Source organism: Ixodes scapularis, unplaced genomic scaffold, assembly GCF_016920785.2.
Source record: "Ixodes scapularis isolate PalLabHiFi unplaced genomic scaffold, ASM1692078v2 PGA_scaffold0__279_contigs__length_252992795, whole genome shotgun sequence".
Lineage (NCBI taxonomy): Eukaryota > Metazoa > Arthropoda > Arachnida > Ixodida > Ixodidae > Ixodes > Ixodes scapularis.
In genome coordinates, this window is record NW_024609835.1 from 203,322,607 (window position 1) to 203,394,695 (window position 72,089).

At 45.1% G+C, this 72,089-nt stretch overlaps 2 protein-coding genes across 2 annotated transcripts; one reads left to right on the plus strand and one right to left on the minus strand.

The window, feature by feature from the left end:
- The first annotated feature begins 12,859 nt into the window (after positions 1–12,859).
- LOC120843099 (zinc finger BED domain-containing protein 4-like) lies at positions 12,860–13,891 on the plus strand. The gene has a single exon (XM_040214329.1). It carries the CDS (start codon positions 12,860–12,862, stop codon positions 13,889–13,891), a length of 1,032 nt encoding a protein of 343 aa, XP_040070263.1.
- Positions 13,892–25,042: 11,151 nt separating this feature from the next.
- On the minus strand, positions 25,043–31,259 carry LOC115327143 (general transcription factor II-I repeat domain-containing protein 2). Its single transcript, XM_040214330.1, has 4 exons — positions 31,169–31,259; positions 29,526–31,060; positions 25,305–25,604; positions 25,043–25,096 (listed from the first exon to the last, which is right to left on the minus strand). The coding sequence occupies exons 1-4, from the start codon at positions 31,257–31,259 to the stop codon at positions 25,043–25,045; spliced, it is 1,980 nt and encodes a 659-aa protein (XP_040070264.1).
- Positions 31,260–72,089: the final 40,830 nt, after the last annotated feature.

The window sequence follows — 72,089 nt, forward strand, 5'->3', positions numbered from 1 at the left end:
CATCGTCAGACTTTTTACATCAATTATTAGATTTGGTTGGAGCTCTGATGGTAGAGAGAATTAGCTTGTTGTACGGTATTCGTTTTGTACGGCCAGCCCCTTAATGTTATGTTTTAAAGAATCTTATCAGTCTATGCACTTGCATAAGTCCTTACCTTGGAAAATTCATATAACGCGCGTGCATTGTAGAACTAAACGCGAATTTCATGAACATCTTATTTAGGAAAGCTATTTAAACGGACTATTTTCAAATATAGTATGAAAAGTTTTTTGCACATAACAACATTTTATGTGATTTCCGGTACACTCTCGCTGGGTACTATTACTTTTCTTTTATTACCCAAGTACACTGTTAATATTGATCGATTACATAATTATGATGCCTATATTAATAGAATATTTATAGTTCTATACGTGTCCTTGAACACGCTTCTTTCTTCTAAGCGTTTACAAAAGGTTAACATTATGCTCAACAATTCTTCCTGGTTGACTGAATATATAACATTCTTTCTCATCATGCACACCGGAGATATTTGGTGCTATTTATCCAACTCAGTTGCAGTTGTATTGTCAGCTGCCTCCCAAGGTGGAATTTTCGAGTCACTAATTGTTTAATATGGATACATTTTTGTTCAATGAATATCTCGACTAACATATGTCCTAAAACTTACAATTGCATGCTGTAATAAAATCAAACCTTTCTTAGCGCATCGTCCTTACAATTACTTTGCGAGCTCCCGGTGAAGGGCGTAATTAAGCCAGCTTGCGTGGCGCCGAAAACAAGGGCAACACATCAAATCTTTTTGTGACCTTTCTTAAGTTATGTGAAATTTTGTACGAGTCAGAATAGAACTAAAGTGTTGTTCTCGTGTTTTTTTTTTCTTTCGTACCCTAACATGTGTTCCTGATTTTTTTTAACCAGCTTCTCGGCAACCCCAAGCTAAATTTAAAGTTGAATAACCGGCAGCTCTATGTCGAATAACCTCAAGGCTGAAGCTGCCACCCATAATATGGTGGCATGACTTTTAAATTGCCGCCTGGAGAGAAGATACAATGCACTACAAACCAATACAATACACTACAAAAAACTTCATTTTTCCAGAAGTACTGGAGTGGTCCCCAGACAAAAAGCTGCTAAAAGCAGCTTGAGTGGGTCTGTGTTCCCCTTATACATGGCAGCAGCTCGGACAACAAACATATAAAACACTATCATGATGATAAGAAAAATAAAACAAGGTCACATTACACTGAATTAGCAAAAAAGCAAAACTAGTTATGGATAGTTAAAACGGTAGGTACGTAATTTTTTTTTGCCAATTCTGAAGATGTTTATGTTGTTCGTGAAACATTTATTTAACACGTACGGTACTTGGTAATGTAATGACTGGGGGTCGTAATTTGTGTGGCACCTACATGGCGTGTGTTTATATTACTTTCATGTTTCTCCAAATTCGGAAATAAAATGCAAAAAAACTATGAATGTTGGCGATGAGAAACAAAGGGTACAGAGTAAACGACAATTATATACGCGTTCTACTGGAAGTATTTGGTATCTAGTAAATAATGGTTCTGTATGGTCTGTATGTGAGACACCCGCGATATAACGTAAAGCTTTTGTTTGCAATAATAGTAGGCTTTGAAGGTTTGTCTTAGTTGTCGTAGCCCACACAAGATGACAGTAATTTAAAATCGACTCAAATAGTGCGTAGTAAAGTTTTAACTTTATACTGATTGGTAACAAAACACGACAGCGGGCAATTATGCCAACAACTCTTGAAAGTTTAGCTATTATACAGTTAACATGGCATTCCCACATCATATACTTGGAAAAAAGTACACCTATAATTTTATGTTGGCTAACTAACTCAATTTGAGAATCACCAAGTTTGGTTTCATTTTTAACCAGAACTGGTTTAATAATAGATCTCAATAAAATGGCTTTGGATTTTTGGTGTTCACTTTAAGGCCATTAACTTTGGACTAAATGTCAAATTTACTTAGGATATTGTTCGCTTTACATATTAGATCATCAGCATCAGTAGCTGGAATAAACAGGCTCGTATAATCAGCATAAAAGACAAAATGAACTTGGTGATCGATGTTAACGATATCATTTATGTATACATTAAATAGAAGAGCTTCAAGTATGCTGCCTTGTGGTACACCAGCAAAAATATTAGGAAAAGAAGAGTAATGACCGTCAATTACTACGCACTGTTTCCTGCATTGTAGATATGATGTAAGTAAAGCAAGGGGTACATCGCGTACACCATAATTGCCAAGTTTTGCAAGAAGGATGTGGTGATTGAGAACATCGAAGGCTTTACTGAAGTCTATGAAGACACCTAACGTAAGCAGCCTTTTTTAATATTTTGCAGTATAATTTCTTTTTGAAGTAATGAACCGGCTTAAGTGGATTTACCTTGTCGAAAACCAAATTAAGAGTCCCTTAGTATAAAATGTTTTGTGAAAAAGGAATTCAGACGTGTAAGTAATTTTTTCCAAGTGCCTTAGAGAAGATAGGTAATACTGGTATAGGCCTGGTAGTTAATCAGGACGTTCTTATCGCCACCTTTGTATACAGCAGACACTTTAGCCAACTTCATATTTGCTGGAAATTGGCCAGATGATAATGCCAAATTATATATGTGTGCTAAGCACGGGGGCGATTATATCTCTTGCATATGTAGCCAGCTTTATTTGTAAATGATCAGCGTCACTACGTTTGCTGTTTTTAGCTATAAGAATATATTACGTACCTCAATTTCGTCAGTTGGATTTAGAAAAAAATATGTCGTTATTATGCCTTACAAATGAAAGGGCACTAGGATCATAAGCATTGGGTTGTTCAACCGAAAAGTCAGTGTTAAAGCATTCCGCCAGACTTTCATTGGGACAAAACCTGACCGTCTATATTTAATTCACCGATAGAGGGGGACACCTTTGTACGGTTTATGACTTTATTAATTATTTTCAAAACCACATCGCGGCGCTCTCTAGTGACAGAATGGAACTTTTGCTTATAGTATGAAGATTTTGGTTTTCTGAGTTCAAAAGTTAGATTATTTCTAAATTTCTTAAAAGTTGAGAGTTTGTTTGGGTTCCTCGATTTTACGAAAGCTGTGTATAGGCGGTCTTTGTTATGCATCATTTTAATGTGTACGTGGGCACCCAGGGTTTCCTTATACTTTTATTTACGGTTACGGTTTTTAACAGAAAATGCAAATGATGAAGTTCTTTAAAAAAAAACACGAACGTAATATAAGAGACATCGATGTTTAAGCTAGAATAAACAGAGCTCCAGACACAGTTAAGAACTGCATTTCTAAATGCCAGGAGGTAGTCATGGGACATTTTGCGGAGGGTGGCGATAGTTTTTGTAACTGTTTTAGGTGTTTCATAATTTTGTATCGACAAGAAAATGGAAATGTGGTCATTGATACCACAGCTTATAATGCCAGACACCTTAACTTTGGTTGTACCGTTCCTAATGAAAAGATCGATTGCGTTTGACGCGGTTTGGGTGATTCTAGTAGCAGACGTAATTACATTTGCAAAGCCGCTAAAGTCGAGTGTACTAATAAGAAATTTTGAATAGAAGGAGTAATCTTATATGTTAACAATCGCCGCCTAGAACAAGGCGATTTTTATTTACCGAGACATACTCTAAGAAGCGCTCAAGAAAAGAAATGAAGCTGCCAAAACCTGCCGAAGGGGGGGGGGGGGGGGCGGTATAGAACAGTAAAAATAGTGTTACCACATTTTAGACTTAGTATCTCATAATCTCTTCATAACTGAAAAGACGCATGTAGCAACTCACATTTAGTAGAATAATTTACGTAAAATGAACATGTCAGCTTTATGCTGATACCAGGTTTCCGTAAACATTATTATGTCAAAAGAAACACCTCACTGATCTAAATGTGATAGGATACGGTCATGTTTATTTGTTACGGAACGGGCATTTAGGTGATAGATTAGAGCGTTATCTTTCGATGACAAGCAATGACCAAGGTCTACAGGCAAAACTAACTCCCTCTATTCCATTGCAAAATCAAAATAAAAAAATAGAAACACAAATAGACCGAGTAGATAGGCTTACAAATCTTCTCGATGTCAGCTTCATTTTTGATTGGAACGAGTGGGGAACCATCGGCTTAACGAGCAAATATTTTACATTGCTCACCGAGACATGTTTCCAGTTCGACTGCCGCTTCTCAGTAATCGCTTTGCCAAGAATACGTTTTAATGACGGGCAAAGATGCTCGTTCACAAATATCAGCATATTTGTGTCGAGGCCACATCTGAGTTTGTAAGGCGCAACTTTTGTTTGCTTTCTGAAGTATTGCGTCGCGCTTGCTGCGGTTTACAAGCTGTAATATTATCTTTGTTGTATCAGTGTCCCGCGTCGGTACACGATGACAGATGGCAATATCCGCTCGAGCAATTGGTTCGCCAAGTGATTCACCCAATTTTCGAACTACATCGGGAAGTACTTCGGCATCATCCTTGAGGACTCCTTTAAAAGGATACTACAACGAAATTTCGGCGCTCATTTTTTGGTCTATATGTGATCAAAGGAGCAGTATCACATCGAACATACCAATATCTTGTTAAAAAAAGTCTCGAAAAGGGATTTTAATACGTATTAAACGATTAGCAAGGAGCACCTGGTGAAGGTCGCTAACACCTCGCTTCTAATGACCGTCTAGGAACCTTGACAGCTAGTGACGGTGAGTGTCTCGGCCACGACGAAAGAAGGGGGGAAGGAGGAACTCCCCTCTTCCCGAGAATGCCTTTTGTGTGTCGCAGAATTCGCTATTGTCCCCTACAAGATTATAGAAGATTAACCCGTCACTCAAAATTCGTACAAAAGCAGCCGCTTCGGTGGCTGGAACGACTAGGCCATCTACTCGACGTCAGCCTCGCCGTAGCTTTGCTCATCCCGAGACGACGTATGTCACGATTGCGTTGGATGTCACGTGGTCTCCGCTGGGCCTTCTTTGAGCGCTTGCCAGAGTGGGCCGTTTATAACGAAAAATACAGCCACCAGGATCAAAATACAAACATGCGATTGTCATTTACGGATATTGTGGATCATAATCAACCTATTTTTGAACACGAGTGGAATATTTCAAATTTCGTTGAAGTATCCCTTTAATTTCCAGATTGGTGTTCCTCGAGTACCGCTCAGCGTCCCCAAGCCGATCCTGGCAGTTCCTCAAGCACGTTTCCAGTTTATCGCACTTTTGCGAGAGATTTCCATTCTGTTTCTTTAACTGAGCGTTTTCTTTAAGTGCCGTCTCAAACTTTTTCTTCATGCCCTCAAACTCGCGGTTCTTAAAATCCATAGTCTCATTTGCCTCTTTAACATCGTTCCGCAAGTCACGTATGTCACTTCTAATATCTCGTTCCAGTGTCTCCCTAAAAGTCTTCCATTCCTGGCGAAGTTCATCTTTCAGTTCATTCAGTATTTTGGAGATTTCCTTCGTCATAGGGGATCACTCAAAAACAATCAAACAAACAAAGCACACAGGCGTAATTTTCACAGCTGTGGCAGCAGCAACGGGGAAAACGCTTGACGTATTTAACGTAAGAAATAGGAACAAACCTGCGAAATGACGGGTTGTAAGCGTGCTACCTCCGTGCCGTTGCTGCTGCCAAGTGACAGGAAGAGGAGATGCGTGCATCTTTTGTAGCGAAGAGCGGCTGACGTCCTCTAGCTCTTGACCAATGGCAAGTTGGAACGTGTGAGATCAGCGCTGGGTAGATGGCAGCACAACAGATTTGCAGTCTGGCAGGCCGCGGGACAAAGGGATGATGATGCGTTCTTGGATGGGTTGAGAGCACGGTCTGCAAATGACGGGTTGTACGCGTGCTAGCTCCGTGCCGTTGCTGCTGCCAAGATCAAGTAATAACCCTTTTTACTACTATTAAATGGGCCGAGTCCTAGGGGAGGATTCCCTTTTCGGATCGTGTGTAGTAACTACATGTTTTCGCATGAACTGCCATCCCAAGTCTAAAACTTGAGGAAACTGGACATCTGGAAGTTCGTAAATGAACCTTAAGCCATTTGAGTTGTCATCAACCACTTTCAAATCACTCTCGACAACCTGGTGCGTCAAACGATTGTCAGAACGTTGCAATATCGTCAGATAGTACTCTTCACACCTGACAACCTCATATGCATGTTTTCCGTCAAAGCCATTTTCGTCGAACTTAGTTAAGAAAATGTCACAAAATACAGAGGGAAGCAAGAGCTGGTGCAAATACCTTTGATGTTTTGTACATAATACCCGCCCTCTTTTTTATCCTTGTCTATTGTGAGCTTTTTTTAACTTTATATGTCATAAACAAACTCGCCCGCTTTGCCACTATAGTTCTGTTAGTATCGTTTCATCTCGTATTTTTTATTTGTTTCGACATAAAACGCAGCTTAATGTCCCGTGAGCCTGCATGTTCTTTCCTAAAATTGTCAGCAAATCGTAGCATCAGTAAGAGCGTATTCAAATTAGAATAAATAAAATTATTCATTGTGTTCTCCAAAATATCAACTAATGGCGGTTAACTTTCCAACCGATGGTGATATAACTAAGATATCTTCTCCAGCTAGGCTTCTCCTATGAGGTGTGCGGAAATTAACAGCTAAAAAATAGAAAGTGTATAAATTTATATAAAAAAAAATAGTTTAATTTGCGAGATACCTTCAGTTTGCCATTTTCTTAATCTAGCATTTTCTTAGCAGACGCTTGTGCACTACGTGGTGATTTATTCCTGAGAGAATGTAGGAACGCAGTATCATAAGTTCAGCAAGCCCAATTGCTAAAAAAAACAACTCAATTTTACACTTTATTCACACACATAATAGGTCGCTGGAATTGAGGACGCGGTGTTTTCATATCGTGTTTTCCGGAAAGAACGCCTTAGAATACGCGTTTGCGACCCCAAAGAGTACTTCTCTCATTCATTCCTTTTCGATCTTATTTTATTTTCTAGAGCCTGAAATTAAAAACAAAAACGAAGAGCCCGTTCTACTTTCGTTTACTGAGAATAAAAATTAATAGCGTTTTTTTTCTTTGTTTCTTCGCAATATTGCTTAAATTGCACTGCAAACATTACAAGGATTGTGAAAATATGATTTCGAAATTCGTATTGGTTGCATATAAAAACTAGTAATTTTAGCGAATTCTAAATTAGCTCATTTTACTTTAGGCTCGATGGAAAATAAACTTTATCTAGCGTAAAACTGACAATAACCAATAACAAAAAATAATTACAATTCTTATCTTTGCAGGAATAGTTTTAACCTCAAAACACACTTTTTTGGCATTGCATGCAAGCCCAGCGTTAACAAAAGAAGCCACAAAAAAGCTAAACATAGAGAGAATGCAATATCGCAGTCATGTATCTTAGAGCATGAAAACCTAGGCATACAGTGAACACGTCTTCAAAATATTTGCTGAGACTTTTTTTTTTTGTTTTTACTTTTGCCAAAAATATGCTAACTGGCCGGTTGTGACTCCATGGGGACTTATACCATCCTCTTGAACCAAAATTAAAGAGTATTAAACGTTGTGAGATTGAGCAAGTGTAATTATGCTTAATTAATAATTAAAGAGAGAGATGGAGAACATATCCAATGTTTATAAATTAAAAGGGAGCCAGATGGAAAACAAACTTCCACCTTGTTTGATCCCAATTCCTATTTACATGTGTATGTACATACTGGCACTCTAAAAATGTTATTGTACGAAGTTAATGCAACATACTTGTTTTAGGCGCTTCTTTAGCGCCAGGAGTTTTCTGGTGCCTAAATAGCGCAACAAAAGCAATTGAGAGACGAACTTTGCAAGAAACTAAGACAGGGAAAGCTTTTGTGAAATCTTGCTAAGACATTCGTTTTTGTGAAATAAAGTTACTATTTGTTCACTATATCTTAAAAAAAGTAAAACTTAACCTTTTTTTTTTTATTGGAGATCAAGGTATGCATGAAGCCCTGCAAACGATTTCATCGGAGGAGACTGCGTCCATGCAACAAAAAATACACGTGTGATAAAATATATTGTTCTACAAAAACCTTTATTTCACAAAACAAAAAAGCAAGTTCTTCACACTCTTAGCATAGACGGGACAAGAAGACTGCGCATAGCAGCATTTCATGACTCTATTTCGAAAAATATAACTATGGTATGAATATAGGTAAACTAAATGTAATAAAAGCGAACCAAATTTTTAAACAAAATGTTTCTTTGAACGCTCTTTCTCTCCTCAAGCAGTAAAATTGATTGTTCTGCAAATAAAAATTGGGGGTCCCCCCCCCCCCCTCTTTCTCCCACGCACATCCCAAACAATACATTGGAGGCGCTAGAAGAGTTTCATAAATAAGCGAACTATAACTTTAAAATTGAAACAATTTTATAGTAGACTGCATTTGCTGTCGAATAATGGCGAAAAAATAGCGAATTATCGCAGAGGGTGTCGATTCCGGACATTAGTAACGATTTGTTTCAGGAACAAAAATAAATAATCCTGCGCTGCTACCAGCGGGCATACGGGAATCAAAATTAGATATTCGCAAATTCTCAATGAACCACTTTGTAACGTCTTGAGCTGCAGAGGACTTCATATCAACAATAGTAATATGAATTGTAATATCTGCAGAGCACCAATATATATATATATATATATATATATATATATATATATGTTAAACAAAATGTTTCTTTGAACGCTCTTTCTCTCCTCAAGCAGTAAAATTGATTGTTCTGCAAATAAAAATTGGGGGTTCCCCCCCCCTCTTTCCCCCACGCACATCCCAAACAATATACATATATATATATATATATATATATATATATATATATAATTTGGAAATCCGAAACTAAAATTATGGTGCTCCCTATTATGCCTCTACAAAACGATTAGAATGTATATATACATATATATATATATATAAATATATTTCGGAGGAGTGTCAAGGCAAGATTCATCACACCAAATAAGTTTAGTTAACCGAGGCTCAACGCAATTCCCGCTAATCAGTAGTGCTAAATTTACATTAAATGTACAGCGAGTGTCATATCTTTTGTATCGACACATTTCACTCTCAACACACAGCTTCTAGCGATGCAAATATGACAAAATTACTCATATTTCCAGTTTTGATAAACATAAGGAGACTTGCAAGCAAACCGAAAGCTGGAGAGTATACTTAAAATCATTAGCAAAGTCAGAGATCGATACATTTGGATCAACATAAATTACGTCTTTATTGTCTTTAACTCTGTGATGTTCCATTTGACTTTTTTTCGCTTTCGGTCTAGATTTGTTTGCTGTGATGCAAAGCGTATTAACGAGAAACTGGCTGAAACAATCGTTGCAAAATGGTGGCTTCGAGCAAAGGAAACGGTGGCCTCGATGAAGGCAATACTCGTGATCTTCCGTCTGGGAAGGCTGCTATTAGCACTGCTGCCTAATCAATATCGCGGGTGAACGGGGGCCGCCTTGGGACTTCTCTGAAGGCGGGATGCACCCGATTGGGACGGGAGCCAGGACGCAGATAAGTACAAAACAACATCGGGATCCTTGAAAAAAACAAAAGCGCACACGGGCACTGTGAGACGCCGGCACCACTTGCTTTTTCTCTGGTGATGCCGAGTGAAAAACATCGTTGTGCAGTCCGAAGACATACCATTCCGTACCCCTTCTCTCCCTTTTGCCGACGTCGTTTCAAGAGTAAGGTTCGTCCCCATCTGGCTGCAAATGGAACCGCGTAGACTCCCTGTCCGATGATGCAATCGATAACGTGCCTTCCGCCTGCGAGCGAACCGATGATCGATCGGAGAGTTGGTGCAGCCTCACTTTCTACACGACGCTGACAATGATCGGCGTGTTGCTGCTCCTGCCTTAACGGTGGGCCCGTATACCGTGTCCGGCGGGATGAAGTGGATCGGAAACCGATAGGTCGAGCGATTACGGCTTCGCTGACCGCTTCCTCGATGCTCACGCTTTCTGCCACCGGTTTTGTTATTACCCGGGGGTGCGATATTACTCGATTTGAAGCTCCGCAACAGGGATGCGCCCTGCTGTTATGTGCGAAGAATTTCGAGGACCCGAAAAACGGCATGTTCCTTCGATATATATACATATATATATGAGGGTGTCGAACCGGAACCGAACCGAAAACCGGAACCGAACCGCTATTTTTTCCGGAACTGAACCCGAACCCGAACCGTTATATTGTTATCGCGATGAACCCGAACCGGAACTGAACCGGAAAAAAAATAACGGTTACCGGCCTATGTCAAAACGGTTCGGCCACGCGCTGTTGACAATGAATGTGCTATCAATGCCATTTGTTTTTAAGCGCCGTCAACTGACACACACCTCGCTTACATATTTTTCTTCTCCACTCAGTCTTAGCAATATAAACGCTGCATCCATGAATCTTGACAAACGCTGCATCCATGAATCTTGAAATAGGAACCAGTATTGCGCTGGTCGCGGCTTGCACGGAAAAAAGAGAATTGTAAGGCTGTGCAAAAAAAAAAATCGCGTCACGGGATGTCATTTTCTTACAATCTCATAAATCCTAAATGCTGCTGTGTGCTCATTTCATTACACGTTTCTAGAACGCGCGAATTCTTGAAGCTTGCTTCCATCGGAATGAGAAAAGAAAAGGCTGTGGAGTTTGATAATGTTTGAGGGAGAGAAAGAAATTTTATTTACAGTTGAAATCAGCATTCATAAATTATATCTGCTCTTCGCTGCCCCAACCACCGGTCAGAGTATATCGAGCTATGAAGTGTCAAGAATTACATGCCGCATTTTTTCGTACCGGAAACTCGATAAATGCGGGGAAAAAAAAAAGAGGGATACAAACCCCAGTCGCTCGCGGAGAACCGAAGCTGCGCGCACTTTCGAATTCGACAAAGGATCTGCCGAGCTTCTGTTGCTTCCGTCGCCTGCCCAGCGTAGTCATGGGACACAAGCGGGCGCGTGCGCTCAAACCAGCGCTCAGCACACGCTGGAGTTAGCGCCCGTGACAGACAGCCCTGTAATGAGACAGTCGTTGTTTGCCGCTTGCATTGGCTACAGGCTTTTATAAACGTTATGCACTACTAGTTTCGACTACTTTTCATTTGTTTTCATCGGTGTCCGTATTATACATGAATAAACGCGCGAGAGCGAATCGAATTCTACGTACGTTTGCCGTAACCCGTACACTTTTGGGGTGTGCACCCTCCTCTTTTTTTTTTCTCTCACAAACACGCCGTTTGTCTGTACTTATTTCGCGCTGGCTTTCCGACTCCCTGCGCCCGACACCGCTCGTCCCCGGGAATACGGCGCCTTGCAGTCCCGCCGCACTGGAGCCGAGGCAGAGAGAGGGTTGCCTACGGGCAGAAGCACAGGCGCTTGTAGCGCTTTAGAGGCCAGCTTCCGTGCGCCCACTCCGGTAGAGCCAGGCTGACAACGAGTGTGCTGCCCCAACCCGAGGTAAGTCAAGGTGTTCCATTTTGGTTTCTTGAACGGCGTTTTCTTCTTGAACTCCACATTCACGCGTGCAAATGCTAAAATATGGTAGTTATTGCCTTTGTGAAATCGTTTAAAGTTATGTAACGGCTTTGTGATGCAGTCTAGAGAAAGGTGGCGAATTCAATTCCTTCGTTTTTTTAAGGATTCTGCGTTCATGTCCATTTATAGGGAAGATTCATTTCGATATTTGAAGGTATGTGGCCATTGAGAAAGCAGCGTATAGTGGATAAACACCATCATCCGAACGCAGGGGCTGCCAGCCCTGTTTCCTTGTCTATACATAATGGACCGCGATGTAAGTCCAAGTTGTTCAAGGGAACCGAAACTTCGATGAGCATTCGATGGCTTACAACAGCTACCAATGAACTACTAGCGATTCAAGAGGCACAAAGGTTTATCATGATAATTTGGCTTCAGAGTGGTTGCTGTCATGCAGAATAGGCAGTTTAATTTTCCTTAGTACTTCACGCCGTTGACAAGGGAAAAAGGATCGCCGCCGTTCACTACATTTCTCGTCCAGTGTAATTTTCGCTGATCTCAAAGAAAAATGTAAATTCTCCCGTGTTTACGTTTTGGGACCGATGGAAATTTGGGACGTTTTGGGACCGCGGCACAGCTCAATGAGGTCGGTTATTACCCCATGTAGGAGTTTATCCAGAATAGTTTTCGGAAAGCATTTGTAGCTATTGAGAGCCAGTACATGTTTCAAGTATAGAGCTTGCAAATAGGATCATAAATTTACCAGAATAATTTTCATATTACAGCACACAGCGGCATGGGCGAAAGAAGAAAAAACACAGCTAGGAAGTACTTCTCGTATGATGATGTAACCGAGATGTCAAAATGCGGTGTTGGAAGTTGTTCTGCGCAAATTAAGAGCAACCATGCAGCTAATCTCCAACGACACCTGCAGAGGTATCATTACGAGATCTACAGGAAGGTCTTTGCGGACTCCTCCATGGCCCCTACAGGTGCAGAAGCAAGCTCAGCAAAACGACCACGTTCATCTGGGCAACAGAAGCTCACTGCTATGCTACCAGCTGGCACGGCTGGAGTGTCGATAAGTGATCAAATAATTGTTAGCGCTTGTGTAGAGCTGTGCACTGTGAATGGCAGACCGTTTGCGCTGATGGAAGACTCCGGTTTCCGAAAAATTCTTTATCCTCTGCTCGATGGTCTTAGCACAAAGACTGTCATAAACGCCGAAAACATTCGGACAAGAGTAGCTCTTTTGGCCGATGAAATGCGCGAAGAAATCCGGCAGCAAGTGAAGGGAAGACTGATATCGCTTAAAGTTGATTATGTCACCAGTATGGACAGATGAATGCTTAGTGTCAACTTGCAGTTCGTTTCCGATGGAAAAATTCTCCTCCGGACGCTCGCGATCAAAGAATTAAAGGAGGGGCACACAGCTAGCTATTTGCAAAGTATCCTGCTTGAGGTACTGGCGGCGCACAATGTCGAGCTATGCCAAGTGTACAGCATCACTACAGACAACGGCACAAACCTAGTGAAGTCAGTCAAGTCGCTCATGGAAGATCAGCAGCAGCAGTCGGGAAGTGATGACGAAGGGGAGGTCACTGGGGATCAGAACGCTGAGCTGCAGTTGACAAGTGATGACCCGTTCTACGACACGAGACCGTGGCCTGGTGTACTGAGGGGAGTACGATGCGCAGCGCATAACTTGCAGCTAGCAGTTGACGACGCGATGAAGAAGGCCTCCGTCAAGGCCACTGTTGCGAAAGCAAGAGAAGTTTGTGAGAAACTTCGGTGCCCAAATGTAATGATGATGATAAAAAAACTAAACTTAAGGAAGCCCATCCTGAACTGCCCAACTCGCTGGCACTCCACCCATGATATGTTGGAACGTTTGCTCGAACTTCGGGGGTTTTGTGTGGAGGTGTCTGCCACAAATCGTGACTTGTTCCTTGCCGGTGACGAATGGAGTAGAATAGAGGACATTGTACGAGCTCTCCACCCGGCAAACAAGACAACGCTCACCCTGCAGTCACAACAGTCGACAGTCGGTGATTTCTACGGCGCTTGGATGAAATGCGTTATAGACACAAAGAAAGTGGATTCCACATTTACACGCTCTGTTGTTGATGCACTCAAGGCAAGGGAGACTTTGCTTCTTCAGAATGACGCGTTCAAGGCGGCGGTCTTCCTTGATCCGAGGTACGACATTCTGCTGTCTGAAGGCGACAAGCAACAAGCACGCGCTCACTTGAGCAACACGTGGGCCAACATTGTACGCTTCAGCCGTGACGCCAACGACTGCCGAGAATGTCCGACATCCTCTCTAGGCAGTGATGATGAACTAGACGCTCTGCTGAAGGAAAAGGAAAAATCATAAGAGTCTGAAAATTACGAAAAAAGAAGGGCACTGAAGTCGATAGCGGCAGCATTGAGCGACTTCGAAACAGAAAAGAGACTAAAGAAGGATGAAAACGTCCTTGCCTATTGGGAGACGCAACGACTGGAACGCCCCGAGCTTCATGAACTCGCTAAAGCTGTGCTGGCGTGCCCAGCAACTCAAGTGAGCGTAGAGAGGACTTTTTCTAGCTTAAAGTTCATACTTTCTTCTCAACGCGTTAACTTGTCAGAGAATACTCTTGACAATATTTTGCTGATGGGTGCTAACTGGGGAGAAAAAAGTAAAAGAGCAACAGTTCTGCTTCTACATTTTTGTTGAATAATGTAACAACACAAAAACTGTTTTGTTTTGTCGTCGTTTTTTTAGGTTTGTGTTTCTGGGAGTGGTACAATACCTCATATGTGCATTCAGGATGTTTTCTTCTATTTTTGTAAATGGCAGCTGAGTATAATGCTTCCAGATGCTTATTCAACCGTGTTCTGTCCGCCGGGTCGTGCAGTGCAGCCTATTTGTGCCGTAGAGTGACGGGTTGGAGGTTTGTATTCATCGTCACACAATTTCCTTGCTGTGTGAGTACTTTTTTCGAAAGTGCCAATTTTATATGGCTGCACAATAACACTGCTAAAATCTCCTATTGTTTGACGGTAAAGTTTTCTTAACACAATTAGCGCCGTCACCACGGGGTCTGCAGCAGCCCTCTTAAGCTACATTGTAATAATTGTGATAATCCACGACTGATGATGTTACACCTGATCCTGCGGGCCGTTTTGGTAACCAAGTTGAAACTGTATAATTATATGTAATGGTGGATTTCTTTAAAGCTCGGTAGCACTGTAACCAACTTAATACCAAGTTTGGTTTTTATCAATATTGCGTTATTGTTGTTATTGTATAACTAATGTTTTCCCCGTCAGATGTACGTTGTCCATAACGGATTTAAAGGGATATTTCATTCTGATATGATCCTTTCGTGGTTAACGATTTGAATGAATAAATACACAACTTCGTTTCAAACTTCCGTTTCTGCGGTAATCTTTCCAGGAGACCGTTTGTTTTGTACCGTTTTCGGTGTGCTCTCCGGAATTTGGGATTTATTCTCCTGCGCATTCCTTGCGTTTCTAATTTTAAGACTTTGCCTAAACTGCAACTTTTTGCGCAGTAGAGAACAAAAGCGGGAAATGGAAAATTTCCCGGGTCGTCCTACGCTTTGTGGTATCCTTAACCTTTTTGTTGTTGCAGACTAGTGCTTACTTTGATTGCTGCAGAAACTGTTGAAAGGGCCACGAAAACAAAAACAAGCTGGTATTTGAAAAAACCGGCTTTATTCCAATAACAATGATACCAATTTCAACGCCACTTAAATACAATTATGTATTTATTTTTGAAAAAAGATCAATCAGTGGCAAGTTCTTTTTTTTGCGAGAGAATAACCTACGTCATAAAGCAGCTACTCATAGTAACCACGTGGTCACTGGAGCAGAAGTGGTTGCCTTCTCCCGCATCCCTTTGGGCGTCCAGGTAATATAGTGTGCGGTGTAGTTAGTTTTGTGCGAGTGGCGGCCGCTGACGAAAGCCAGCACCACGATGCATCCGGTTTCGTATAGGCACTTAGAAGCTAATATATTTGTGAGACAGCGAACTCTTCTTTTTGAATATTTATCCTATTGCGTCCTTCTGGCGTTGCGTTCGGTGAAGTGTTTTTCATATTCCGTATCTTGTTTAATGAAAACTTCTTTAAGGGTCTACTTTGAGTTACCGAAGGCTAGTTCAAATAAAGAAAGCTGTATTTTCTCCCCACTGTTCCTTCAATTGCTTACACGCCGAGGTGGCGGGATAGTTAGCGAGTTCTACTTGTAAGTGGGTTTGTAAGGAGGTCGCGGATTCTACAGCTACTGCGTCGGACCCAATTACATGAAGTCCAAATGCTTAAACGTCGGTGAGGTAACCTTTGAGTAAACATAAAGAAACCATTCCTGGTAGAAATTCCTGAGCCTTACACTACGATGTATCCCGTTTCGTATGTGCTGATTTCAGATGTTTTATTTGTAACTTATTTTGATGTTGCAATTTGTCATTTATAATTTCCGAACCGGTTCGCGAACCGGTTCAGCGCCCCGAACCGGTTCACGAACCGGTTCGCGGATCGAATTAATGGAACCTGAACTGAACCGGAACCAAATACATTTACCTGAACCGTAACCGAACCCGTATTTTTTTCGGTTCGACACACTGGTACATATATATATATAAGTGGTGAAGATCTACAAATGCTTCCTTTGCTATATATGCAAAAATAAGGTCAGCAGAAGCAGCAGCCGTGGGAAGGTAAACACAAAATATATAATCGAATGGCGAATTAAGAAACAAGGCAGACACAAATAAAGAGTAGAGCGCCAAAAAAATGTTGTTTTAGTTTACAAGAAGGACAATCAAAGCTAATCACACGACCCCTATATACGCGGAGAATACACTTAAAAATAACAAAATAATAACCATGCTGAGTTAACCTGAGACTGGGGTAGAGAAGAAGCATCAAAAAAGTAGAAGAGACAGAGAACAAACAGGACGACGTATTGAGACGTCGTCCTGTCTATTTTCTGTCTCTTTTACGTTTTTGATGTTTCTTTTCTACCCCAGTCTCAGGTTAATTCAACATGGTTAATATTCACCAGCTCGCCTGCACCTTTACGATTTTTTCTATGAACAAAATAATAGTCCAAGTGAAGCACCAGATTTTACAAAATACGACGAAGCGTACAAGAGTATTAGTGCGTAGCTCTTGAGGAGGAGGAGGGAACGGTACTGAAGGTGGGGGTCATGTGACCTCGGGGGGCGGGGGGGGGGGGAGTCACCTGATCGCCCCCCCCCCCTCCCCGAGGTCACCGAAGGACCCGAGGTGCTCACGCGGGTCTCGGGGGGGGGGGGAGGGGGGGGGAGGGGCTCGCGGTTACGCCGACGCCGACGCCGCTCAGCCCGGAAACGGGTGCCTAAAAGCTGGGCGCTAAAAGTAACCGCAATTTACTCGTAAGAATATCAAACCTAGCGATAGACTGCTTTGCTGCACATATGTTTTGACCTACCACAATAGGGTGCTGTGCACGCCGGCTCGCGACTTCATGAAAATGTCACGTTACCAAAGCACTTTCAAAATGGCCGTCCCCTTTTTTGCATGCACTGGAGAGGAGCAGCGTTCGGTTACCCGATTTTTGGGTGCAGAAGGCGACAAACCTGCGGATATTCATCGCAAAACTCTGAACCATTATCGAGATGCCTGTGTATCGCGTCGGCAGGTGTACGAGCGACACGAAAAGATTCCAAGTGGAGCGTCCAGTTTGACGGACGCCCCTCGCTCCGTCCGGGCTCACACTTCAACGACGCCGGACTTAATCTCTGCTGTGGAACGGCTCATACACGGGAACCGGCGTGTCACCATCGATAAAGTGGCAGAAGAATTGAATATTAGTCACGGATCGGCCCACCATATCATTCATTGTATTCTGCATTACAACAAACTATCCGCCGGGTGGGTACCAAGACAGCTTACGCCGGACCTTAAGGAGCGGCGTATGGATGCTTGTGAGGTGCTACTGCGACGCTACGAAGCCGTGGGAGGTGATTTTCTTCCACTCATTGCCATCGGTGATTAATGCTGGGTACACTACGTCCAGCCAGAGACAAGGCGAGCAAGCAAGGAGTGGCGACACACAACGTCCCCAAGGCCGAAGAAGATCAAGACAGTGCCAACGGTGGGCAAGCTAATGCTCACGTTTTTTTGGGACCATAAAGGCCCTAATAGTTGAACATTACATGCCCAAGGGACTTACTGTAAACCGTGCATCATACTGCAACCTTCTTGAGAACCACTTGAAGCTTGCAACCAGGTCAAAGAATCACGGATTGCTCAGCTCGGGGGTGTTGCTGCAGCACGACAATCGGCGCCTTCACATGGCACGTACGACAGCGGAAAAATATCAAACGACTGCGGTTCGAGTGTATTCAGTACCCACTATACTCGCCAGACCTCGCACCGGGTGACTTTTACCAATTTGGAGCCCTCAAAAGGGCTCTCGGCAGAAAGAAGTTTGATGCAGATGATGACCTGAAATCGGTGGTGCATTTCTATCTCCGTAATCAGCCACAAGATATTTTTGTTTTTTTCGTCGCATCTATGCATTGGATAAGCTTTGGCGCTCATATATCGAGCGAGGGCGACAATGTTCAAAAGTAATAATGTGCTTTTTACAATATCTATACTACCACACAAATAACAAACAAAAAATTGCCGTTACTTTTTTACTATTTTTGTACATTGTTAAATAGAAAATAGATTAGAGCTTTAAAAAGAAAAAAAATTAAAGTGGTTTACAACTCCCTGTAACACCAAATTAGAGCGCATTTCTTGAGGAGGAGGGAAGGGTACTGAGGGGAAGGTATACCCCTTTTTTCCCTCCTTCTCCTCCTCCTCCCTTCATTCTTCGATCCCCTCCGGGGGGGGGGGGGGGTCACGTGACGTGGGGGGTCGCGGGACCTGGGGGGTCACGTGACTCTGGGAGGGAGGGGTCACGTGACCCCACGGCTACGTCGACGGCGACGCCGATGCCGATGATGGCGCCAACGCCGCTCAAGCCGGAAACTGGCCCCTAAAAGCTGCGCTCTAAAAAAAAGGGGGGGGGGGGGGGGGGGGGTCCTGACGTCCATCGACGTTTCCACAGTTGCACTTTCTTCTTTAGGACGTCATGCCAAATGACGCAGTTGGTTGGTTTTATACAAGATCTAGGGGGAGGGTGTTAACGCGAAAGTTCAAAGGAGCTTGTTGTCGGGAAAGGGAAGCGCGGAGTATTCCAGGGCCGAGCTCACTTTGTCGCGACGAGGGAGGACGGTTGTAGGCTCTGTTTGGACGTGCATTCAGGCTGAGGAAAAACGGTGCAATGGGTCATTGGTGACGATCTAGTATGTTGGGGTCATGTGAAGCTATCTCCTCCCCTGTTTCTGAAAGCTGGTTCGTCCAGGCCTAAAAATAATAGAAAAGCAGGGCGGGTGCACTGCGACCGATGGCCGTTTAAGCTGTGTATTGTTGACAGAGTTCCCAAAATCTTGGTTAATTTTGCACTAAAATTTATGAATAAGGTACGACTAGCTAATTTGTCTATCTATTTGAGTCTTAACGCGCCTCTGCATGATGAATACATTTGCATTCGTTAATGCATGTCTTGGCTGGCTGAAATGTTTTCATACTGGAAGGCTGGGTTTGCCCCTGGCTTCGGCCTTAGTGTTGTTGAATCCGAGACGAAACGCAGTTTTAGTTTGTCCAATGTACTGTTATTGACATGTGTCACATTCAATAAGGTCTATTAGGTTGTCCGAGTCACAATCGATGTCCCTGCTAATCGTGTGACGCAAGTGCGAATTTGTGCTACATACAATGTATGCGGAAAGCGTTTGACGGCAGATATTACAAAAGAAATTTTACATGATTTACATCCCGCTGGTTTGGAAGAACTTGGTTTATTTAGTTTTGCATGTACGAGATTGCCACAAACGTTTCGAGGTTGTTTAAAAACCGCTCTAGTCGAGTCGGGGAATATTTCGTTCAGTATAGCAGATTTGTGCCGCAAATACTGATTTTTTTTTTTAGATCGAGTTGATGGCTTAGGAGTTATTGCGGTACATGAGTGTAAGGTTCACGAGAATTTTTGATGTATTTGGCGTGGTGCAAGGAGAGAGTACTAAATTACGATCTTTTGAGCCTGTCTTTTCTATCGCGTTATCTACTAAGACCGTTTGATATTCACGCCTTTGGAACGCTGTCTTAGTTGTTCCAAATTTTTGTCTAGATCGTCACCGATTGAATAGATTCGGCGTCATCGGAGGGTTTGACTATAGGGGATGTTTGTTTTTAGATGGCGGGAGTGCGAGCTTTCGAACGAGATAAGTTGCGGTGAATTAATTGCTTTTGGGATGAGCGTGGTGCTTAGTACACCATCTACGAGTTTCACTGAGAAAATCAAGAAGTAGATAATTGTGAGGGAATAAGAGGTTGTAAATTCTATACTAGGGTGAAAATGATTAAAATTTCCATAAAACAAAGTAGATCGCTAATGCAATGCTCCCGAATTTTAGATCTGTCGTCAATATTTTGTTTGCAAAAAAAGGGTTTGAGCGCATTGTCAAAAAAAAATACTATCCTCCAAATTTTTTATGAATACGTTCACGTGGTTTGGTGCCATTTTGTACCCATTGCTCTACCATTAGATTGAAGATAATGGTCGTCGTCAAATTCGAAATTATTTAAAGTTTTGAAAGAGTCTCGTAATCGACAAGTTTTTTTTTTCTTTTTTTTTGTGGTTGTAGGCAGCAACCGTAGCCTGAATGCTATCCGCACGCAGTATGTTGGTTTGGAGGGAAGATACATCTAAGGTTACCAATAGTGCATTTGGGGAAGTCTACTTCCGAGATAAGATTTAGGAGGATGTGTCGTGTCTTTTATGTATGAATTAAAAGTTTCGGGGGGATTCTGTATGAGTTCACATTTAAGTCACTGTGCTATTGGACGAGACAATAGGTCGGCCTGGGCGTCCTGGTTTGTAGATTTTGAGTAGGACATAAAAACATCCTAGTTTGAAGTCGGAGCGAGAGAGAAAATTTAAAGCGTGGTTGTCTATTTTTGTCATTTTATGTAAGCCCTTTGGTTGTAGATCGGCCACGCCCCCACAAGCACGGTGGCATTTGCCATCTCTTTACGTCTTCTCTCTCTTTTTCACTCTTGCCTTCCCCTTTCCTGTCTACCATATAAGCGCAAGCTGTGCAGGAGTAAACGTTGTTGGTTACTAGCCGCTATCCTCATGTTTTCTGCGACGACGTAACAGTGGCGACGACGATGCGATAGTATATCTTCCGCTGCTCTGCCCGGCAGACGTGGTCAGCGATGCAATTCCGCCGCAGTTCGACGAAGCCGTCGACAAATGGCCCGCCTACCAAATTCGACTGGAGGCGTTCTTCGAAGGCAACGGGGTGATAGACGTGAAGAAGAAACGCGCCTTGCTCGTCGCAGTGCTGAGCACAAACACTGTGGACGTCTTCAGCGGACGCTGTGCTCTATCAAAGGTTATGAACTTCCGTACAGCGAAGTGGTCGACCTTCTGCAGCAACATTTTTCGCCAAGACTGAACGAAACTGCCCAGTCGTACAAGCTCTTCTTGCGCAACCAGCTGCCGGGGGAGCCGGTAAGAGACTTCGTTTAGGCCATTCGACAAATAGCGGACACGCGCAACTTTGGAGACACATTGGACCGATTGCTGAAAGATCCGATAGTCTGCGGTCTCCAAAATTCAATGGTCCGTCAACAACGTTTGGCCAAGCCGTTCTCGACGATAACCGAAGTCGACGAAATCGCCGTAGCAGCAGAAATCATCATCATCATTTATTAAAACTTTGAAGGCCATTGCTGGCATTACACAAGGTGGGTGTAACTGCTGAAAAAACATATAAAGGAACAAACAAAAAAGTGGGTTACATGCTGGAAAACATTGTTATATAAAGCAGCAAAAACAGAAGAAAAAAAAACAAAAAAAAAACACACACACACTTAAAACATTTTTAGGGAAAAACAGCTGATGAAACAGAAAAATACCCAAATAAAACATTTCTATAAACACGATTTGACTTTGCTATTAGTGTAAATGCAGATGGATGGTCAGTTGGGATATAAAAGTATTATAATCTGTCTGGGTCACGATACTGTTAGGCAGGCTATTCCAGTCCGTTATTGGGAATGGCAAGGTGGAGTAAAGAAACGAAACTGACGATGCGAAAATTGGACGAACTTTACAGACGTTATCAATGCGAGGAAATATACGAGTGGCTGGGGATAATAGTGAAGTTCTGATGTCATGGTTATGATAGTAAATCTTGTGAAAAAGAGACAGGCGTGATAATTTCCTTCTGGTTGAGAGGAGATCAAGGTTAGCTTTCATTCGTAAAGAAGTGATGCTGGTGTCTCGTGAATAATCTGAAAAGATGAATCTGATTGCGCGATTTTGAAGTGCCTCTATCTTTGTTATCAATGAATGTTGCCAAGGGGACCAGATGGATGACGCGTATTCAAGTTGCGATCTTACGAGTGTAGTGTAGGCTAGTTGTTTAACTGATGATGGTGCTAGTTTCAGATTCTGTCGAAGATACCCAAGAGAGCGATTAGCATTAGACAGGACGTGTGTTATATGCGTGTTCCATGAGAGATCGTCAGATAAGTGAACACCCAGATATTTGTAAGATGGACACTTGGTAATTACCTGGCTGCACATGGTGTAAGTGAAAGAGAGAGGACTATGAGCACGCGTGAAGGAAACGAGATTTGTTTTAGAAAAGTTAATTGTCATTTTCCACTGTTTACACCAGTCGGCTATTAGGTTAAGGTCAGCTTGTAGGGTTATGTTATCGTTCAGGTTAGATACAGATCAATAAATTACGCAGTCATCAGCAAAAAGTCGAATACAGGACGTTATGCGATCTGGTAGGTCATTTACAAATGTTAAAAAAAGCAGAGGTCCGAGAACACTCCCCTGGGGGACTCCGGATGACACAGGAGAATAAGCTGACGACTGGTTGTTAATAACAGTATGCTGAGTACGATTGGTTAAAAATTGTCCTATCCATGATGTTACGAGTGGATGAATGTGAAGTTGGTTTATCTTGAGCATGAGTAAACTGTGGGATACCTTATCGAATGCTTTAGAAAAATCAATGAATATGGCGTCTGTCTGTATGTTATTATCGATGTTACTGTGTATTTCATGAACAAGTTGTACAAGTTGCGTTTCGCAAGAATATGATTGTCTGAACCCGTGTTGGTTTGGAAAGAGGATGAGGTTATTTTCGAAATGCTTCATGACATTTGAATATATTATGTGCTCAAGTAGCTTGCAGGGGACACTGGTTAGAGATATAGGACGATAATTTGATGGTGAAGTTCGATCCCCCGATTTGTGTATGGGGACCACTCTGCCAATTTTCCAATCTGTAGGAAGCTCGCCGGAAGACAAAGATTGTTGGAAGATTATTAACAAGAAACGAGCTGAGTGTAGTTTAGTGTTTTTCAGTAATTTGGAATTAATTTTGTCGTCCCCAGAACTCGACGACAACTGTAACCTTTCTATAGAGCTTATGATACCTGCATACGTTATTTCAATGGCAGCCATGGGAGTGTGATATGCGTTGTTAAGATGAGGCATGCTACTGTGGTCATCTGTGGTGAAGACTGAGGTGAAATAGTCGTTAAGACAGTTGGCGCTTTCTTCATCCGATAATGGCAACCGATCATCGCTCATTAGTTGTACAGGTCTAGACGTTTTTGGATTAATTACCTCCCAGAACTTTTTAGGTTTATTGCGAAGAATGTTTACTAAGTCATTGTTAAAGAATTTTGCCTTCGCCTCTGTAATAGATTTCTTATAAATTTTAGCAATGTCATTGTACTGTTCCCAAGCGAGATCGGTAGTCAGTTGTTTGACACGGCTAAATAGTCTTTTCTTTTTTCTGTTTAGTTGGTTAAGCGTTTTTGTGAACCAGGGATTTGATTTGTCACAAGTTAGGTTTATTGATGGGATGTAAGTGTCGGCAAGGTAGGCAAGTTTATTTCTGAAGAGAATCCAGTTTTCATCAACTGTCCTGCTCATACAGCCATGCTGAAAACTATCGAAAAATATTTCAAGCTCATTGTTAATTGCGGAGTAATTAGCTTTATTATAGTCTTTAATGGTTTTAAAATATGGTGATTTCCGCTGAGTTTCAAATTCAATGTTGAAATGAATTAGGTTGTGGTCACTAATGGGTGGGTGGTATGTTATATTTTTAACAAGTGTAGTGTCAGTAGTGAGGCATAGATCTAAAATATGACTTGTTCTTTGGGTTGATCTGGTAGGTTGAGTAATCAGTTGCGATAGATTAAATGTAAGACATGTGTCTACGAGTTCTCCTGAAATATGAGTCGAGAACAAAAGAGTATCCCAAATGATGTCAGGACAATTGAAGTCGCCTAAGAGAATGCATGATGCGTTTCGGGATTGGTTGAAGATGAAAGAGAGCGCGTCATGAAGCTTATCAAAAAAACCATTAACAAAGTCGGGCGGTCTATAGCACACCCCAAGGAAGATACACGCGGAGGGGGAATGCAGCCGTAGCCATACCATTTCAAGGCAAGTAGGAATTTGAACAAAGGAAACTACAATATGATTCCGTACAGCAATTAGTACTCCACCCCCACGTCGGAAGTCTCTATCACACCTATAAATATTGTAATTAAAATTCGTGGGAAGCACTTCAGAGTCTTTTATGTCAGGTCTTAGCCATGTTTCCGTTAGGAAAACAAAGTCGGCAGCACAAGAGTCAGTTAATAAATGAAGGTCTTCACGCTTTGGCAGTATACTTCTTATGTTAGTGTAAAGTACAGAAAAAGAACTTTTTTTTTTTTAATCTGGGGGCACTGGGGTGAGTCTCGATCACACAGATGTTATGGATGCTTGTTTTCCACAACCCTCTTGCTTTCAGGGTCATAAACAAAAATCTGCGCTCCGATCGAAAGTTTGTTAAATTTTAGTATAAACGGTTTATTTTGGGGCCTGGCAAACTGTAGGAGTTCTCGACGAGCTTCACGCACGGCAGGGGAAAAGTCTTCTCCTACAGAAAACGTGGTACCCTTGAACTTGTAAGCTTTCCCTAGTATTAGGTCCTTTTGCTTTGTTGAGCAAACCTTCACAATGATAGGGCGTTTTTTTATTCGGGCCGAAACGACCAATCCTGTGGGCGCGTTCAATGATGCCAGGTTCTAATGGTAAACCAAGTTGCGCAGAGCAGATATCGAGAACAAGCTTTTCTGACTCAGCCCAGGTCTCCCCCTCTTTGTCTGATGATCCATAAAAAGCAAGTTTGAGCGCCGCTGTCTGTTCTCGCTATCCTCGCAACGCGTCCCCAGAACATTCAACTCACGTCTGACGTTTGACAGTGCTTGAGTAGCTGCGGTGATTTCTTTTTTTACATCCGGTATGACAGTCTGGTGCGTCTCAAGGGCTGCCACCCTAGCTGATAATGATGCAACAATAGCGTCACTTTTGTTTAGGTCTTCTCGAAGTTGTCTCAGAGTGACAAGCACTTCCGCCTGACCTTTTTCGAGGCCTTGAACACTGGACACTACAAGATTTAGTTGCTTTTCTTGTTCTTTTGACATTGGTCCAGGATTTTCCTCGATGTCACCGGAAAGGAGTAGCTGTAGAGCTCTAATCTTCTGAGTTACAAAGCAATGGACAGAAACAATGAATGTGTATGCTTGGGTCGGGCACGACACCGCAATCAAAAATGGGTTATCGTCTTTGTAACATTCAAGGTGTGATGGACCAACCTGAAGTAGAGGGAACCGTAAGGCCAGCATTCCAATGGCGGTGTCGTGCCTCGAATGACGGTTTGGTGGAAGCCAGTCAAGCGGTCCCGCGCCTCTTATCGATGACCATGGTTGCACGCCCAAAAGCGAGTGTACGTCCGTTCCCGGCGAAATGGTCGCCGCGAAGAAGGCTGGCTGGTAGGTGCTCGTCTTGTTCAGCGCTTCGGGCTCCAGACTGTATCCGTCGATGGTAGTCGTCGTTCCTCGTAGTGCCCTCGGCGCCGTTGACAGCAAGGTGGACAGCAAGGTGCTCTGGAACACCTGAAGTAGAGGGAACCGTAAGGCCAGCATTCCAATGGCGGTGTCGTGCCTCGAATGGCGGAAGAAAATGTCAAGGCAATGCGACGCGCCATGACAGAGGATGGGGGCGTGCACGCCGTGGGGAGCAGGACGGCAAGGCAGAAATGGCGGTAAACTGAGTCACCGTGTTCCAAGTGTGGCAGAGGGGGACACCAACCAGACCCGTGCCATTTTCGGTCAGCGCAATGCTACAACTGCTACCAACGAGGTCATATCTTCAAGGCTTGTTTCCCTCGCACCGACAGACCAGTCACCGCGTCAATAAGGCCAACCCAACAGCACGTCAATGCAATGGCCCCGCGGGGTGAGCAAGAGTGGGATACCAGCTCCGAGGGCCTGTTCATGTTGGGGGAGTCAATGGAACACGTCGGGCACATCCAAACCACTCAGCCTATTGCGCGTGCCTTCGACTCGGGGGGGGTGCCTGTCAACATGCAACTAGATACGGGGTCTCCGGTGTCATTCTTCGCGTGGCCTACCTCCTACATGCCCCGCAGGGGGCACCTGTGAAAGCAGGTGTTTGGAGAGTGGCGTCTCCACAAACCCCGAGCCCCGCAGGGGGCGCCTGCACCTTATGTGCTAGGTGCTTGGTAAGTAGCGTCACCACGGACCCCAGCCACATTGGCAGCACCACAGACCCTGAGTAAAAAGAGGCTAAGACCCACCCACGTCTGGCTGTGCGTGGCGAGCCCGTGTCCGGGGAAAAGGGCATCCTGGTGGTTGAGCTGAACCCGGGGTAGGTTTGGACCCTTCGGGGCCCCCCGGGTGAGGCAACACACCACTTTGGCCCCCGCTTCTCGTAGACGGGTGTCCTGGCTTGGCCCGAATAGGATGATGCAGTCAGTCGCCATTTCTCCTACTATTCTCTCTCTTCTTTCTCTTTCCTCTTCTCTCGCCTTTTTTCCATTTCAAGTTCTTTGGCGGCAAGGGCTGACCTTGGATGGCGACAGACCCCCTGTCTAGTACCACACTGGGTTACAGTGCCTGGGCAGCGCTGATAGTGTAATGTCGTCAGCCAAGCCATTCTTGCTATGGCGCATTACCTATCCCCGTGTTGGGCTCCGTGGTGGGTGGCGCACCCGGGGCACCGAAGATCCACCCATTATTATGCGTTCCATACGAAACTTTCTTAGTCGGCCTCTGAAAAGAGGCCGCACCGAAGCTCTACTCCCTAAAAAAACACTATCTACAAATGAAAAATTTTCAGAAGTCCTCGTAATGCATTCAGAGACCGAAAAACCTCTTGCCAAACTGTCCCTATTCCTCGTCGCGAAGGTGATAGAGGGAGTGGTTGGAAAAGACTTTCATGCCAAGAAGATGTCATCTGGCGACCTCCTCATCCAGATTAACACAAAGCGACAAAGTGACGCCCTCCTAGCGCTAAACTTTATATCAGACTATAGGGTCACTGTCACAGCACACCGCACCCTTAACACTGTTCAAGGTGTCATCTCTCAGGATGACCTCCTTGATACGCCGGAGAAAGAAGTCGTTGAGGGGCTGGCCACGCAAGGAGTGACGGCTGCACGGTGGATCACCCTGCGTCGGGACGGCGTAGAACTGAAAAGAAAACATATTGTTTTAACTTTCGAATCGACCTCTCTTTCCGAAGTTGTTAGAGCCGGCTACCTCCAGTGCCGCGTCCGCCCATATGTGCCAAATCCGCTGCGCTGCTTTAAGTGCCAGCGGTTCGGGCATGGGTCGCGGAGCTGCCTGGGGTCCAACAAGTGTGCCAAGTGCTCTAGTAAAGAGGACGTTGCTGAAGCATTTGAGAGCGAACCTCTGTGTTCAAACTGTGAAGGTCACCACCCTGCCTATTCCAGATCCTGCCCTGTCTGGAAACAAGAAAAATAAATTCTTGCACTAAACATTAAAGAAAATATAAGCTACATTGATGCGAAGAAGCGCTTTGCGTTTGTCTCTAAAGGGTCTTATGCCCAGGCCGTGCACAGGGGTCCGGCACGGTAAATGGTGTCAACGGGAACGCAGACGTCTTCGGACGACCCGCGTCTCCTTTTAGGTCCCCCTTCCTCGGGAGCAGTGCCAGTTGCACTGCCTCCAAACCACAAGGTGGATGCTCCCTCATCAGCGTCCACCTTGGGAGCGGTGCCCATGACACCGCCTCCAAACCGCAAGGTGGATGCTGCTGCGTCAGCATCCACCTCAGGGCAGGATATAACCTCCCCTGCCCCACCTGCTGCTTCGGTTCCTCGGGGCCGGGGCCTTCAATCTCGGACCTCTGCTCCTCGGAGGAAGCCTGGGGAGCCCCCCAAGCAGTCGACCTCTGCAGGTCAACCTGAAGCCATTGCCTCCCCAACAGAGGAGCCAATGGATGAGAGCGTACCCAGATCTGACGAGGACTCCCTCCTCTTGGGATTTGAGTCTTCCTCTTGTGGTCCCGCTGGGAAACAGAAGGAAGCTACGAAAAAAATGCCCCGCGTATTAAGATAAATTTTAAGACCTGAAGATCCCTTTTGATCAGTATGTTCTCGTTTTTTTTTGTTTTGTTTTTTTCTTTCTTTTTCGCGTTTTTTAACTTTTTAATATTTGCTCTACTGTTCTTTAAATAATGAGTTTTATGCAGTGGGACGGCAGAGGTCTTTTTAGTAATTTGGACGATGTGAGGTTCTTGTTACACAAACATGAACCTTCCGTATTCTGTCTGCAGGAAACATATATGAAGCTATCTAATATAAATTTCCTTAAATCGTATCAGATATACAGGAGGGATCGCGTGACGACCTCTGGCGCTTCTGGGAGAGTTGCAATTATTGTAGACAGTAGTTTACCTGCCTGCTAAGTCTCCCTTAACCCTTCTCTGGAGGCCGTCGCAGTAAGGTTGCTACGAGATCGCCTCATTACCCATCTGCTCCAATTACACCCCTCCTTCATCATCCTTGGAACTTTCCCAGCTTGAAGCCTTAGCTGACCAACTGCCTGAACCTTTTATTTTAATGGTCGATTTTAATGCACATAACCCGCTCTGGGGTAGTGATCGGACTGACACCAGGGGTTCTGTTGTGGCACGGTTTTTGTCTCTTAGAGAAGTGTGTGTTTTAAATACTGGAGCACCAACATATTTCAGTTCTCATAACTCTCTTTCTTTTGTCTTGATCTCACTATTTGTTCATCTGCAATTTTTACCGACTTTACTTGGAACCTATTAGATAACCTTTTTGGGAGCGGCCTTTTCCCAGTGTACCTTACTCCGCTAGAAGTTCTACCTAGGCTTTCTTGTTGTTCTCCTCGTAGAAAAACCTCTTTAGCAGATTGGGAGCCTTTTAAGTCAAGCTTTCCTTCCTCTTCGGATCTTTCATAAGTGGTCTCTGTGGACGATGAAAATGCACTAATAACAACAGCAATCCTTGAGGCAGCCCGTTTGTCCATCCCACAGACATCCGGCAACCTGCCGAGACGCCCGAAGCCATGTTGGGATGATGAGTGTAGAGAATCCTGAAAGCGACAAAATTGTTCTTGTGGAAGGTTTAGAACAGGGGTGGCCAGGCTGACCCGGACTGGGAGCCGCAAACAAAACCACCAAACTTCTAAGAGCCGCGGGGGGGGGGGGGGGGGGCATATGTTTGTTTATGGCCTTTAGCCCAGAGCTTGCCCCCCCCCCCCCCCCCCCCCAAGAAACATACACAATGAACCAAAAATTAGAAACAGTTCAGTGAAGAGCGTGGCAGCTTTATTTATTTCATTCATCTCGGCTGCGGGCACAGTGAATTACACTAATGAAGCGGTTGCTCATTGTGTATCTGTGTTGGGCTTCCCCATTCGTAAAACAAGCCGCTTGAAGTTCGGCTCGAACGACGTCGTTGCGCTCCGGAGCAGCTCAGTCAGGTGGTCGTCCGTAAGAGTCGCGCGCTGTTTTGACTTCACCGCTTTCATTGTTGAGAACACAGCCTCGCAGCAGTATGTTGATCCAAATATGGAGAGGAGTTTCTGGCCCGCGAGCTTGACGTGGGGATACCTTGCTTCTGGCACCTGCCCCCAGAATACTGCAATTTTCTGAGACTGCAGGAACGTCTTCAGCCCTTCGTCTTCTTGTAGTTCAAGCAGTTCCAGTTCCAACGCTCCTACATCTCCTGCCAGGTTTTTCATGGCTGGACAGTAGACACTCAACACATCAACCATAAAAGGATTCATCAGAAGGGCAAAACAGGGCTTGAGTTGCTGCATATCTTTGAACCGGGAATGAAAGTCCCTCTCGAGTTCCTCGAGCTTTACGAAATATTCCCTGAGCTTAGCATCGGTCAGCTCAAACTCGGGTTCTGCATCCAGCATGATCTTCAGCTGCGGGAAGTGGATCAGGCGCTTTGTTTTCAGGTCGTTTTGAAAAAGTTTTAGCTTGTTTTGGAAGCTGAAGACTGTTTGAGCGAATTCCGATACTATTTTTTCTTTCCCTTGCAGCGACATGGTTAGAGTTTTAAGGTGCTGAACTACGTCAGTGAGGTAACCGAGATCAACACACCAACCTGCGTCATGAAGTTCAGGACATGGCTTCTCTTTCGCCTCCAGAAAAGCTTGAATTGGCTTAAGGAGATCCACAAACCTTGATAGTACGTTGCTCAGTGACAGCCAGCGTACCGCACAAAAAAACGAAACGTCGTTGGGCGCTTCATGAAGTTCCAGTTCTTCGAGGAAGTTGCGGAATTGCCGATGGGTTTTTGCATTTGATCGTATGTAGTTGACGACTCGAAGGACGGTGCTTATAACGTCTTTGTAGCTGAAGTGCTTCGCCACCAGGTGCTCGCGATGGATAATGCAATGAAATGAGAGAAAATCTGGAATGGTGGGATCGCTCCGCAGAAGACCTACCAAGCCCACATTCTTACCAAGCATAGCAGGCGCACCATCAGTGGCAATAGCGACAAGTTTCTGTAGAGGAACGTCGAACCTCTCTAACGTTGTTAACAATGCATTCTTAATGTCAACACCGCGAGTGGTTTCCTTGAGGGCAACCATGTCCAGTAGCTCTTCTCTCACGCTTTCGTCGGATGAGACATAACGGACGAAGATTGCAAGCTGTGGCTTGTCTTGTATATCCGTAGATTCATCAAGGGCTAAGCTGAATGCTTTGCAGCTGTTTAGGCCCTCTTGAAGCTTGTCGACGACGTCGGCGCTTAGCTGTGAAATGCGCCTTTCGACCGAATGTCGTGAAACTGGGACTTGGTTCACCAACCTTTGAAGATTCTTGTTGTTTGGATCCAACAATGCCACGACGTCGGAGATGTTAGTCTTCACAAATTCTCCTTCCGAGTAAGCTCGCTTGGTACGAGCAATGTTCCACGCGATTGCAAAGCTTGCTTCGGCTGCTACGTCAGATTCCTTGGTGAAGGTCTTCATCAAGCACTGCTGATTCTGAAGTCGGGATTTGAGCTGGGCCAGTTTGACTTTTCTCAAATCAGATGAAGCTGGATAGTCCCGAGAAAAGGTTTTGTGATTGGTCTCATAATGCCGTCTAACATTGCTTGCCTTGTGGTGCGAAATTGCTGCATTGCAGATGAGGCAGAGGGGCTTACCGTTTTTCTCAGTGAAGGCGAAACCTTCCTTCCACTCAAGAAGAAATGTCCGATGTTCGCCTTCGTACTTGCGTTTCTTGTTGGTAGCCATTGCGACGACGTCCGCAGAGCCTCGTCACAACTTCGCCAAGGGTGGTTAGACGTGGGCAAAAGTTAACTTCTTGTCTCGACAGAGCAGGTAGAACACCGTAGAGGCAGCTGGAAAAATGATGACCTCCTCGCATGGAATGCAGACAGTCATTTAGAACTTTTTTTATACTCCGTATGCACATGACTGCTTTTCCAATCGAAGCACGACCTTGATACAACAAACGTTTTGCCCTTCCATACAAGTGTTTTAGACACGCCTTCACTAACCGCTGGCTAGTCACCCCCTTCTCCCCCTCCCCGAAAGTAGAACAAAGCGGCCTGCGGGTCACAACTGTAAACCGGTAAAAATAATGAGAATGTTCTCGATCCTTTGTGAACTTGAACATAACACCCGTGACTAGTGGAAGCTATGAATGAGGTTAACCCGGGCTTCCGCGACCCTCAACAATAAACGATATGGGCGAAGATCCATTATCTCAAGGGGGCAAGTATCACCGGCAAGTAACAAAGGCCGCGAGACAGAACATTTCCTCGACCCCAAGCCAAAGTGCATGCATCGTTTGACAATCCCAGTCACTGATGCATTTCCCCCTAGGGTCCAGCAAACGCTCTCAAACAATGAAAGGAACAGGATCTCTGGAAAGATACGAGTGAAATGCGGTTCGACTGTACCTATGGTGGCACAAAGCTGCCAAAGTGCAAGCTAGCTGTTTTTTTTTTTTTATTCTGAATCATTTTCTTTCTTTCCTGGGAAAGGAGGAAAAAATGTCCTTCTTTCCCCAGGTAAGAAAGAAGGAAAGTGGCGGGAGGGCGGGCGGACCGGCCGGGGGGGGGGGGGGGGGGGGGTACCCTTATGAGGGATCCGCGAGCCGCACTTGGACCAGCAAAGAGCCGCGGTTTGGCCACCCCTGGTTTAGAAGGTATCCGACCTCCAGAAACCTCCTGGCATTAACACAGTTGCGGGCAAAAGCCCGCTATATCAAAAAACAGGCCAAAAAGACATCCTTTTGCTTGTAGGCATCCTCCATCAATAGTTACACACCGGCCAAGATTGTCTGGGACAGAGTGGGAAGAATGGAGGGCGACTACCGTTCTTTCTCGATCCCCCTGCTTTTAGCTGAGAATAGAGAAGCTTATTCATCGTTATATGAACAAGCCAATGCACTGGGTAAGCAATTTGCACAAGTCTCCAGTTCAGAAAATTACACTGCAGAGTTTCTACGGTTTAAGTCGAAATGTGAGAAAACTCTAAGTCGTATGTCAGATGATTGTACTGCAGAATATAACCGTCCCTTTTCTCTTGTCGAGCTTCGTCGAGCCCTTGCTGCTGCAAAACCCACATCTCCTAGACCTGATCTAATCCAACCCACTATGCTTTCCCACCTACCTGATACATTTCTTGTCACTCTCCTTCAGTTTTTTAACTTAATCTGGGCGAAAGGGAAGTTTTCCAGCTCCTGGAAACAGGCTGTGGTCGTTCCCATTTTAAAACAAGGAAAGGACAAGCAAAGCCACGAGCTACAGGCCAATTGTCCTCACTAGCTGTCTGGGAAAGACGTTTGAACGGCTGGTCAACAGTAGACTCGTCTACGTGCTAGAACGAAAGAAACTTCTAAGTAATTTCCTGTGTGGTTTCCGCACTCTCAGGTCTACTGTTGACCATCTGGTGCGCCTCGAGACGACCGTCCGGGAGGCTTTTGTAAATAGGCAGTTTTGTCTTTCGGTGTTTTCTGACCTTGAAAAGGCCTACGACAGCGCCTGGCGCTACGGAATACTTCAGGACCTCATCTCAATGGGCATAAAATTGAAAATGTTTAACAGCCTTTTCGACTTTCTGCAGAATCGTGGCTTTCAGGTACGCCTGGGGGTTACGGTTTCTGACCCTTTCCCCTAGGAGAATGGCGTACCGCAGGGCTGTGTCTTGAGCGTCACTTTGTTTATTATAAAAATGAATTCTCTGTCTCAGGTGATTCCGCCCATGGTCTCCCATTCTCTTTACGTTGACGATGTCCAAGTTTGCTTTTTTTCGTGTAATTTAGCTATCTGTGAGCGCCAAGTTCAACTGACGGTGTACAAGATGAGTAGGTGGGCTGATCAGAACGGTTTTCGGTTTTCCACCGAGAAAACCGTGGCGGTCTGTTTCTCTCGAAGGCGGGGAGTATTTTCTGCTCCATCGCTGTCAATCAAAGGTGCGCCTATTTTTGTTAGGTCAGAACATAAGTTCCTCGGTTTAGTATTTGACAGCAAGCTAACCTTTGGCTCACATGTGCTGGCTCTAAGAATTAAATGTCAGCGGAAATTAAACATTTTTAAAGTCCTGGCACACCGTTCTTGGGGTTCAGACCGTCTCTGCCTTTTACGACCTTATAGCGCATGTGTTCGTTCTATGCTGGATTATGGCAGCATTGTCTACGGTTCTGCTCAGCCCTCTACGCTTAAGACGATGGACCCGGTTCACAATCAAGGCATTCGTCTAGCAATCGGGGCCTTTCGAACATCGCCAGTGCTTAGCTTGTCTGCAGAGTCAAATGAGTGGTCGCTTGATAAACGGGGGTTTTATCTTGGCGCGCAGTACTATCTAAGACTGCGGACTCTCCCTCAACAACCAAATTTTTCTTTGACTAACGACATAAATTATGAACAGACCTTTCAAAACAAGCCGTCTGTAACACGTCCCTTTCTGCTCCGCCTGAGGGATGCCGCAGAGAAGTACAGCTTTGATATATCCTCTCCTGTTATCGAAACTCCACAGATTTGCTCCTTGGGACGATATAACCGTAGCATGCAACCTCTCATTACAAAGTACAAGAAGAGAGTTGTCGACTCCAGTGTTATAAAACAGTAATTCTTCGAGATAGCAAGCCGTTACGAGACCGGCAAGAGTTTCTTCACCGATGGGACGAAGGGCATTGATTATGGTGGATGTGCTGTAGTGGGGCAGTCCTTCCAGCATGTTAGACAAATTAACAACGAGGCATCTGTTTTCACTGCTGAGATTCTAGGGCTGGTATTAGCTGTCGAACAAATAATTAAACAAAAGTTTAGGAAATCCATAGTATATTCAGACTCGCTTAGTTGCCTCCTTGCCCTTGACTCAGCAACATCCTGGAACCACCCCCTCACTTCTCTACTCTGTGGTAAAATAATAAATGCCCGCAAGCAAAATATTGATATTCAGTTCTGCTGGGTACCCAGTCATATAGGAATACACGGCAATGAGGAGGCTGACCGAGCTGCACGTACATGTATAAACAGGTCCATTGAAACCCACGCCATTGCAGGTACTGACTATAGAACCACTCTGCGAAACAAAATAAAACGTTCCTGGCAAGTGGAGTGGAGCTCTGACTGTTACAATAATCTCTATAGTGTTAAGCCTACTTTGAGTAAATGGCGCAGTGCCAGACATCGAGAATGGTTTTATGAAGTTACTCTTTGCCGGCTGCGAATAGGACACACACGCCAAACCCACGGGTACCTCTTAAAAAGCGAAGATCCTCCAGTGTGCGATTACTGCTTTGAAACTTTAAGTCTACTCCACATCCTTCTAATGTGCCCGCAATTTCACAATGAACGCTGCACCTACTTCCCAATCTTTTTAAAATGCATATTCCGTTCCACCTGGCACTTTTGCTCGGAGACGAGCCTCTTGTCCCACATACAAAAGTGTTTAACTTCGTGAAAAATAGTGGTATTTTAAACCGCCTTTAGCAGAGTTTAGTAAAGTGAAATTTAGCAATGTATAATTTAGCCCCTGAGTCTTGTGATATTTACTCACCAGGTGTTTGGCGCACTATGGCCCGAGTTGCTGCTGCGCCAAAAAAACCCAAATTCATTCATACCTACATGCAGCACATGGCTGCGTGGCCGAGCCTCCAGGATTCTCCTCTGAAGTTGACTTGTTTCCTCGGAAAACTACCAGTGCGCGGGCAGCTTAAGATCAAGATGGCATTGGGAGACCAATCCAGGGAAGGAACGCTAACTGTCCTGGGCTTGTCCGGGCCCAACCTGTGTGGACGCGACCTCGTACGCGCACTCGACCTGCTGACGATGCCGGTACTCAGCGTAGCAACAGTAGGTGAGCCTTCGGCCTCCAGTTTCGAGGACAAGGTCAATCTCAAGGGTTTGCTAGACGAATTCGCGTAAGTCTTCGAGCCAGGACTGGGCCTCATTCAGGGGCCGCCCGCCCACCTTCAGCTTCGAGCGGACGCAGCTCCGAAGTTTTGTAAAGCGTGTCAAGCGCCGTACGCCTTACGCTCAAAGGTAGACGGAGAAATTGACCGGCTAGTGGAAACGGCGTTATCATCCCAGTTCCGCACTGCGATTGGGCAGCACCTGTTGGGGAGCGCGTGACGGTAGCATCCGCCTTTGCGGAGATTTCGAGGTCGCGCTTAACCAAGCATGTCGGACTGAGCAGTATCGGCATCGGCTTCCTTGAGTGGAAGATATTCTTGCAACGCTGAACGGAGGCGAAGTTTTTACCACGATCGACTTACGCGACGCGTACAATCAGCTCCGGTTAGATAAGGCATCTTTGCTACTCACGTTGCGAATACGCAGAAAGGTCTATTCTGCTTTGCTCGTCTTCCGTTGGGCATCGCGTCAGCACCAGCGTTGTTCCAGTGGCGTATGGAGTCGATTCTTCAAGGCCTATCGGGAGTCCAGGTCTATCAGGATGACGTTATTATCGCTGAGAAAAATACTGACTGCACTATACTTAGGAAAGTATTGCAAAGATTTCGCGAGTCGGGGGTACGGTTGCATCCAGGGAAGTCCAAGTTTCGACAGACCGAGGTGGACTCTTTGGGGCTCCGGATTAGCAATCTGGGGGTGCAACCTAAGACAGAAAACATTGATGCAATCCTCCAAGTTAATGCGCCCCGAACAGTAGCCGAAGTAAGGACTTTTGGAGCGCTGGTGACTTACTACCACAAGTTCCTCAAGAACGCGTCCTCTATCATGGCGCCGTTGTAGGAGCTTCTCCGCGCGGAGGCAAAATGGAAATGAGGACCCAGGCAGCAACGCGCGTTAAGCGAGGCGAAGACCTAACTCAAAGAAGCTGACTTCTTGCCGCATTTTCACCCAGACAAGCCGTTAATTCTTGAGTGTGACGCGTCACCAATAGGTATTGGCGCCGTACTGTCTCACGATGTTGGCCAGGGGGTCCTGCGTCCCATAGGGTTCCGCTCTCGTACACTCATAGCCGCCGAGCGGAATTATTCACACTTAGAGCGGGAGGCCCTCGCTTTGGTGTTCGGGGTGTCGAAATTCCGAACATACCTCTTTGGAGGGTGTTTCACGCTCGCGACTGACCATAACCCCTTGCTGGGTTTGTTTCATCCTGATAAGGCCTTACCGGTGATGGCCGCGGGGCGGATCCAGCGGTGGGCTCTGCTGCTGGGAGCCTACAACTACGTCATTCAGCACAAGGACGGTAAGGCCAATATTCCGGCTGACGCACTCAGCCGGCTTCCAGTGACTGGATCAGCACCCCCTGAATTGGCGAAAGAGGTGGATGGCTGTGAGTATGTTCTCCTCACTGAAAGCCTCAACGATGGCATCTTGTCGGCTAAGCAGTTGGCCGCTTTGACAGCGGAAGATGATCGTTTCGCAAATGTGCAGAAGTAGGTACAGAAAGGCTGGCCCTTTCGTCTAGCACAACAGGACAACCGTTACGAGGTGACTGTTAGTCATGGGCTTTTGTATTGGGGCCATCGCGTGGTTGTGCCGGAAGTTGCCAGACCAGCAATGCTACGACTACTGCATGACACAGATCAGGGAATGGGCTCCATGAAGACGCTGGCTCGATCAATGCTGTGGTACCTGTGCATTGACCAAGACATTGAGCGACTCGTAAAGACATGCCATATTTGTGTTCAGGCCGCACCGATGCCATCAAGACAAACACCGGTTCCGTGGCCGGAGACGGGGCGACGCTGGTCCAGATTGCTCATTGATTTTGCGGGACCAGTGGATGGTTTTGTGTTGTTAGTTGTGGCAGATTCACACACGAAGTGGATTGAGGCGGTGCCCATGAAAAGTGCCTATGCGTTTACTACGGTTGAGGCGTTGCGAATGGTATTTAGCACATTCGGGCTGCCAGAAACTATTGCATCCGACAATGGCCAACAGTTTACATGTGAAGAGTTTGGAAAGTTTCTTCGACTCAATAACATCGTTCAACTTTGTACGGCACCTTACCACCCCCAATCTAATGGGCTGGCGGAGCGTGCCGTCCGCACAGTAACACAGGGACTTAAGAAAAACAAGCAAGGGTCGCTGCAGACTCGTTTAGCAAGGGTGCTGCATCGGTACCGTCGGACACATTCCGCAGGTGGCAAGACCCCGGCCATGCAGCGAATGGGATAGGAGCTGTGCTCAAGGCTAGATAACGCGGTCGTACAACCTCCATCACGGGTCAATCATCGGAACGACACTCATACCAACGATGCTGTCCACACAGGGGAACCAGTATGGATGCGAAATTTTGGAAGAGATGAAACATGGACATTAGCTAGACTACAGTCCACGGATGGCGCACGCATGGTCACCGCCGACGGCAACGAAGGAGACGTCCTTCACAGACACCTCGATCAAGTCATGTCCCGGCTTCCCGAACGTACAGCAGAAAGCGCCCTGAGTCCGCCACGTGTCCCGCAGCCGGAGGCGGCGCCAGGCCTGCAACGACCGACTCGAACCAGGAGAGCCCCAGTACGGTTTTCCCCCTAGGAGGGAGAAGACTGTTGCAGATCGGCCACGCCCCCGAAAGCACTGTGGCACTTGTCATCTTATCTTTCCGTCTTCTCTCTCCCTTTCCCTTTCGCCTTCCCCTTTCCTCTCTTCCATATAAAGCGCAAGCTGCGCAGGAATAAACGTTGTTGGTTACCAGTCGCTATCGTCATGCTTCCTGCGGCGTCGTAACACCTTTAGTACCCGGGTGACCGTGATGTCGGATCACAGGTAAGGTATAAAAAGTTGCATCACTAAGTTCAGATAGAGATTATATTGTACACATGGCGGTATTCATTACGACAGTGGCCCCTACCTTGTCCGCCGGCTTGAATACAATGTCTTCTCTTTGTTGAAGGTTCTCCAGACTTTTTTCTAGTCATGTTTTAGGTTACTTTTTATCATTCCAGGTTTTCCTCCAACAATGCATCAAAACATATTTCTGAATTTGCTTTACATATAGGTCTACAAACGAATCTTTGCTAGTGACAGTGTAAATTCAGTGGATTGTCTGAAGCGATCGATAGCGTGACGAAATACTTTCTGAACGTGCTCTCGAAGGCTGATTTCGGGCTATGTTATGTAGGTCGAGGTAAATTTCATATTCTTTTAATGGTTATTGTCAAGGCAGAAGGAAAGCCCCATTCTTGATACATTTATGGCCGAATTTGAAAGCTCTATGGACGATAAATTAACCACAGTGTTATCAATGATGCCGTGCATTAAGCATGCTGGCGGTTCGCTCTGGATTAGAAGAGGGGGATCAGCGTCTGGTGACCGTGATCGAAGACAAGCCACCCCTTTTCCGCGGGGTTGAGAAGTTTCTGGCCGAGTGTCTGAATCAGGTGTTTCTAAATCGATGTGGTCGCGAGAATACTTTTTAGATAGTCGTACATGTGATTAGTGTGTCCTTTGGTGATGAATCTAGCTAATTCATGCAAACATTTTTCCGAAAGTAGCATGGTTTTGAACAGTTTTTTCTCCTGTTAGCGAAGGGATAATATATTAAATTTAGACTGCGCAATTACAATTTTGGCTAGTTTATTGGAAGTCCTGGCAAGCAACAAGCTTCCTTGCGATGCGCGTGCGGGATCAAGTGGGAAGGTAGGAAGAGCGGATAACTTGAGACCGTTAGGGTAACTCTCCTTAGTGTTTATCGCGATAATGACATGAGATGGTTTTCATAACTAAAGCGTTTTCCACTTGTTATTCAAATGCAAAAAGAAATGTTAATTAGGGGCGTTATGGCCGGTTTTAGCGGACGGAGAGCATGAAAATGATTCACCGGCTGACAGTCAGTTCGATTGCAGGTCGCGGTGGGGCCGGGTGCGGCGTGGCGGGCTGCGTCGGGCCTCCATGTGCTCCATCCGTGCAGCCTCCCCAAGCGTTGACAAGTGGAAGTCCGGCGCCGAGGCGCCTTGATGTTTCGGGATCCGGCGCAGGAGGCATGGGGTCAGCGCCCTAAGGTTCCGGCCAATGATGTCCATTCCGGCGAAGTTGTGATGGAAGTCATCCGCAGCCAGGACCCGGGGGAGCCGGCATGGCAGTAAGTTGTACGTGTTCTCCAGGGATTATTTTCGCCATTCTTGTCCAGCTCGCTTGCACTTTTGCATTTGATTGCATTATATTAAAATATGCAGACCTGGTGTGGACTTGCAGATGTCCGTCAGCTGCTGGCTGAAGATTCCGGATCAATGGTTGAAGGCATCCGTGAAACACCTGTTGGGAGAATGGAGAGAACGGTTAATGACCCGGGGCACGATGTGACAGCAGACAACGAGTTGGATGCCTAGTCTTGCTTGAATGCGGTGGAGTAGGTCAAATATATACGTACCAGGTGTTTTTGCGTTTTTTTTTAATGAACAGATTTGTAGAAAAAATGTCGTGAAGGTTACACGCATGCGGTTGGTGCAGGTGAGTCATATGGCGAGGGGTACATAGTATGGGGGGTAGTCGTAACGATCACTCGGCTAATTAATAAAAATGTATTACTTAACTCTCTAATTAATACAAATTGACACATGGTTGCAAACAGAAACTAGCTCAGCCTCATCGAAAACCCCTAAATCTGTAATTATCGGAAATACTTTCAGTGCGTGAGAAGCGTTGTAGTGTGGTAAAGTTACCAGTCGTGGAGCAGGTACGAGGCTGGGGCTAGACAATAGAAGAAAAAAATCGCGCAGGCGCCTCACCGCAACCGCTAGCCTTGTACCTGCTTCACGAGTGGTAACTTTAGGGCACTACTACTCTTCTGACGTGTTTAAAGTCTTTCTGGAAATTACTGAATCAGTGGTTTTCAATTAAGCTCAGCAAGTTATTAATTCGAACCATATGTCCATTCTTAATAATTAAAAAGTAAATTAACAAATTTTAATTAATTAGCCGACTGAACGTTTCGATTACACTCCTTTGTTATGTCCCCTGGCCACATAACTTACGTGGACAAACCGCATAAGTGTTACAGCCGTGGCTTTTTTTTAAACACTTCGTTAATTAAAAAACGATATATATATATATGCTGAGAAGAAAAAAAAACATTGGTGAAAACAGCAACAACTGACGATTTATTCTTCGTCGTTTCAGCTGCATTCCGGCCTTCGCCCGTTGTATATATATATAGAGAGAGAGAGAGAGAGAGAGAGAGAGAGAGAGAGAGCGAGAGAGACAAAGAGAGAGGGAGAGATATAATGGAGATTTCATTATAATGCACTTGAAATTGCAAGTATACAAAACTCACGTTCATGAGATGATGTTCTAGCTTGGGTTTGCCTGCTTCAATAGTGGTACACGTTTAGATAAACAAATTTATTGTAATAAAAACATACACTAAGAAATGTTGAGCTTTTTGGAAGACCTGCTTTTGTTGAAGCCTTAAGGCGAGTGAGCCCAGCTTGCTTTAACTAACTAGGATGCACATTTGCGTGTTGCACAATAGGCTGTGTTAAAAAGCCTGGCTTTGACTTACGTGTGCCATTTCTGAGATTTGTTGTCCTCGATAGCTTCGACTGTATGATAGGAATGATAATATTTGGAATAAAATGTTTCTACTAAGTGTAAACGGTTGTTTTTATGATAGAAAAATAATTCCCAATTCAGTTAATTGATGCAGGTGTTGGATTTCAGCTATCTTTCGGGAATTAGAGAGCATCTCAAAAGTAAAACAAATATTCGACTGAAAAATGACATGTTCCACTTGTGGCAGCCGCTCATCCACAATTTCAAAGGGAGTCATGTTATGATCAGGGATTTGGTGGGAAACACTGCAATTTTCTGCATATATTTTTTTGTGAAAAGTACGTAGAAAAAGTTAGTTACTGCATACATTGGACTCCTTATGTCCTAGCTCGCTTTCCCATCAGATGCCTCGCGTTTTTCTGAGTAACAAACCAAACCAAATAAGTTGCTTTTGTTTCTCTTTTTAATGAAATATAATTGGGAAGACAGGCTGATAGTTCCGTTTAGTATTTTACCTTACTTGGCGGAGTTTTTGAAGCTCAATGTCTGCATTATTCCGTTTTTAATTTTCGAGGCTGACGAAAACAAAAATAATTTACGCCGGTACCCAATGGGCATCGTGACATTAGGCTTTTTTTTACTTTTTTTTTCTTCTTGCGGTGAGCCTTATATGTAGTTTATAATCTAAACTAAATAGTTATGTAACGACTCGCTTGGGATTCACATGTAGAGTTAGCTATTGTTCCGAGACTATTTCCGGGTGCAGTATTTTGTTTTTCTGTTTAAGCAGAAAAAAGATAAACATGGCGGTCAGCGGCCGCAACGGCATGCGTCTGTGACACCAATATTCAACTCACTGGATTAAGCCATGCACCTGGTGCCACGGCCTATCAAAAATTTAAGTAACTCGACTGAAACGTTCCATTCTCGCAGGGCATTAAACCTACCATAGCTTACACTTATAATATGGCGAGACACTCTTGTAACACAAACAGATGCATTCAAAATACGGTGTCGAACAATACACTACTTGCTAATAACACTATTCTATCCCAAGGTATTGATGTAAAGTGAAAATACGAAAAAATATTTGCATAGAAAGAAAATGGCGTCGTATTTTCCTCACAAGAACCGAATTCTGTTTTACAAATACGCTGAGTAGTTTTGAGATTTATAACAGTGACCAGGATTTAGGATAACAACGAACAGTAAAACTACACATGAGGTGAGTGCAGCGAAGAAACCGCTGAAGATGGGAGCAACGCGAATAATTTAAAACTTTTGTTCACTGAGTGAGAACATCATGCCGACGCACAACCAAAACTTCTAGCAGGACTGCCTAAACAGTACGTTTTTGTTAAGTTAAAATGTGATTTGATTTCTAAAGCTCACGGATATGTTTTTTAAAGGGGCCATGAAACGACGGGCTGGGATAAACGAAGTTAGGTTGGGATTTTACTAATAGCACATCGGTTCAATGGGCCAAAAAAAAAAATCAAGTCAAAAGCCTGACTTTCGGTACAAAAATTTGAAAACACAGCGGACTATTTCGTACCTCCTTCCCATCGCAAGCTCTCTGCCTTTTCATTGTGATACATCCGCGGTCCCCAAAGCGCGTCACCAGGTCCATACGCACGTCACACGACACCGGAACTCACTTATTCCCTTCATCCCTAAGCTGACATTGCGGTGGAAGCTGCGCGCTTGCCGGACCAATCAGCCGCCTTCCTTTCATCACCTCACCCCATTCTCTGCGCGTGGGTATGCGCGAGAGAGTGTCATCACCTGGCGAAAGTGTGGCTGGCCCAACGAGCACGTGGCTTCCACAGCATTGTCAGCTTCGTGGTGAACGGGGTGGGGAAAGCAACCTTTGTTAGAATTTTGGGCGACGGTCTAATATTCTAGGGGGAGAATGGCTGTGTCCGGGTACACAATCGAGAGTCCAAGGGAGAAGGTCTTCCCCCTTTCCGTCTTCTTGAACTGTTTGGTAGAATGCGCGATTTATGAGTTGAGGAGGAAAGCTAAACAGGAAAAAGTTGGAAAATGGTTTCATGACCCCTTTAAAGCTGTTATGTTATTTTTATGTGGGCACTCTACGCAGTTCATTGCGTATATTGATAGTGAAATAAAAAAAAAATAATTGTGTAATGAGCACCGGTGAACAGTAGAACGACATGTTAGTTTAATGTGCTTCACCACTGTTGTAATGAGCAAACGAAGATGGCCGGGACTTTCAAATCTACAAAGCATTAATATAAAACTGAGAGGAAAATGTAACTCTCTAGTGCATAAAATTTGCCCGAAAGCTCGTGAGCTAGAAGAGCAATTGGAAAAATTTTGGGCTTAGTAATTTAGCTTTCTTTTTGTTTGCTTTGTGGTTTGCAAATGTTTTTTGTGCTAAAATTACATTTCAAATGTTTTATATCGCTAATCAAACGAAAGAAGTCCATGTGTTTTTCAGGTTTTAAAGGGGTCCAGAAAGAAGCTTCACATATGCCATTTTATGAAGATTGTTCCTACGTGTCGTTTCGTTAAAGACATCCTTATTTTTATTATGTTACTCAGAAGTCACATTTTTTCCAGACTATTGAACGTCTGGGAAGCCGTCAGCGGCATCGGTGTCCCAGGCAAACGTCAATCTTTTTCGACCCCCCCCCCCCCCCCCCCAAGTTTCTTCAACGGCTGTCATTGACTCTTCGTAGCATTTAATGACACCGTAGTTTTCCTCTTTCGTTCCTTTTTAGCGAAGATTTACTTTACTTTATCAGTTTACCGATGTCTACCCTTTCACTTGAACCGATTGCTTGCACCATCTTCCCCAGCTCTTCTCATACATTCCGGCGGAGCGATGGAGCGAACTCAATACCGCACTCCCTTCCATCCTGTTCGTCCAACCGACAAAAAACGACAGTTTTTTTTTTTCTTGGCGTCAATGCACTTTTTAGGAGAAAAAGAAGGAGTAAAAAATTAACGGGCTGCGATCTGACGTCTCTCTGAATCACACAGAAAAACCAATTGTCTAATTTTTTCACGAACTGAATTGTCCTAAAGCACCAGACGCCCCAAATACAGAAAAAAGGCATGTCTTTTTTTTTTCGTTCCTGATCTTTTTTTTTTTTTTTTAATGATTGCGGCATGCACCACTGCCGGTTCTCTTAAGCTTAATGACCTGAACGCGAAAACATTAGAAAAGCAATTTAGAATATTTCCCTTTTTTTGCTCCTGTGCAGCTATATTAATTTTATGGTGCCAACTTTTTATTGCAGGCAAGAAAGACGTAAATTGAATGGTGATCACAAATGACGGGAGAGTGTAAAATACCAGAAAAACCTTATATAGTTTTATTCAAAGCACATGCCTTAGTTTTTGTTAACATTCCAATAAAACTCATGCCGCTCCAATTGAACGTGTTTATAGAAGGAGTAGACGAAGAGTATGTTTGTCGACAACATCCGTTTTAAATGCTAAGCTGCAAACTTTTTAAGGGCAATGGGCACTTTAAAGGGAATTCAACTTGAACTGTTGAGAGGCTGTCAGTTATAAAAAGGTGGATTCAAGCGGAACGCAAAAAAGGCACCTAAAATTGAACGTCACTTGGTTGTTAGGGCTATACACGTATGCAAGTCCTGTCACAGGGCGCTGCCATCTTGGTCAGTGGGGTGCGCACTTGAGCGTGGCCATAATCCCATTACGACACCTTGGCAAGGCTTCGAAATCAGATTATGATGCGTCCAAGCGCATCCTAGCTGAGCAAGTTGGCAGCGCCCAGAAGCCGGACTTCGTTCGAAAATTATCGAGGCACAATGTTCTAGGCACCCAGCGGAGGCTCAAAAGATGCTGCGACGCGCCGTAGGGAACCAGAGTCGCCCCAGCGCTCGGTCCTGTTAATATGCCGCCATCGACGCCTGCGACTCTAGCTTGTTTCTATTTTGTGTTGAGCACAAGCTCACCCAATTAAAAGTTTCGTTTCCTTCAGTCATCTGCCACCTCATCAGGCATCATTCATGTTATTTTTATGGAGATTCGGGCTGCAGAATTCGATGGCCGTGAAACGTATCCCTCGGAAGATCCATAGGGCTCGATATTTTTCATGCACCGGAAAGCTAATCTCCGTCGACGAGCCTGAAACCAAAGATCACCGCCACCGCCAAGGCCAGCCTCAGAAGTTCGTTCAAATGGAGTGGGCATGAAAGACCGGCAACCATGCAGACGCGCCAAATCATGCTCTGCTTTCTTGTGCAAATTTCCTCGGGAGCGGCACATGCCCCCTCCTTTTCGGCGTGGTGCGTCAGCGAGTTCGTCAAATCTCATGGATCACTCATCGCAGAAGAGTTAATGTTGCCCAGAGTCTTTATTAGTTGGCTCCGCATACGTTACGTCACCATCTTCGGCTTCATCAATTCCATCGGCACAGACATCAAGTTTCCAGCGGCCTTTAAAGCAAGTGTTGTCGACCTGTTTTGCCAGTGGGCATGAAAGGGCGGCAGTCATGCAGACGCGTCAAATCATGTTTTGCTTTTTTGTGCAGGTTAGTCCAAGCTCTCCTTTGCATTGTAAACGAACAAACAATGTGAAGCTGCTGCTCTTTTCATGCCCAACCGTCCTTCTTAACACTGCCTGTGAATTCCTGTATGTTACGAAGCTGCTACGTTTGGGTGGGGACATTGAACTAAATCCCGGGCCTAATACGGGGGACTCTGGCTTGAAATCCAACGATGTAACATTCTTTTTGGAAGAACTGTCAACGAAAATGGATAAAAATCACTCTGAGGTCCTCTCGCAACTTAGTGAAGTTAAACAATTTCAAGCAAATATGGAAAAACTAATGATCGACATCAATGAGCGGCTATCAACCGTTCAGCAAAAGATGGCTGCCTCAGAGGGCTGCTCTGAGCATGACATTGCCAGCACTGTATCTGTTGCTGTACAATCTGAGACAGCTAGTCTTGCGCGTCGTTTAGACGAAATTGAGGACAGATCACGGCGAGAAAACTGGCTTTCTCACGGTTTTCCCGACGTACCCTCAGAGTCGTGGTCTGATTGAAAAAAACGTGTCCGTGAAGTCCTTTCGTCCACGCTGAACATGCAGCTTTCTGAAGAGTCGATTGCACGAGCATATAGATTGGGCAAGTACCTACCAAACAAGTGTAGTCCAGTGATCGCTGAATTTTCCACTTTTAACGTCAAAGATGCTATATGTGCTTCGAGATCAAAACTGAAAGTTGCCGGTATCAGTGTCAGCGGAGATTTTTGCATTGCTGCTCGCACTTCACGCAGGAAACTAACTGAATACGGCAAGGCTAGCACTCAGCAGTTTTCAATTCGGTACGATAAGTTATTTATTAACAAGAGGTGTTACGTTTACCTTTAGTCAACTGACAGTGTTTGTCAAATGCTTTCCACAATGGTGAACCTGATCCCGCCAGTCATGTTGAAACTGTGCCCAACGAGCCTGAATCGTATTCGAGATAACAATCACCTCGTGCACATAATTCTTTCCGTGACATTTGCTTTTTTTTTCAAACATTCGGAGTGTTGTAAACAATCGTGATGACTTGTCGTCCCTTATTGATATTTGTAGTGCTGACGTCGTCATACTAGCAGAAACGTGGTTATCTGCCAAGGTTTCTAACAATGAAGTGTTTCAGTGTGAAAGTCGTTTAGTCTATCAGTGGCGTAACTAGATATGACGGCGCCCATGGCAAATGAAATTTCGCGCCCCTCATGATGATAGGGATAATGACATCATTATCATCATCATTATATTATTATTATGGGTGGACTCGGCTCGGCGCCCCCTCCCAAGTGGCGCCCGGTCCACTTGTACCCCCCTGCCCACCCTAGTTACGCCGCTGGTATCTACAGCTGTGATCGCGGTACTAGATAAGGAGGAGGTGTCCTAATTAGTATTGCTGATCATATACAATATTTTTATGTCCCCGTTGTCTCATGTTTAGAGGTGGTCTGCGACTCTGCGCGGGTATACATATTAACCACCGTGACGTGATTTTCTGCGCTGTTATCGGCCACCAAACGCATCCTCCACGTTTTGTAATGACCTTTATGACGTGTTAAATAATATTGACGTAAGGTACCTTCATTCGCCTATTTTTTGTTAGGGGACTTCAACTTTCCAAAAATACTTTGGAATGATTCATGCCCGGTTGTTTCCGAATCACATAGTGAATACACGTCGTTTATAACCTTAGCTCTGATTTTAATTTTTCCCAAATGGTAACAGAACCTACACGAACTTCATAATCGAGTGCCAATATTCTTGATCTCATTTTGACAACATCTCCTGACTTGGTTAACTCAATAACCTACTTGCCCAATCTAAGTGATCATTGCTTTATTAATTTCACTCTTAAAGGATCTGCTCATCGTTCAGTCAGTAAACCAAAATATATTAGGGACTACAACAAGGCCGACTATCAATCCATTAACAGAGAGCTTGAAGCGCTTTTAGATGAATACATGCTGGATTTTTTGGAACGTACTATCGAAACTTATTAGTATCTTTTTAGGGACAAGGCGAATTATTTAGTACAAAAATACATACCCTTACGCGTAATCTCATGCGAGCATCGAGCCACTTGGTTCAATGTTCCATTAAAGCGTATTTCAAATAAGAAAAAACAATTATATCGCAAAGTCAAACAAAGTCAGAGTGATGTCAACTGGTGTGCTTATCGTAAATTTACAGTTCTCTTTAAAAGCGCAGTGAAAGAAGCTAAGAGGGTTTTCTTTAATAACACACTTTTTTTATTGGCGATAAACAACGCTGAAACGTTCTGGAACGTCGTTGGGGGATTGAAACAGAATAAGATATACCTAAACGACGACAATGGTGTGACTATTCCTCATTCTGAATGCTGCTCTGTGTTTAATGAAGTGCTTGCAAAGTCGTTCTTGAATCTACCCTGCGTTTGTCTTCGTGATATTGCTAATTCGAGCTTTTTTCCTATGGATCCTGTGCTGATTCACTGAATTGGAGTAATGCATTTAATACGAAATTTAAAAGTTTCTTCGTCATCTGGACCTGATGTTATTAACTCATCGTTTCTGAAGAACACCGAAGTATACTGCTCCATAATTTTGTCGAAACGTTTTTCACAATCCCTAGATACCTGTATTGTGCCCGGCGATTGGAAGGTGGGCAAGGTGGCACCCTCGTTTAAATCAGGAATTTCGCATTCTCCCCTTCATTACTGACCGATATCTTTAACTAGCGTTCCTTGTAAAATCCTAGAGCATACAATTTATTCTAACCTTGTTAGTTTCCTCGAGAGTAATGCATTTTTTTTTTTTACATCGTGCCAGCACGGCTTTCGTAAGACGTTCTCCTATGAGACACAACTCATTTCATTTACAAATACACTCTTTGCTGCTTTAGATAGTGATTCTCATTTTGACTGTATATTTCTGGACTTTTCTAAAGCTTTCGACCTCGTATCTCATCAGCTCCTCTGTTTGAAATTAAGCATATTAAATATTCACCCTAACATTCTCGCATAGATTGAAAGAGTCTTGTCTAACAAAACCCAATTTGTAGTTGCTAACGACTTTAAATCATCCTCGTCCCCAGTTACTTCAGGTGTGCCACAAGGTTCTGTGCTTGGCTTTCTTGTCTTTCTCATCTACATTAATGACCTTCCTAACTCTATCGACTCATCCATCAAGTTATTTGCTGACTACTGTGTCATTTTTCGAGTAATTCCTACTAGTTCCGATCATTATGTGCTTCAGTCTGACCTTAGCAAAGTCTCTAATTGGTGTGATATCTGGAAAATGCGTCTGAATACTAACAAGTATAAAGTAATGAGAATTACGCGTCAGACCGTTTGTGGCGGCATTTACGATTATCAACTTTCAGCAAGCGCACTTGAACAAGTAACGTCATACGAATACCTAGGGGTTCACATAACACGTAATCTGTCTTGTCAATTGCATGCCAAACGTATAGTAAATAACGCTAGCGGTATGATTGGATAGTTGTGTCGTAACGTTTCGATGGCACCATCATCTTTAAAGCTTCTCCTCTACAAAGCTTTCGACCGCTCTAAACTGGAGTACCATCTTCGGTGTGGGACCAAGGTTTGGAATTTCTTATTAATAACTTAGAATCGATACAGAATCGCAGCGCGCATTTTGTCTTGTCAAACTACTCCCGTTCATCTAGCGTATCCTCTATGAAGGCAACCTTGAACCTTCCAAACCTTTCTCTGCGCAGTAAAATATCGCGACTCACGCTATTTTATAAAATATATCATTATAACCCGCACTTCAAAACCGAACTTTTTTCAGAGCCGTCATACGCCTTATCTCGCTCGGACCACCATAACAAAGTAGGCCAGCCACATTTTTTTATTCATTTATCACAAGGACTAGTAACGAATGGAACCACCTGCCCGCCTCCATCGCAACGACCACCGACGATTTCGCTTTCAAATCCGCCATTGAGTGTTATGTTCTTTCTCAATAACTTGCGTTGTCTGCATTTTTCATTCTCTGTTAAATTTCTGAATTACCTACCTATTGTTTTTTTATGTTTTCCACCACTCCCGTCTGTAACGCCCCCTGGGCCTTGAAGGTACTGAAATAAATAAATACATAAATAAACAAACTACTCGAGGAACTTGAGAAGAAGACGACGCCAACGATAGAAACCGAATCTCAGCAGACGCTAGCTAGCCCTTCAATTGTTTACTTGTCCTTTGCGATCCGGACAGTCGCACCGTTTCACGGGGAGATTCACGAGGACGTTCAGGACTGGCTCAAACAGTACGACCATGTTCCGCGAAACAGCAACTAGACACGAGAACAGAGCCTGCAGAACCTGTACTTTGCATTACAGCGCACCGCTTATAACTGGTTCGAGAACCGCGAGCCAACGTCAACATCGTGGGATGTCAGCAGGGGCAAGGTGTTGCGGACGTTCACCACTCGACGGCGACGGTAGAGGTCAGAGGATCTTCTTGGTACGCGAAACCAGGGTTCAAACGAAATTGTCACGAGCTTTGAAGACGTCCTGCGTTTGAGAAGCCGTGCGTACCATGAAGGCAATGAACGAAAAGTAGCTGCAAATTTATGTGCGCGGGTTAAAGAACGACATTTGTTGGGGCCTCGTGCGCAACACGCCGACTACCGTCGAAGCATTCGCCACTGAGGCAACGAATATCAAGCACGCCCTGGATGCGTGCGCATCCCACTGCAAACGACATCCCGGCGTCGCTGCATCTACCCTGCGTAGTGGCGAAATCGACACTGGTTCATCGACATCTGCCAAGTTTCCGGGACGTCGTCAGGTAGGAACTCCGAAGGACGCGGCCAGACGATAGTCGTCCACCGGCTCTCTCCAATCATCAAGGCTGCGCGCGAGGAAGTCCTACGGGCGCTCCAACATGATGTTCCAATCAACAGGATGACCCCGGAGAAACCGAGGTTAAGCTACGCCGCCATGGCCCAACGACCACCGCAAGCTTCCCGCCTAACCCCGTGCCACCCTGACGAGAGGCTCGAATGTAGCAGTATACCCGCGCCAGGACGAACATGCTCAGTATGTTTGCCCAGAACGACCATCGCCGAGGAAGACTGAGGCGTGTCGAACGGCCGACCGACGCCCGCTCTGCTACCACCGCCAGAAAGCCGGAAACATCTACCATGGATGCCCCCACCGACAGCTAGTTGTGCGTGGGGTCCACCTGAACCACACATGCCTGAGGTACGGCGAACGCCCTCGCGACATTAAGGAGTCCCTCCGAGTTGAGAGCCGAAAGTTTCGGCTCTCAACTTCTTTTTATAATTACGTTCGGATATGTCCTGAAAATCATACGGTATTTTCTTTGATTTCTTTTTTAAGGGAGTCCCCAAATTACATAATAGAATTTTCAGAATGTCATCGCTGATATTACTAATAATTGTACCAGCGTCATTGACATATGGGCTAATATTGATAGAAAAAAGCTCAAGGCCACTTAAGGAGCAAATATTTATTTTGTTGGAAGACTTCTTACTGGACTACATTCATAAAACCATTGTAACTGATTATCTGTGTAATTGCAATGATAAGGGCGAGTCTAGCAGCGTGTTTAACTTGAAATCGCCTCGAAGTAAAAGTGCTAATGTAGTTTGTGATAGAACTTCAAGATGCATATCTAAAGAAATAACCAAATTTATCAAAACATGCCGATAGCGGCTTATAAACTACAAACAAATTTAATTTAGTTGTGCTTTCTAACAGCTAGCAATTAAAACTAATATGTTATTTTAGTATGCAATGCCAGAAGTTTATATATCAGGCCTTGTCGATGAAGATGTAAACTCTTCCTCCGTGTTTCATATGACGATTTAAAAAAAATAATGATTAGAGCATTGCAAAACGTACATATCATCATCATCGTTATACGAAGTTTGTGAAAGCTGAGAGTGAAAGATGGGGCAGAGGGCACCTGACAGTCGTTCGGCGGCGAAGTCACGAGCTGGCGCGGGACAGTGCGTGCCGAGCGAGGCTTGAGTTGGACAGGAACGTCGGAGCCGGGCTTCCTGGCCTGGCCCATGGCGAACCCCAGAGTGGTCCACCAGCGAGGTTCGAAGTCTGGACCGGTGGAAACGGCGAGCCCTGGCCATCTGGCCTAGACCACGACAATCCCGGGGAGGTTCCACAGCGAAACTCGGGCTGTGATAACCCTGGACAGCCAGCCTACGCAGCGCGGGCGTGGGAAGCACGATCCGCAGGCCTGGACACGGGCTCCGACTGCGAGCTCTGAACGACGGGCGACAACAAGGGTCGGCGTGCCCGGACTACCGGCTCTCGACTAGGGGCAACCGGGAGGTACAGTAAACCCATTCGCTGACTTCTCGTTGTGTTGTGTAGCTCCCTGGCGATGGGCGCAGCGCATACCGATCGGGCGGCGATTATTAGTCGAGCGACCTCCGTAAACACCCTGCAACTTTTAATCAGCATGCGAGCGTAGAACTTTGGTTGAAAATACGAAAGCATTGTATCAAATGCATTCACGCATAAGATGCAGAGAAAGCGTTTTAGCTTATAAGCATTGAACTACATTGCTAGAAAATACACAGTCGTGATACCGTATTCCCATGTAAAGTAATTACACCTTGATATCAGTACCTAACAAATTCCGCCGAGGTCATGTTCACAAATAAGTTGAATTACAGGGGCATTGTCATTCCTCTTTGAGGACATCTTTCCATTTTTAACAAATACCAATTTCCACTGAAATTCATGCTTCCTGCCGATAGCTTTGCCAATCAAGCGCTTGAGAACTGGGCATAAATGCTCACTTAGATAAACTGGCACAACTGGCGAGAAACGTAGGTAAACAGAAGCGATGCGCCTTTTTATTGCTTTGTCAACTACAGCATTGCGTTTACAGCAGCTCATAAAATGAACTATGATGTTTCTTCGGCGATACCTGTCGGTACACAGTGGCACACTTGAAGTCGGCTTGCGACATCGGTTCGCCGAATATGTCTATAATGTAAATCAGAAAGCTTCTTGCACCTTCCTTGTGACGCTTTGAAATGCATTTGCTATTGAGGTTTGTGTTTCGGTGCATCGCATGCATCGCCGAATAGCAGCCTGCGCCTGCAGTGTTTATTCTTTTTTTTTTTGTATGCATAACTGCAATAGCTAGACGAAGGCTTTCTTGCACTATCCTTTTTTTTTAATTCGTCATTTTATTTAAATCAAAATCGTTTTCTTTATATTCTGCTTTAATTACCTCTTCACGAAGTCCATACTAGTTCTAACACTACGCAGGTCAGTTCTGATCTCCGTATCTAGCGAGTGTTTCAGCCTCCTAACTTATTTCTGTAAAGCTATTTTAGCTCAATGACCGTTTTGGAAAGGTCCTATGGCGCTTCGTTAGTATGCGACAAATATATAATAAAACGGCACAAATACTCTAACACCAACGACAGAAGTGCAAAAAAAAAAAAAACACGAAACAGACAACGGATTAGGGACTCACCTGCGCATACGTGGTTGAACGTTTAGTTAAGGAAACTCTGTTCTGTCGCTGCTGCCAGATGAGAATATGTTGACGGCGATTCCAATATATGCTGCCGCATTAATTATATTGCCGGTCGCAGACCGCTAGAAGAGCGATGTAATTGGTGAGTAGCAGCTGGTGGTAGATCAGACGACATTAGCAACGTTCCCACGGTAAGGCGGCGATCCTGCTCGTCGTCGGCTGACAGAGAGCAGCACAGGACATGCGAAATATGTCGTCCAACGTTCAGGTAAGTGAATTGTTGGCTGTCGCTGCTGCCTCAAGGTGCATGTGTCGGCCAGTGTACAACAGCTATCGCCGAACACCTCGTATATTTTGGGGTTAGGGACGTATGGTGGAAAGGAAAATAAAGCAGAGTGCGTGTATTCAGCCTAATGTAACAAACAGCTGCTTGTGACATCCTCGCTAGCGCAGTGATTATTTAAAAAAAGGGCCAGAGGGCTAGCATTATAAATATAAAGCACATCAGCGCACGTTGCAGTCGTCTGAACATTTATCTCTCCTTTCCGTAATATAAGACTCCGAACGTCTGCCATTCTGCCATTTCTAAATGGAGGACGTCTTATACATAGCCGGCTGGGTAGTCAATTTTATATTATACAAAAATTGTCACACGAATTGATTATATTTTTTTTTTGTTTTTGGATGATTTCCTGTATATTCAAAATTTATTAATTTACTTGCCATATTAAATGACAATATTAAATATTGCCATTTAATCATTTTTATAAGTACTTGATAATACGAAGCAATTATTACAGTTGCATCATTAAATAAGAGGTGAGAGATTGAGACTAACGACGTACAGAACGGTTCAAGGTTCATATAATTAGTGTCGGAGTTTTCGGTTTAAACCGATAAAAGCCGATAAAAGTACGCCGAATCCATTTTCAGAAATTCGGTTCTAACCGAAAAAGGTCAGTTTGTAGGTTCGTTGTTTTCGGTTTAAACCGATAAAAGTACGCCTAATCCGTTTTCTAAAATTCGGTTTTAACCGAAAAAGGTCCGTTTTTTAGGGCCTCGTCGAGGTGGATGGTAGAGGGGGAGAGAGAGAAAGAGAGGGCTTCGCAAGGTTCGACATTATATGACTTCTCCGTGATTGCCCTCTTCCAAGGTTCAGCATGCAACAAAAGAGGTCTTGGTTTGGCCGCGGGACATCTGTGTCCTTTCCGTGATCGGGAGAAATGTGTCAAGTGCCCGGTCCTAAAAAAAAAAAAAAAAAACTTTCGATGTGGGCTAGTTTTTTGCTTCATGCACTTCAGAGGACATAAAAAAAAGCCGTTAATACCTTTATTAGCACCCTCTCTCAAACTTCCTTGTGGTTGAAAGCATAAATACAATGGTCTTTTTTTTTCCATTCCGCTGGTTTTTGTACGGTCATCACTTCAGGCGGTCACGTCGTCAAAATAGGAAGGAAGAAGGAGCGCGCTGAAAGACTATGCCCGTGAATTCCGCCATTTTGAGGTGTGTCCTGACGGAAGTTGTAGCGAAGACTACGTATGTATATGTGCCGATATTCTTTGAGTTGTCAAAAATATCACAGCTACAAGGACCATCTGATCCGGTGTCCGAGGTGTTTTTTTTTTTTTTTTCTTCTCATTAACCGGAAAAAAACGGTCAACTTTTTTTGAGAAGAAATATACACCGAAAAAAAACGATAATTTAATTTTAAAATAAACACCGAAAGAAGTACACCGAATTTTCAAGAAATAAAAGCCGAAAACGTAGAACTTTACCTTTAATACAAACACGTTATGAAAAACATTAAATGTCACGTCGTTCCTTCATTATTCAACACTTTGCACGATTCAACATCCTTCCGCGAGGTAAACCGGAATATAAATGAGTGGTGCCTCACGCTTCTACAATAAGTATTGTATAATTACTTAACACGTATTGTAGACCGCTTATGTTGTGTTATTTTTCTTCAGTGTTTAATTATGTCACGGCTGTTCGTTGGCAGCCTCGTCCCACACACAAGCATATCTGCTTTCGTGGGCCAGCGCGCTTCAAGATGTGTTTTGCAAATAAAATAGAGGCATTATTATTAATATCAGTCATATAAGGATTATACTGATATATGATTGACGTTATATATCATATATAATTTCACTGACGTGTAAAGGTTCTCTTTCCCTGTTTTTCACGTATATTTTATTCATGGGTAAATAATTTCGGCGCCCGTTTTTTAGGTGGCTCGGGAATAGCTAAACTGTGTTAGAGCTTTTTCTATTTCGATATTCCAACTGTATACTGCTGGCAAAATTAAGACATTTATTATTAATAATAATATTATTGCTATCAATATTATTATTATTATTATTATAGGTGGGGGTTATTCAGGACATATAATACCTCCGTAGACAGAACATCAACAATAGCAAAGTGGTCAAATGGCCTCTCACACTGTATACATTACATTGCACTGTATACCACACAACACGCTACCAATGCAACATGGCTAAACCCTAATATTAACATGGAGCGTCGTTGTGCATATTGGTACATGCACAAAACATTGAAAACAATAATACTTAAAAAACAAGCGACCTGGTGATGATTAATGGTAATAAAACCCGAGACTTAGGAACACAGAAGGAACGAACACAACACAACGTCTAAAAAAAACTCAACACAACGTCTCATTGAGACGTTGTGTTCGTCCTTTTCTGTGTTCCCGAGTCTCGGGTTTTATTACCATGAATTAAAACAACTTTAAAATTGTGTTTCGGAGAGATTACTTTGTGCAATTATCGCCAGGGGAATAAGTATGATGTAGAACAATACTTTATGCGTTTGTAGGTGCTGCTGAAGTCTGTGGCTGCGATTATCTTAAGATATTCTTGACACAATTGGTGTTAGGTACATACTTTTGTTATATAAGAGTATACCGTTTTGTGTTATAAACAATACTTTTACTGTTTTTGTTCAGTTAATATTTGAGCAGGAAAAGGTTTGTTCTACAATACCGTCCAGTAGGGGACTCCAGTCTTCGAAATTTTAAAAATAAAACGCAGTGAGGTTCTGCACTCTCCAAGTTCAGAACGTCATACTTCGTGTGGGGATCTCAAATGTCTCCGGCGTGCTCTAATAGTTGGCACAACACCGACCTTTCGATATTAATTTGCGATCAATTAAAAAATATAATGGAAGGGCGCACAAGAGCTGGTGATTAATATGCCTGACAAAATACCCGAGACTCTGGGTAAAAAAGAAAACATAGACTAAAAATAGCCCAATAAACCTTTGAGCCAATTTAATGTATGTGTCGGTTTATCCCCAGTCTCGATTATTTTTTATACGTATCACTTCAATTTTATGGTTCGTCACAGTACCCACAATTTTGAATTTGCTTCTGTAATGATAGAACTAATGTGCTACCCCCCACAAAGGTCGTTTGATATTGTAAACCCCAGGTATTTTTACTCTAAAGCACAGGTCAGTGACGCACCGTCCATAATATACTGGAAATTCAGAGCCTTAACTTTGTGGGTGATGGGTAATCTTCGACATATTTAGTGACATTTGCCACTCCTGACACTACTCACAAACTTTGTCAAACATTGATTAAGATTATGCTGATTTCAGTTATCTTTTAATTCTAGGAGAATAATGCCGTCATTGGTCGTATAATATAGCACGCGGGTTATGTTACAAACTAAATCGTTAATTGTTATAAAAATAATAAAATGTGAAGAACGGACGCTTTGAGTAACGGCAGATCTAACTTCACACATATTAGACTCTACCTTTTATGTACACCAACTCCGTTCTCCTGCTTAAAAACGATTCAGTTAATTTGTAGAGCTGTAAGCTCTGAGGATTAGATGTGATTTTATTAGTAATTTGTAGTGGTTGACCTTATGGAACGCCTTCTTAAAAAAAAAAAAAAGTTCAGCTTTATTTGCGTTTTAGTATTTTTCAGATGTTGTGAAGAATAATTAAGTGATTAGTGGCGTGAAAGGTAACGTAGGCATGCTGCGCCCGAAAGTATATATTTGAACAAACTGCTGTGCAGAAGTTTTATTATTGGTGTATGTGGCTTGCTTGTCTAAAATATAAATAAAATGCAACTAAAAGGAACTAAACGTTCATCGCCCAGCAGAAAGCCTAGATGAATTGTGAGATACCCGAAACGTAAAGGGAAACATGTTCCATTTTTTGCAACAAAGGGTTTTAGTGTGCAATACACTTAACGATTCACCGTAATGTTAGCAGTCTGGAGTGCCCTCACCGCAAATATGTCGATGAGTCACACGTGAAAGCACAATTTTCAAAAGACACATTAAAGCATCATGATGGCGGTCTCTATAGTGCGAACTCTCCCTGTTAGGGTCCCAGGACCTTCGGGGAAACTGTGTTCTGCATATGTATTCTTGTATGTATTTTTCTTTTGTGACGGGCTCAAAAGAAAACAGCGGCCCGCATTGTTTACGAGTCCCGAACGCGACGGCAGTTAGTGAATTCTGAAGTAACCCGAATCTCGAGCACCGGGGTTGGCCGGGGAGTGGGCGAGAAGCACCGCCGGGTCGGAACGACACGGCGGAGGGTGCGGACCGACCCGGCGAGGTGACAAGCGATGCTGACCAGACGCCCGGGAAAGTGGGGACGATTCCTGGGATTTCGGGGGCGCGCGGGAGAGAGGAAGGCAGTTTTACGCTGAGCATCGGGGGGGGGGGGGGGGGGGGGGGCAAAACGCCACCAGGACTCCGAGAGGTCTCGCGTAGCTCCTAAGACCTGTAACCCAGTCCGTAGCTATATATGTAAATAAATCATATATATATATTCGTAACCTTCACCTGGGTGTCCCTCTGCCACTACATCTCCGTTGGCCAAGGCGGAATTGGGGGTTGCCATCATCACATCGGCAGCAACCCAACAAAGAACTTCAGCCTCTCTCGACGACACCAGCAAGAGAGAGAGAGGGAGCAGAGAACTCTAACTGGCGCAGTCGACAGGATTCCGCCACCGCCTTTCGGATGAGAAAGCTGCCTTCATCACAAGGGACACCAAGAGCTTTGCAGGTGAAGATGACGAATGTCTGGGACTCGTCGCCGTTGGAGTGACGAAGTGAAGCTGCGACCCTAGAAGGACGTCGAGTGTCCGGCTGTCGCCGAAGGTGTGACAGTGGCCCGCAGGAGCTCCTTGGGAGAAGACACCTCAACGTCCGACCGTCGCCGTGAGTGCGGCGTGGGGTCAAGAACACCAGACGACGTGGAGTGCCCGGCAGTCACCGGAGGTGTGATCAGGAGCCGCAGGAGCTCGCCGGACGCAAGACGTCAGGCCGTCGCCAGGGCTGCGAAGAAGGCCAACGAGATCGTCGGAGAGTGCTGAGTGTCTGTCTGTCGCCGGTGGTGCGAAAGGAAGCTGGAAGAGCTCCACGGTTACGGAAACAAGCATCCAATCGTCGTGGAATTGCGACGCAAGGTCGACGAGACCATCGGAGAGCGTCAACTGTCCGGCTGTCGCCGCAGGTGCGACGAGGAGCCGTGGAAGCTCGCCGGAAAAGAGACGTTCTTCCGTCGCCGCAGGTGTGACGGGAAAGCAGCTGGTGATTGCTGCAGACGCTGCACCTCAAGACATCTGATCTGCACAGTGCCACAAGTCGGCAGCGGCCAAGCCTGGTGAAGCTATCCGGGACAAACAGTGGCCCGTGATCGTGGCGTACACGACAACCAGGTGGGAGGTCTATTTGTTGTTCTCCTCTGGGCGTCATGTTGGGTACGCGAGCAAACACCAAGAAAGGCCAGTCGTCTGAGAGCAGTAGTGAATTGGGGACAGAAGGGGAGTCCGATATGGACAGTAACGCTTTGCAGCTCCGAAAGGAACTAATGGAGATGGAGATACAAAAGCTTAAACTAGAGCTGGAAGTGGCTAGACTTGCCAGGGCGCAGGACACAACGTCGTTAGCCAGCGCTGCCCGAACGGAGGGGGACGAGGTACTTAGGTACTCGCGGATTGTAAGGAGCGTATTGTCCAACATGCCAGAGTCCGAACCGTTGGTGCCCTCGTGGTTCTCCGGGGTGGAGAGTATGTTCAACAGCCTCCACGTGCCGGAAAGCATCAGGGGCGCAATGATCCCCCCCCCCCTTCCTCACGGAGAGAATGAGGTCGGTCACAAACCGAATCGCTGCTGACGCGATGCCGTCGTACGACGACTTAAAAGGAGCGATGCTTGAGGACCTTCAGCTTGCTCCAGCGGAGTATCCGGAGCTGTTTTACAAAACTAGAAAGGACGAAAAGGAGTCCTGGGGACAGTTCGCATCTCGGCTGGGCGATTTTCTTGGATATTTCTTTATTTATTCTTTATGCTTTATTCATAAGTTACCCCGCATTTCCCGAAGGCGTTACTGCAGGGGGGTTACAAACGTGAAAAAAAACAATTCTTCGGTTGCAGAGCACACTTGTTCCTCCGACAGCTTGTTCCATTGTTGGATGGTCTTGACAAAAAAAGAATTAGCGTAATGTTTGTTCCGGCACGGTATTCTCGTATTTTAAAACAGTGATTGGTGCGGCTTGAAATATAGTGCGGTTGCTTTAGGTAATCGTCTTTGTTAATGCCCAGTCGACCATTAAATATTGAAAACAAAAATTTCAGTTTTAATTTGTTCCGTCGGGCTGAGAGTAATTCCCAATTTAATTCTCTTTTCATGTCAGTACAACTATCCTTTTGCCCATATCGTCCCAGAACAAACCTCGCTGCCCTATTTTGAATGTTTTCTAGTTTTTCAATTAGATACTTCTGCGCAGGGTCCCATACAACACATGCATATTCTAGAATTGGTCTAACACATGTCAGATATGCGTTTTCTTCAAGTTTGTTTCGGAACATTTTAAATTTCGCTGTATGAAGTTTAATGCCCTGCCGGCCCTTAAGACTACATCATCGACTTGGGCGTTCCATGAACAGTCATTCGATAATATAACACCCAGATATTTGTACGTACATTCTGTTTTGATGAAGTCATTATTTATACTGTACTGAGTATCGATTTTTTCTTACTCCTAGTAAAACTTAAATGGACACACTTTTTTGGATTCAAATTCATCTTCCATTTACAACACCAGTTTTCAACACGTACCAGGTCACTCTGTAATTGTTCTGTGTCATGCTCACTCGTAATGCTTCTATATAAAACACAATCGTCAGCAAACAGTCGAATACGGGATGTTATTTGGCTAGAAATGTCGTTAATATAAATTAAAAACAAAAGGGGTCCCAAGACGGAGCCCTGGGGGACTCCAGATGTAACATCAACGTAATCAGACTGCTTGCGGTTCAAAACCACACATTGACGCCGCTGGGACAAATAGCTTTCAATCCACCTAATAACAGTTGAATCTAAATTAAATATCTTAAGTTTCTGGAGAAGAAGCGAGTGTGAAACCGTGTCAAATGCTTTACGGAAGTCTAAGAAAATACAATCTGTTTGTCTGCGCTCATCAATTCCAGATACTAATTCGTGAAAAAATTCCGCAAGCTGTGTTGTACAAGACAATCCCTTACAAAAACCGTGTTGCTCACTGATAATCAAATTGTTTGCATTTAAGTGAGACACTATTTGTGAATAAAAAAAATGTTCAATAATCTTACATAAAATAGACGTCAATGAAATAGGTCTGTAATTAGAGACATCCTTCTTCGGACCGCCTTTGTGGATAGGTACAACGTGAGCAACTTTCCAGTCATCTGGTAGAACGCTCGTAGCCAGCGACTGGGTATAAATTAAGTATAGATAGGGCGAGATTGCCTGAGCGCACCTTTTTAAAACGCGTGGTGAGATGCCATCGGGACCACTGGCTTTGGTTTCATCGATGTTCTGCAATAAGGTTTCAATGCCACTTACACTAAATTCGACTGGTGGCATTTCGGGAACACCGCTAGTGTATGAAATACTTTGGTAACTGCATTTAGCCAAAAAAACGGACTGAAAGTAATTATTTAAACACGTGGCTTTCTCTGCATCATCTGAAATTACCTGGCCATTTTGCACAATTTCGCTGATACCCACGGGATCCGAACCACAATTCTTTATATATTTCCAAAAAAAGTTTAGAGTTAGTTTTCATGCAGTGGCTGAGTTTTTCGAAATATTGTGCCTTTGCGCTTCTGACATTCAAATCGTATTCACGTGTTATCTCCGATAACTTCTGCAAGTGCGTATCACTTTTGGTTCTCTTGTACCTAATAAATGCTCGCCTTCTTCTTTTTTTTAATCGAAGATTAGCTGATGTCATCCATGGTTTCTTTCGCTTCTTAAGCCTAGTGGAATCTATGCTTGGGATGTATTTTTCGACAAGGTCAAGCAGCTTACTTTTGAACAGGCTCCATAATTTGTGGACGTCAGAATCCTCAGCTAGGCACTCAAAAACAGGCAGATGATCACGGAGCGCCTTAGAGATATTACTGTAATCACCTTTTTCGAATAAAAACACCCTCCTTGACGCGTTTGATTTTTGCCTCTTGGTTTTTGTTCTTATACTCGCAACGATAGCATGGTGGTCACTTATGCCTGGGATAGTTACGACAGAGTTAACAAAGCTAGGAGAGTTACAAAACAAAAGGTCCAAGATATTATCATTTCGAGTTGGTTCTTTCACATATTGCGAGAGCCCAAATGTATCCACAATACTTTTCATTTCCAGGTTAGCGCGGCTGTTTACCTTGCATTGGCACATTTCATTTTGCCACATTAATTCCGGCAAATTAAAATCACCAGCAAGTACAAAAGTCTGACCAGAGGCCTCCGAAACTATCTCATGTAGTAATTGTAATGTGTTTAAATTAGAATCTGGTGGTCGGTAGAACACACCGGCTGCAAACGAGGAACTATCTGCTAAGGTGATTTTACACCATATCGGTTCGACGTCAACGTGCCCCAGATATAGTAAGGATGAGTTTAATGAAGAATGAATCAGTAGAAAAAAAACCCGCCCCCGAGACGAGTCCTATCCTTACGATAAACGCTATAATCTCTCGGAAACACCTCGCTATCAGCGATGTCAGGTCTCAACCACGACTCAGTTCCGAAAATAATATCAGCTTTTACGGATTCGATAAGTCCAGCAAATTTATCAACTTTATTTACAATACTTCTGCAGTTGACTATGACAGCGATTAGTTCATGTCGGATACATTTCTTCGGCTTGATTGGGCGTCAGTAGTTCTTTACTGGAACAACTTCTTCAGTCTCTTTATTCCACGTGAAAGCCTTCCCATTAATGATTAGTTTGTCAAAATTTAGCTTCACTTGGTTAGTACTATCTTTCCTCTTTTCTTTCGCGTATTCCCACAACCTCTTCCGCGTGGCTCGAGTCTCAAAAGCGTAATCCTGGTCAACGCTGTAAGGCGAACCCTTGAATTTTTTGGCATTTAACAAAACATTCTGTTTTTCTTTATATGAAGCGAAGTTCACTATGATTGGTCGCTTGAACTTTGGGTTATAACGGCCAACGCGGTGCGCCCTCTCTATGGTTTTAAGTTCAACTCCCAGGTTTTGTTTACAGATTTCTTTGACAATATTCTCTGACTCATTCCATGTTTCGGAGTGACTGTTGTCTTCGATTCCGTAAAAAACTAGATTTTGTCTCCGACTTCTATTTTCAAGGTCAACATTCTTGTTGTGTAACTCCTGGACTTTCTCAGAAAGTTGCCGAATTTGATTCTCTTGAACTGACAGTAATTTATTAACCTTCTCTATCTGGCCCTCGGTTTTGTTAAGTTTATGTTTCATTTCTTTCATCATGGTTTCGTGCTTTGCGAATCTGAGGTCAATGCTATCTAGTTTGTGCATAATAGTTGTTTGACCACTTTGTAGGGATTTTAGTAATTCCATTTCGAATTCTGGGAGGGGACCAGGGTTTAGCTCTATGTCACCGGAGAGCAACAGCAATAAAATGAGGTAAAAAACAGGGTTTACAAAAAGGCGAAAACGTCTACGAGACAATACGAGGCGCGTCCGCTTATGTATAAAGTCATCGACACTTGGAGTAGTGGGAGGAGCCGGCAAAGTGCACAACAGTTTTTGCACTTGGGTAGGGTAGTAAGGACTAACCTGCAGCATTAGGAGCAGCGTTAACTGCATGTCGGAGAGTGTGCCGGCTCCGAATCCCACGAAGCCAAAGTCGCCAGCCCTTATGTAGCTTTGGGTCGGATCACGTGGGTCACGTTGGTTAAAGGCGATTTGTAGATCCGTAGCGAATGGCTTGTCCGGGCATGGGTTATCAGCAGCGATGACTGTCGCTCCGTCGTGGCTTGCCGACACATGCAGTCCTGGTGACGTGGTTGAAGATGGCTTGGGCAAGTAAGGGAGTACTGCCTCCGCAGATCCCGCGTCGAACAATGCGGCTGATCCATGCACGGTCAAGACCTGCAGCATTAGGAGCAGCGTTAACTGCATGTCGGAGAGTGTGCCGGCTCCGAATCCCGTCACCTCGCTATTTGAAAAGTAGCGAGGTGACGTCTCTGGAGATGCTGAGGCAGCTGCTGATTTCTGATCAGCTAAAGCGCACGATGCACCGAGACACGAGAGCATATGTCGACCTGAGCGAAAAAGGAAAATTGTTACCGCCCGCAGAAGTGGCCAAACTTGCGGTAAACTATGAACGAACGCAGAAGGAATCGAGGGCTAAACAGGGGCCACCTTTCCCAAATCGCGAGGGGAATAAATCGAGTCTGAAAGATAAATGCGTGGCTTCTGGTACAGAGAAAAGAAGCTGCTTCGGATGTGGGAAGTTGGGGCACATTTGGGCCAACTGCCCGAAGCCTAAGGATAAGGTCCCTAAAGGCGGTACTGTTGCTGGTGTAGGGCGCGATCGCAAGGAAGAGCCGCGGAGGGTGGTGGCGAACGAGAGGGACATCGCGACAAACACTCCTATTGGGTCACGAGTCCAATTGGTCCCGTTGGTATCCGAGCATGACAAATTCCAGGGGAGGTTGGATTCGGGGGCGGATATCACGGTGATCAGGCGGAGTGTGATCCAAAGTGGGAGCCTTGAAACTTCGGGACCCATTGTTCTCCGCGGAGCCTTCGGTCAGTCAATAACAGCTGACTTGATGTACGTGCCGCTGCGGGCCGACTGTGACGAGTACGACACCGGACCACAGGTTATAACCCTGTGCGCGGTAACAGAGGAGCTGGCTGACGGAATTGACGCGCTTATAGCACGCGACGTGTACGATGAACTCCTCAGGGCGAAGAACGAGTTTGAAGCTGAAGCCGGTGATCTGGGCCCCGACCTGCCCGAGGGGCTCGGGGGTGAGCCAGTAGACTTTGAGGAGAACGAAATTCAGGCCGAGGTGCAGTTCATGGCGAGTCCGGCTGATGCAGGAGAGGGTGCAAGCGTAACAGAATTCCGCAGAGAGCAGCTCAACGACGAATCCCTCAGGGATGCATGGAAGGAGGCTGAGAACGGGACACACGGCATGGTTGTGCGCGAGGGGCTCCTGTATCACAAAGATGACGTTGATGGCCGACCTTGTGAGCAGGTGGTGCTGCCGGCGTCCAGGCGCGAAAAGGTGCTCGAGCTGGCGCATGACTCCCCGTGGGGAGGGCACTTTTCGCAGAAGAAGACCAAGAAGAGAATAAAAGGCGCGTTCTTTTGGCCAACGATGGCTCAAGATGTCAAGAAACACTGCCAGTTGTGTCATGCGTGCCAGGTACAGTCGAAGGCAAACTTACTGGATAGAGTGCCGATCACACCGCTCTCGCGGCCTGAGCTACCATTTCAAACAATCTTCATAGATTGCATCAGGCCGCTTGACCCTCCTTCGGCAAGGGGTCACTGGTACGCGCTTTGGATAGTCAACCTGTGTACCAGGTGGGCCGAGGTAGTCTGTCTGAGATAATTGACTGCGCAAGCAACATGTGACGCATTGGTGGGTGTGTTCGCCAGATTCGGAACGCCACAACTAATCTGCTCGGATCAGGGCACAAACTTTGTGGCAAAACTGACGCGACTGCTAACAGAGCGGCTGGGGGTGGAGATGCGGTTCTCGACTCCAGATCACCCCCAGAGCAACGGTCTAGTTGAGAGGCGGAATGGGACTTTCAAGGCTATGCTGCGTCATGTAATTCAGGATCACAGAGGGCAATGGGACAAGTACGTTTCATGTCTATTGTGGGCGTATCATGAGGTACCCAATGAAACGACAGGCGTGTCACCGTTCGAAATGATGTTCGGCAGAAGACCAAGCGTTCCACTCACCCTACTGAGTAAGCACTGGACCGGAGAATGGGCGGCTCCCGTGGGACTTAACTCGTCCACTGAGTCGTACCTCCTGCAGCTTAGAAAAAGAATGAAAGAATCCGCTGATCTGGCGCAGGATAATACAGTGGTAAACCAGCAGGCTTACGCGGCACGGTACAACTTGAGAGCCAGGGACAAGTCCTTTGCAGTAGGAGACCTGGCGCTGATCCTAGAGAAGGACTCTAGCGTTAAGTTAAAAGGAAAGTGGATCGGTCCGGTAAAGATCGAACAGCGGGTCAGAGAGCACAGTTATGTTGTGAAGCTGCCGGATGGAAGGGAGCGGCTTCTACACGCGAACAAACTAAGGCGGTACTACGTTAGGATGAATGCAGTGGTCGTTGTCTTTGACGCTGACGATGCGTTCGGCGCAATGGAGTACGTCCCTGCGCGAGAGTCCGGCCAGTCCGGTGGCGCCAATAATGAGCCTCAAATTAATCGCGCGGCACGCCTGACTGAGAAGCAACACAAAGACCTAACCAGCTTGCGGGCTGAATTTAGTGGCGTGTTTTCTGATACGACAGGACAGTGTAAGGTGGGTTCGGCCAAGATCGGGATCGCTGCGGGGAGAGAGCCCAGGCGGACGTATCCGTACAAGATTCCGATGAAGCTCAGAGCAGAGGTGGATCGACAAATGGACCAGTTGCTGGACTGGGGTCTCATCTATCCAGTCGAGAGTATGTTCAGTCACCCGGTGGTGTGCGTCATGAAGAAAGACAGTACGGTAAGAATGTGCGTTGATTACCGGTGTCTGAACTCGATGACCGAACCTGATGCATTTCCCATGCGAGCGCCGACGGAACTGCTGTGGCAGGCAGCCAAGGCGAACTTCATTTCGGTCCTGGATATGACTCGGGGATACTGGCAGATCCGTGTAGAGCCCGAATCCCAGGCATGTACTGCCTTTGCGACATCTCGGGGTCTGTATGCCTGGCGAGTGATGCCCTTTGGGCTGCGTAACTCCTCTGCCACTTTCCAGCGAGTGATGAATCAGCTGCTTGCGGCCCACTCCGAGGACGCATGTGCGTATGTTGATGATGTGGCAGTCTTCTCTGAGGCCTGGGAGGAGCATAGGACTCATCTAGCTGGAGTACTAAGAACGATCGGAGAGGCAGGGATCACCGTCAACCTGGAAAAATGTCAGTTCGGCAAAGATCAGGTAAAGTACCTGGGTCATGTAATTGGAGGTGGATCCCCTTCTCCGGACCCCGAACGCACTTGTGCCATGCGGGACCTAGAGCGACCGACTACAAAAAAGGAGTTGAGAAGTGTTCTGGGGCTTTTCAACTACTATTGTGACTATGTACCGCATTTTGCGGAACTGGTGCTCCCACTGACAAAACTAACAAGTATGAGGGTGGCAAACCAGATTCCGTGGTCCGCAGATGCGGAAGCAGCCTTTAACGCCGCTAAGGGGAAGTTGGCCGAGGCACCCCAACTGGCCGCGCCAGACCTGATGAGAGAGTTTGTCTTGACGACGGACGCGTCCGAGATTGCGGTTGGCGCCTGTCTCTCGCAGGAGAATGGGGAAGGGAGGGAACAACCCATAGCTTTCCTGAGCAAAAAACTAACCCCGACGGAGACTCGCTGGGCAACAATGGAACGAGAGGCGTTCGCGATCGTGTGGGCGCTATCGAAACTCGAAACCTGGCTTTTCGGGGCTAAAATTAAGGTGGTCACGGATCACAATCGACTGAAGTACCTCACCCTCACATCCCCGAGCAGCGCGCGTCTCACGCGATGGTCCCTTGCGCTGCAGCGCTACGAGATAACTATATCGCATATTAAGGGGTCAACGAACCAGTGTGCGGACGCGTTGTCTAGGCTTAGAGTTGCGACCTAGAGACGGCGGGCCTTGAGGTATGGCTCTGGGCTGACATGACGTTCAGTGGAATGATCTCTGGGGCTTCCCATATGAGTTGTGCTAACCGTATAATATTATGTGCTAGTACTAATGCTTTTTTGTGTGTGTGTGTTTGTGTTTCCGTGTTTGCTTTTACTGCGAATGTACCGGAAGGGTAGAGCTTCATTCTGTAATACGGGAAGGTTAGAGCTAATCGCCGTTCCAGGCTTCACGGTGAACACTTCGCGTCTAGGTCCTGAGACTTTATGTGTTTTTGTTTTGGTGTGTTCCTCGTTCTTGCAGCCCGAGCAACACAGTTGGGGGGGAGATGTTAGGGTCCCAGGACCTTCGGGGAAACTGTGTTCTGCATATGTATTCTTGTATGTTTTTTTTTCTTTTGTGAGGGGCTCAAAAGAAAACAGGGGCCCGCAATGTTAACGAGTCCCGGACGTGACGGCAGTTAGCAAATTCCGAAGTAACACGAATCTCAAGAACCGGGGTTGGCCGGGGAGTGGGCGAGAAGCACCGCCGGGTCGGAACGACACGGCGGAGGGTGCGGAGCGACCCGGCGAGGTGACAAGCGATGCTGACCAGACGCCCGGGAAAGTGGGGACGATTCCTGGGATTTTGGGGGCGCGCGGGAGAGAGGAAGGCAGTTTTACGCTGAGCATCGGAGGGGGCAAGACCCCACCAGGACTCCGAGAGGTCTCGCGTAGCTGCTAAGACCTGTAACCCAGTCCGTAACTATATATGTAAATAAATTATATATATATATATTCGTAACCTTCACCTGGCTGTCCCTCTGCACTACATCTCCATTGGCCAAGGCGGAATTGGGGGTTGCCATCATCACATCGGCGGCAACCCAACAAAGAACTTCAGCCTCTCTCGACGACACCAGCAAGAGAGAGAGAGGGAGCAGAGAACTCTAACTCTCCCCATACCTCGAAACGTGGCTTGACTACATGCAACGTATAATGTGTTTATTTACCCCAGTATAGCTTCCAGGCATTATAAATTGAAAATTTATGATAACTGGTTTAAAATCTTCCTGATGCAGTCCAGTGGGTGTTTACAGAGCATCCATAACAGAGGCTGCTATTCTGCACTCTCCTCATTACCTGAAATATCCGCATTGCTTGGTACCCAGCGCAAATTGATATTATATCCCATTTAGGGCAGGACGGCAGCAGCTCGTTCACTATGCTTAAACAAGTCTTCTTTTTTTCCAGATTCTGCTGCTGTCTTTCGGGATCAATGACGGGACTTCTGCAGCCTCGGATGAACAGTTTCAAGATCGGATCGTGGTGATTTCAAGCCACGTGACGAGTACCGTGATCGTGCAGACGCACAATCATACCCAATACCCGAGACTGTTCTCTGCGGCGACAGCCGGCAGTCACGTGTTCACGGGCTACTCTGTGACGCCCACCGGGATAACTACGGCGCACATCGACGGCATAAAAATCTTCGGACAAGGCTTGGACGCCAGTGGGCAGGACGGAAGCGGCTCGGTCACTATGCTTAAACGAGTCTTCTTTTTTGTCCAGGTATGTGGAAGAAGGGATGATCATTGTTACCGATCCGATAATCGTTTTTTACTGCTGGCATCTTGCCCATATTAATATTTGCATTTTGTTTGGTGTGTCAAATAGACTGTACAGTCTTTCCTGTGTTTCTGCGACGTTGAGGCCAATCCTGGTCTCATGAGCGATGTTCAGGCTAAGCAGTTCAGCGAAATGTATGATCTTTTACGGAGCTTGAATGCTCGCTCGCTCTAGCTTGAACAAGGACAGTCAAAGCTGCTTACCAGTGCAAATGAAATAAAGAAAAAACGGAAAGTTATGCAAGAACAGGTGACTGAAATTAACGAAGGGTTGCATGCCGTTGAGACTAAAACAATCCTTCTTGAAACAAATCAGCAAGAGCCCGGTATTGCCGGTCAAGCAGCTGATAGCTTACGGAATAAAAACATTGCTCTGCGGGAGCGTCCTGATGATGTGGAAGACCGGTGTCATCGAAACAGCGTTATATTTTACGGTATTGCTGATCTTGCTTCAGAAACATGGGGTGACACTGAGCGAAAGATAACAAGCCAGCTCTCCAAATGCTCCCTGCCTTCCGTAAGCGGAACATTTGGTATAGAGCGCTCACATGGGCTAGGTGCTTCTGCTGTAAACAAATGTCGCCCCATCATCGTACAATTTTCTTCCTTCAAAACAAGGGATATTATCTTATCTTGCAAAGTGCAGCTAAAAATATTAGGCGTGACTTTCAGTGAAAATTTCTCGTTTCCTACTCGCATGGCTAGGAGAAAGCTAATAGAACTTGGCAAATTCCAAGAAAGTACTCTCAAACTGCGTTTCAAAAAGTTTAATCAAAATAACAACTGCTATACGTACAGGTCCCGTCAAAGTAAAACGGAGCGCCGGATCGGCGACCGAACTGCATCGCCGCGCTATCTAGCAGCGCGGGCTGGAACTGATAGGCTACATCTGCGCATGCGAACGTGCCTTCTGCTGGGGCCTCCATTTTGTTCTTCCCACCCACACGTTATCGGTGGTTCGAGCGGCGCAACGCTTTTCCTAAAATCGACGCCTGATAGCACAAGGGGCGGTGCTCATCGACAGCACTCGCCCTCTCTCCCACTTGCCTTCAGTGTTACCCCCGGGCGAGCCCGAGCCGAACACCTAGCGGTGTTTATGGGAACATCGTTTGGCAGCTCGAGACGCCGATAATGCGAGGATCAAACAAGAAAGACGGACGACACCGCGAACGGCACGCGCGCATGCGCAGTCGGCACCTATCAGTTGCAGCCGGAGCTGCTAGATAGCGAGGCGACGCAGTTGGGTCGCCGCTCCGGCGCTCCGTTTTACTTTGACGGGACCTGTACAACCCCCAAGAAGACCGAATATCTGTGTCAACGTCATTCCAGCGCTCCGAAAGAAATGTTAGCGTGCTTCCACTAATTTCAGTTACGTTCTCTGAGCCGTCTGGCCCTAGCTAGTGGTCAGAAAGGGGCGGGGGACCAGCGAATGTGCCTGTTGTTTTTTCTAACATACGAAGTCTGATTAAAATACATGATGGCTTGTGCTGAATGACTGACTCATGTGATGCTGGTGTAGTTGTGGTAACTGAAACTTGGCTTTCCACTCTAGTTAAGGATTCTCAAGTATTTCATTCTAGTAAAAGTTTTAATGTTTACAGCAATGACCGCAAGGAACGTTCTGGCGGGGGAGTTTTGATAGCAGCTGCGCCTGAACTTAATTCTTTTCTGATAACCTGATCTCGAAAAAGAGTTTCAAAGTCGAAGGATTCTGAAAAAAATTACGTTTAAGGTAGCCAAGCATGCGGTTGACACCTATATATATCTGGACGTTCACATCACATCTAATCTCGCATGGGAATCGGAAGTTCGCCACGCCATTTCCAATGCCAACCGCATGCTTGGCTACCTAAAACATTTTTTTCCCAGACTCCTTCGACTTTGAAACTCTTTTTCTATAAAACACTAGTCCGGCCAAAACTTGTGTACGCTTCTGCTGTTTTGGATCCTAGCACTGAGAGCCTCGTCGGCGCCTTGGAAGCTGTCCAGAATAGATCTGTTCGTTTCATTCTTTCTAGTTACCATCGTACATCAAGCATAACCTCTATGAAAAAATGGCTATCCTAGCCAACTCTTTCTTTACGCCGAAAGTTTTATCGATTAAGTTTATTTCAGAAAATATCTTTTCACAACCCAAATCCTTAAGACGGAACTCTTACTGGAGCCATCCTACATATCATCACGCAATGATCACATAAATGACGCCGAAATTTCTCAGTGCCACACTAGTACCTACTACAGATCACTCATACGTCGAACGTCTGCTGATTGGAATAACCTTTCCACATCCATCGCCACAATTGTTAATCCTGTTGATTTCAAAAATGCTGTATCAATACCACTAAAACGTGATTCGTGATTTGAGTGTTTTATTTACTTGTGCGTAATGATCCCACCCACTCTGTAATGCCTTCGGGCCCTGAGGGTACCAATAAATGAAATGAAAGAAGTCGGCTTAAATGTAGACGTACTTGTTGCACTAGTCGATCCTTAGAATCACTGAGAGAACAAACAGAGAGGATGACATTCTGGGAATCAACAAACAAAGTAGCTTTCAATTTTTTTAAATTAAATAAAATCTTAATTTTTCCCAATAGTCATGAGCTTGCCATAAAGCTCTTCAGTAAAAATGCTGGTGGCAGAGTCAAACGTCCAGCTCTCACAAAGTAATCTGAATATCCAGTCGAACCAGCAAAGGTTCGACTGGATATTCAGCGATGATTTTTCAATCATCGCTGAAAAACAAGGCTTAGGCCCTCTAGTTAGCTTACAAGAGCATACACTCTTGCTGAAGAACTAGTGGTGCAACATATCAAGCTCTCGTCATCAAGCTACAATCATTAAGTGCAAGCTCCAGGGATACAGGCATACCTTGAATGGGGAGGCCTAAAAGCCGTACAATACTTGGCTCGCTCTCAGAAAGGCGTAAACATTGAAAAGACTGAAAACAGTAGAATGGTGTTCAGGATCAGATATGACTTTAAAACTATGCATAGGCTTTGTTTTTCTAGCCGAATTTGGTATGTCTCAGCATACAAATCTTTGGACACGCGACGTTCGGAAAGCGCCCGTGTCAAGTCGAAGCCCAAGACGATAGAGAGCATCCAGCATTTTTAAATACGACGGTCGTGACGAGCCATATACACCCGCGCCATAGTCGAGACCGGCAAGAAACAGAGTTGTAGATTGGCAGGAGGTGCCTCCTGTCAAAACCTTAGGAAATGTACGCGAGAACCTTGGGAACATTAGCAGGTTTAAAACACTTTCGCCTCAGTTCCTTCAGATGTGTCTAAAAAATAAGCGTCCTATCTAAAATATCTTCCAAGAACTTGTGTTCATTCCTAACAGTTATGTCAGTGCTATTCATCCGCAAGCTGGGATCTGGTGACAACCCCCGAAGTAGCGAAAGCGACC

Coding starts and splice junctions, on each gene's coding strand:
- LOC115327143 (XM_040214330.1), bottom strand. CDS start 31,259: ATGGCTACCAACAAGAAACGCAAGTACGAAGGCGAACATCGGACATTT. Junction 31,061..31,168: donor CGCCTTCACTGAGAAAAACG/GTAAGCCCCTCT, acceptor GGGACTATCCAG/CTTCATCTGATTTGAGAAAA. Junction 25,097..25,304: donor TACGGTTCCCTCTACTTCAG/GTTGGTCCATCA, acceptor TAAATCTTGTAG/TGTCCAGTGTTCAAGGCCTC.
- LOC120843099 (XM_040214329.1), top strand. CDS start 12,860: ATGCTTAGTGTCAACTTGCAGTTCGTTTCCGATGGAAAAATTCTCCTC.